The sequence below is a fragment of the Diadema antillarum genome, unplaced genomic scaffold (genome assembly GCF_040938485.1).
Source record: "Diadema antillarum isolate AM-2024a unplaced genomic scaffold, OU_Dant_1.0 seq00000368_RagTag, whole genome shotgun sequence".
In the NCBI taxonomy this organism is placed as follows: Eukaryota; Metazoa; Echinodermata; class Echinoidea; order Diadematoida; family Diadematidae; genus Diadema; species Diadema antillarum.
In genome coordinates, this window is record NW_027271369.1 from 2,657,576 (window position 1) to 2,729,664 (window position 72,089).

At 38.5% G+C, this 72,089-nt stretch overlaps 1 protein-coding gene across 3 annotated transcripts; it reads right to left on the reverse strand.

Moving 5' to 3' along the window:
* Nucleotides 1-16,595: 16,595 nt before the first annotated feature.
* Nucleotides 16,596-41,130, reverse strand: LOC139731326 (uncharacterized). 3 transcript variants are annotated; one of them, XM_071642215.1, is made up of 14 exons: nucleotides 41,000-41,130; nucleotides 39,070-39,336; nucleotides 38,234-38,475; nucleotides 37,234-37,410; nucleotides 36,053-36,135; nucleotides 35,599-35,725; nucleotides 34,814-34,951; nucleotides 33,943-34,119; nucleotides 33,361-33,489; nucleotides 28,990-29,181; nucleotides 28,428-28,553; nucleotides 20,373-20,486; nucleotides 17,492-17,554; nucleotides 16,597-16,739 (listed from the first exon to the last, which is right to left on the reverse strand). In XM_071642215.1, exons 1-14 carry the CDS (start codon nucleotides 41,073-41,075, stop codon nucleotides 16,620-16,622), a joined length of 2,031 nt encoding a protein of 676 aa, XP_071498316.1. In that variant the 5' UTR covers nucleotides 41,076-41,130; the 3' UTR covers nucleotides 16,597-16,619. The 3 variants fall into 3 exon arrangements, with proteins under 3 accessions (XP_071498317.1, XP_071498316.1, XP_071498318.1); XM_071642216.1 differs by lacking the exon at nucleotides 17,492-17,554 and having other exon boundaries at nucleotides 16,596-16,739; XM_071642217.1 differs by lacking the exon at nucleotides 20,373-20,486.
* Nucleotides 41,131-72,089: the final 30,959 nt, after the last annotated feature.

Sequence of the window (72,089 nt, forward strand, 5' to 3'; positions counted from 1 at the left end):
ACATTGAAACCTACTTAATATACCGTGTTTTCAGTGTCTCCATGTCTATTCAAATTGTCCATCAAAAGAGGAGAATCACGATGGAAGCGTCTTCATGTGCTATTTAAAGATCATTAGCGACTTGGTTGTCATGGTAATCTACTTGGATTATACCAGGAAGGGGAAAAAGGTCATCTCGGGTAGTCAGGTATAGACAGACAAAACTAATTCTTTAGAATAATGATAAGTTTTTGAAAGTTGGTGTGGCAGTGACGTATGACACTAATGGCTTCGCTAATGAATTTCACGAGTGCGCAAAGTGCTCTTTCGCCCGTTGTGTTTGTTGGTGTCAAGTCTGTAATACATCGTGTTTGTGGTTGTCGGTAGATTTTTAAAAGATGACATTAAGTGAGATGACAAGATATGACGTTGGCGCTACCTGTCGACTGTAGGTCTTGCAAATTGGTTTATTTCCACTTGGTCTGTTATCCAGATGGTCTACTTCCCATCAGTTCGGCTAATACCACTACGGCTAAACTCTATCAATGTCGTCTAATGCCAGTTTGGTCTACTTCTCACTTGGTCTAATTTATGCCCGGTTTGGCTACTTATCATTTGTCTAATGACCAGATTGTGTAATTGCAGTTTTTCTCCTTGGACCTTTTCCCATTTTGTCTAATAAACTGTGGGTATTACGCGAAGTGGGCGTAGTCCATCTGGAAGTAGACCAACTAGTAGGCCCTAATCAGGTTTAGTGGCAATTGGACTAATATGATCATTATAAAGAATTGGTTGGTATGTAGACGAAACAGGATTAGACCATGTGGGTTAAATGAGACTAGAAATGGCTATTAGACGAAGTGGGAGTAGACCAAGTGATAGATCACCTTGCAGATCTACTGTAGATTGTCAGACCTCTCTACGTCACTTGACCATCTTGCGTCCTTTAAGGTTCACTGACGTCACTATTATATTTTGTGCTTCCAAGTGGTCATATCACTTCATAAGATCTCGTGACCTAACGTTGGGGGTTGGCTGGGCATGGAATTAAATCAGATGGTACTATTAATGGAGTGGTAACATTACGCAAAGGATGACGTTGCTTTCACGAGTTTGTTTGTGTTTGTGATTTATTTTGAGTAATGGTGTGCGTGCAAACCTGTAACATTTTATTAGCACCTGGATAAACATTTTTAATGAATTTTTACTTTTAAGGGCAAGTGAAAGTGATGTGGAGATATTGAATACGTAGCATTTGCTCGTGACTTTTTCGTTTATAAACAACCTGAAATTGTGTAATTCAAACACGAGAATATTAGTAAATCTATTCATTAGACCCCTCGAGTGTACATACATGCAAACATACATGTGACAAAACATGCTTTTAAGAATCTAAGACGTTTATTGGCGCATGGTCGCTTAGAAGCGATGATATAATTTAGTCTCTGTAAAGTTGATTACTGTCAACAGAACTGGTTAGGTCGATGATTACCCTTTTTTTTTACTTGTGTCAGACGGTAACTTTACGTTTATATTTAAACATGACTTCTGCAAGAGATGGCTATTCTTCGTCGAGGGTCGAGGACTGTCGTATTGATCAGGGAGGTCGGGATAATGAAGGTGACCTTGATCAAAACTGACATGGTGGTGGTAAGGGCGATGGATATTAATTGAGGGTTTTTCTTTCATTCTTTGGTAAAAGTGTTTTTGTGATGAAATAGGAGCTCCATGACATTAATGCAAAGCTTGTACAAGTATGGAAATAAGTAAAATGTGTTTATAAGGGCTTTCAATAGGCTCATTCACCTTAACAAGATATGCAGGGTAAAAGATAAGGATCTATATAGTCAAAGATCGCATAACTCGAAAAAAATTGCTAGGTCGAAGATAAATTCTACCCGAATATGAATACTAGTAGAGACAAAAATACAGTGTACGTGTAAATTCTATTGTGTAAGTCGAAGTTCACGTAAGTCGAATGATTTTCTTAAAGGCCGTGTCACACCTTTCCGGGGAAGCTAACCGAGCTTGTTGCGAGGAGGGATTTTTCCGCACGCAGGAGAGTTTTCCGCGGGCGGACGAAAACGTTTGCGAGTTTCGCACCTGTTTATTACCTAATAGTCACGTACTACATACCTTCTACTTGTGCGTATTCCGTGTGACCTGCGTAAAAGCTTTGAAACAGATACATTTGGCTGTTACGAGCGACTTACAGGTACTGAGATGTACCTGTGTTGGAGTTGCCTGCGAGGTGCTGCTTGTAAGGGTCTCATACTGGTATTCTGCGTGTACCTCTGCGGGCGAACCCCCATGACTCACTCGGAACAAGTTTTGAGCATGTTCAAGGCCTAATTTTGTCATACCGCATCTGGGAAAGTTTTGCGGCTTGACTTTGCTACCCGGAGTTCTCCGCAGTTGGTCTACATCTGACAGTACCTAGCGCGTATCTTGCCTGTAGTTGCCCGGAGGTACGCACGCAAGTCCGATTCAACCGTAGCCAAGTTTTGAGCATGACCAAATTTGTTTCCGGGTGAGTCGCGGGGATGTCCGGAGAGATCCACGCATAACGCCAGTAGGAGGCCCTTGGCAGCACCTCGCAGGCAACTCCCACGCAGGTACTTCGCAGTCCCGTATGCCCGGAAAGGTTGCCACATTGCCATTTTTTTTTTTGTTATCTTGTTGATTTGGTTTTCTCCCCCCCCCCCGTCCTGGCGAGTTTTTTTCCCGTTTTCGGTGCCCCCAAGGAGTGGCGCCCGGGGCACCCCCCCCCCCTTGCCCCCCCCCCCCCCCCCCCCCCCCCCGTAGATACCGGAAAGGTGTGTACAGTCTTGGTCGAGGTGAGGATTTAGCTTTTAATGTTTTCAGAGAGCATGCCATTCTAAGGGTTATCAAAAGTTTATTTGATGAAATTCGGTTTGGAAATGGCTGAGATAACCCCCCCCCCCCAAAAAAAAAAACAATGTGAAACAAAGCGATCCCAATTAAAGCGTGGCCTGTAGTCTTTTATTATTATCACTTTTTGAGATATCTCAGCCATTTGAAAACCAATTTTCATCAAATAAACGTTGAATCCTTCTCAAATTTACATGCTCTTTCATATTTCATAAGAGGTTTCTCATTATCTCACTTAGAAATGTTCAAAACATGAATCCCCACCTCAACCAGTACTGCACAGCCCTTAAGATTCGACCTAGGCGAGATTGACTGTATTTCACAAATACAATGCATTTTGCATGAATGTATACAAATACGAATTGTCAAACAATTTCTTGTGGGAAAACTTGCAATGAAGAGAATGCACGTTCACGTTACGCTATCAGAGGGACATCTCTATCTTAATTCGAGTTTGTAAATTGATGAGCGAGGTATTGCCGCTTTTTTATTACGATTTTGAAACCAAACGCTGTCTGACAAAACAATCATTGACATGGCACTTTGCTTCTGTATTCCATTGGAAAAAAAAATAAGGTAAACAGACATTTTCGATAGTGCTCTCTTCTTCGAAGGTTTAATTTGGTTTTCTTTCAAAATCAAAGTCAGTCAATAAATTAACTATGTTGATATATATTCATTGAAAATAGCTGCTTCGTCGTTTCCAAGATCTTCAATTTTCAAACAAGTCACTTTTTTTTAAATTCAGGAAACGTTCTTTCATAAAAACTAACAAAATAATATCAAGAATGTCCAAGCTCTCTGCTGCTTAACTTTTGATCGATTTCAGTCTTTCGCCAAGCATTTTTTGACACGAGTCATCGCATTACCCCTGCGGGCCTTTGTGTCTTAACCAGATGACATCCCATACCACTATAAAGGTGATGCTGTAAGTTCACTTGAAAAGTTGGGCCACTTATTGAACGCAATGTCGAACGAATTTAGAGCAAACACGGGAAATATCAAAGACGGAGGTTCATTTATTTTCAAATACCGTCATGTAGTGCAATATTACATTGTCCCTTCTTGAATCTATAGTCATATCAAAAATACGAAATTAATCAGCCTTCTGTGCCAATGTACACGTAATTAGTGGAATGTGATGCCCTGTTTGATTGTCGTTTGATTTCTTTCTATCGTTATGTTAAGCATAGAAGACCTAACAATTTATTGATGGGGTACGAAGCTCAAGTATACCCACACATACTCGAATAATGTCTGATAAAAAAAAAAGAAGCTGCACAGCGCCTACACACTCGTCACCAGTCACGCCAACATAATGATATGGACCATTCTAACATCGGTATAACACACACACATACACACACACACACACACACACACACACACACACACACACACTTATGAATTAATGATTAAATACTCTACATCATATACAATGAAATACATATATTCAATATGTCTTGTTTAAGAAAAAAATCCAGAAAACAACTGCTTCTCAATTTATTTTCAGAGATAACAACTACAAATTATATACACCGTTATCAATACTTCTAAACACAAAAGAAGACAGCAAAATACACAGCAGACTGTCGAACATCAAATGGAACTTTACATGTATATAATGATAAGAAAACAGGATTAACAATTTCAATGACATCAAAATAATCATAATCTGCCACAAGAAAAAAAAATCATCTTGAAAATGTTTCCGCTATAATCAGCGGATCGCAATTTACAGCTCCAGGTTATCATTCGAGACTTTCTTCATTATAGTCCTTAAAGGGGAAGTCCACCCTGAAAATCAGTTTGTGTGAATAGAAGCAAAAAACACAAACACAAACACAAAACACAACACACAAAACAAAATAAAATAAACCGGAGGAGCTGGACAGTCAAACTGTAGTAAATAACTTATGATTTTTGAAGTTATGATCAATCGAATAGAAATGGGAAATTTCGTAAAGTCACAAGCGATTTCATCCCATATTTGCTCTGTAAATCCTACACTATAAAAATATAGAACGTTTCCACATCAAGTAAATTTCCAATCAAACATTAACATCATTATTATTATTATTATCACTATACTATCATTACAATCATTCTAATGTGCTTTTATACAACCGCTGCATGGAACGATATAATCTATCAACAATGATTAAATAAGATTATATAGAACTTTATGCACAAGGTAAATGGAAGGTGATCTGCTACATCGTGGAGTTGTCAACTTGTTTGATATGTGACATTGTCTAAAAATTTAATAACTTTCTTGTATTTAATAGTAATTTGGTCAAACTTTTACTATCCTGTTCCTCCTATTTTTTTTTTAAATTCGATTCAAGCAAGATTATTTTTGAAGTGGACTCCCCCTTTAAGCATCATTAATCCATTTGGAATTAACCCTGTATTCTATTCACGGATATACACTTACTTGATTTACACAGAGTATATTACGTGCCGTACCTTCAAAAAAAGAGCAGAAATGACTGTATAATATAGCTGACACTCGTAAGCAATTTTTAATCTTTGTATTAACAGTGGTAATACAGCAATGAAAAGCCTCGTGTTTATGCATACGATTGACAAGAAATTACATTAATTAATCGCGTAAAGATTGCTATGCGTATAATAGGCTATACATCAATCATTCATAACGTGTGACTAGATGTTCAAGTGCTATATGTTGAAAGATGAATATCATGCATCATGAAAATAATTATTACATTATAATACATGCAACATGATAAATAACAATCATCATATCATCATTATAATCGCTACAATGTATTATGATAACTACTGTATATTTCTTTATGTCATCACTTTCAAAGCGAACATGTTGGAAATATTGTACGACTACGATATACACTGTACAGTAGTTACGCTACTACATGTACAGTATACATTTTAGTGACTTTATCTAGTCTTCCCTACGAAGGAATAAAAAGGGGAAAGATTTTACTATACTATATTGGTAAGAAAATCAAATATGTATATCGGCCCTAGCGACAACTGATATTGTTGACTTCTCGTCGGTGTTGGCAAACATCTGCATACATGTATTTTCAACTGTACTGCGATAAGCCGTTCTAATTCTTGTTAAGGCCGCTTATATCAAATGCGTGAAAAGGAAAGCAATAGTAATGTACACTTATATAGCGATGCAGAAATACTCAATACACATGTACTCGTGTCTTTCATACACTGATATCAGAAATTCCGCGAGAATCCAGTAGTTACCGTGTAATATGTACAATGTAATTGTATTATTCTAGCGAGCTTTTCTTACAAATCAAACATCTTCTGGAGGATCACCATAAATGGACGCAGAGACTCAACCAAAATATTAATCCCTTCTGACAGTTTCCGATGTGAACCGTTCTGCAAAGACTTGAACAGCAGCGAGGGGTATGAACACTGATTTGACAGTCTACGACAGGTCTGTCTTCAAATGAAAGAGATGTTGAAGTGCAGGTAGTAGCGGTACATCATTCCGCGCGCATGAATCTAAGTAGCGGGAAAGGTCTATTACGTTTTCTGTCTCCTGAAGTTGAACACAGAGCTAACTCACAATAAAAATATTGGTCATAAGGCATAATCGAGGGTATGATTTCATCACTTCACAATTAATGTTCCCCAGTCAGTTCTTCAATGAAATAATCAGCATTATTTATTTTTAGTCGCGTTAAAGTTGCAGAATTCTAACTTTTGCGCTGATGGTGCACATTATCGATCAGAACAACGTTATCTTAATTACAAACCAATATTATTTGCAAAGCATTGACTCATACAATTGCCTTAATATGTCACTGCGGTGAAAATCATGCCAAATTTATGTCATGGACTTTCTCACTTTACTCTGCTTTCAATGTTTGGCAAAAAGGTCTGTCTGTTTTTTGTTGTTTTACTTGTAAGAAAAGCGAATCACCTCTGATTTAAAAAGTTTGAGTAATTCTGGAGTGTAGTGAACTAGAACTGTGAAATATTTCGCATTGAAGAGAATATTCTAAGATAACAAAACAAAAGCATAACACCTTTTTCTTTTCTTAGGTACGTTTTCCTTAAAGCGCTCGTATTGGAAACAAATTTACTTTTGTGGTGATGAAAACACTACCTAACTGTATTGTGAAACATTGGCAATCGTTTAGTCTGAGCTGCAGCTTATTACTTTATACACGACGCATTTGCTGTGGTAAAAAGAAAAAGACAAAAAGAAATTTTCACGGTTGACCTATTCAAAGTACTAACAGTTTTCAAACATCATTCTACATCGTGAATTTTTACAGAATATAATTCTAATATCCCAAATTTTCTGTAAACGAACAATAAAATACATTATTAAACCCCATTACACATAATATTCACTTAATTTGATGATTTACACGACATACAGTGAGGTATTACAGGTACAATGGTATCAAAACTCCCATGGGTCTCGGCTTCCTTCTTCAGGACTAATGTTCTACATCTACAACACTCAAAATCACGTTTTACATTTACATTTCTGTAGTTTCGAAAGACTCATCTATGTCAAATAAAGACAGTCTTATGTCATCAACACATGGTGTTATCAATCTGTCAAAAAAAAAAGTCAATGCATGCTATATAGTACAATACAAGGCAGCAATCAATATAGCACCACATGCACAAATATGTTCTTTCACACACTTCAGTCTTAGCACTACGTCAAGCAGGGCTGCAACTTTTATGAGCTTTCACGTTTCACATTATCATGCCAACAAACTTTGTATAGGAGAACTCGACTTGGAGTAACGGTGACACTGTATACATCTTGCACAATACTCGTGAAAATACTATGAAAATATGTACATTAAACATTAGGGCTAACAATTCTTCAAATTGAGTTCCATGCGACAAAAAGAGCAAGACGGGGCATTTGATCAATATATCAAATCTATATATTAAGGTGTATCGTTCTAAATGAAAAAAAAAGTCTTTGTTTATGAGGAATTCGTAAAGTTCTGAGGTAGACAATGGAAGAAATCAAACTAATCAGGCCTTTGATAGTCATAACAATTCAACGTATTTCACAACCGAAATTTTATGAAGTACTGTAAAAATAGACCCCAATCTAAATAATCTATGTCAATCCATGATAGTCCACATAAATCTGTTTCATGTCACTGTCACATTGACACTTGGAGATTTCTTTAAATTCAGAAAATAAAGCCACCCCAAATTTAAATATGTACGTGGAGTGCAATGAATGGTATTTTACTTGTCTTTTCTTTTTTTTTAATGAAAACACATTTCTGGAGTTTTCACTCGTCTCTGGAGATAAACCTCTGTTCAGAGCATCTTACCAATGCACAACATATGAGAATAAAATGCCATATTTCCGTGCCCTTCCAATATACAGGTAACTCTTACTACCCAGAAAATGTGCTTCATCATAAAACGATAGGTCCTACAGCCAATTAACCAATAAATTCTCCTCTTTTTTCTATTTCATGCAGGAGCCATTGTAAACAATAGCAACCTTAGGTGTCAATGGACGACCATTGCACCCTACTCTTTCCACTAATCCCTTAGAATAAGGAATACATGAGCTTTCAAATTTGCTTTGTTTTGCAAATGAAAGCAATACAAACAAACAGATCCTTCAAAGAATTCTTGGTATGAATTGACTAAATTACCCTTTATCAAGTGTCTTATCCTCCAATTAGACCCTTGGCTAGCTTGTAGAAAATAGGTCATAGTATTAAACATGCAGGACAGATTTGTCAAGATTGCCATTAGAAAAACAAAATCTGCCCAACTCTATTTTTGTATGGAATGAGAATGAACTCGAAAGTACATGCACTCAATTTTCATGAAAGATATCTTGGACAGGTCTTTATCAACAAATCTCAGGATAACCTTCAAGGTCTCTTTATTTCTGGAAGATGGTGGTGCAATATTGTTTGCAATTTGTTAGAGTTGCACGTACGTTAGCAATGAATCTATAGGCACTTTTGGGATATCTCAACAGCAATGCATATTTTTGCCAAACTTACCTTTAAAGAACATTTTGCATAACAAACAATAAAATTTGCATCAAATCATTGGAATGAATATGTTGTAAAAGCGAAACACACTTCCCCCAGTGACTGGCCAACCTTATGTTTTTGATCTATAGTACCGCTTTCATTGCACAATCCCGTAAGTAGAGATATTTGTTTACACTACTGGAAGTTTCGGTGGTGCAGCTGTGATCTTATGCATATTAAGACAATTGCCATTAAAAACACGATATCCAGTGATGTCAGGATAACTGTAATAACTACAAAACAGATGGTTGTAAGAAAACTAACCTTCTATCATTTTATCAGTTTCTATATAAGAATCATGACGAATAAGGCGCTGTTAGCTGTTTGCGGCACAGAAAAATATCACACACTCATAATGAGTCATGTGATCCACTTATTTTTGCGTCTCTGCAAACAGAATACAAAAATAGGAACAAGCTTCACTGCAATTCATCTGTGCACGGCAATATCCACAGGCCCCAACCATGAACTTGGTAGAAACAAAACAAATACAATTGTCCTTCATCTGCCCTTTCAGGCCTGTACTGTGTTTCGAGAAGCACAAGTAGTCATACGTAACATAAGTTAACATACTAAGCCATCTACACCTGCTCTGTGTTCATGCGGCTTGAATTACCTTAAGACTTTTGAGAGTCAAATACCTGCTTCCCAAAATCTCAATGAGCAAGAGACCTTAAAGGGACTATGCCATGCAAATGCATGTTGCCTTGTATTGCTTCATAATACTGTAAACATCACTTCTGTGGCCAAAAGAATATCTAAATATGTGCTATATATTCTAATAATTTTTCTATGCCCATAAAAGACAAACAGAAACACAAACAAACTCCCATACCGATTCTGCCAGTGACATCATCTGTCAATCATTGCTTATGACTAATATCATTAACAAAAGACATTGGAATGCACCTTCCCCAAGACAAAGCACAACTTGCATGTTTCCCTGAATTGTCTCTTATTAATCATATCAGTAACATGAAAACATGCAAGTTATGCTCAGTCAAGGGAGAGGTGGATTCCATGTGTCTTGTGTAATTCATATCAGCACTTTAGCAACGATTAACAGATGCACAGGCAGAATCTTGGTTAGGAAGGGTTTTGTGGGTGTATCCAAATAGTCTAAATAACAATAGTAGAAAAAATATGATAAAACATGCACATATTTATATATTCATATAGCCACATACGTGATGTTGAGGGTATCATGATTTGACAAAAGTCACATGCATTTGCATTACATAGTTCCTTTCAGGAGCCAACAGCTGAAAAAAAAAAACAAGACCAAGTGCCTCCTATGATATCTTGCTGTGAAAAATAATCAGGAAAGCTGACGTACTACAAATAAGAAAACCTTGCCAGCTGTCCTAACATATTCTCACATTTCTGAATTATGAAAATTAACTCTTTTATTGTTCACATAGGGTCATTTAGGTTCATGGAATTAAAGTCTACATTCTCATTAATTTTGTGTGGTCATGGAGTAGTTCTTTTGAAATAGAATATAAAACAGGGATTCCACTTCACAAGCCATAAAAATCAAAGTGTAGTTTTGGAAATTTTGCACGAGCATTATTAACATGCACCTCTGCTGATTTTGTGAAATTTCCACACATTTTTTTTCTTCTCTCTCTCTGATTTTGAACGAGAGCATCACATCCATGCAAACCTTCGTGGCATTGGTGTGCACAGCTCTCTGAGAACTGGCAAAAAGTTCAAGGGTCAGCAGTTACTTGACTCTCAAAGGTCACAAAGTTTGTGTCACTGTCACTCCAACTCGAGTTTCTCCGATCAATTTGTCAAATTAAATGTCACACTATAAGCTTGTGCCCTTCTTTGTAAGTCTGTCAAACCAATGGAAAATACTTGGGGCAAGGGGAATGAAGAAATTTGAAAAAGCCTTGTCTCTTGTGATTTTCAATGAGCTCTGGAATTTTAGATATTGGAAGGAAAGGGAACATCAGTTACTGCCAAAAATGCATGTTCTGTTGTTAGTAAGGTTCCAGAGGGCATTATGCTGTTTTAAACATAGGAATACATAATAGTAGCATTTCCCATCAAAAATGGAAGATGTCATGATACTGCACATTCAATATGTGTTTAGTTCTTTGTAACAACATAATGAACATTTAGTAATCTTTGTGTTTGACACTTGTTAATTCTGGATGAAATTTGAAAAGTGCTCTGAAACAGTGTTAAGGCAATTAAAAGTAACAATGGAAATCAAGAAAGGTGAAAAAATGCCAAATTGTCTCATGGGAGGGGGGGGGGGTATTGATATTTTTTTTAAATAAATCATCCATAACTTTGTCTTTGATTTCATTTCACAATTCTCAGGGGTTTTTTTAAGTGGAATACCACCGTTACAGCAGTTAGGTGAACCAACTGCATGGACCAAACTTTGCTTTGCCCCGTTTTCCCAGGTTTTTTAGACTTCGTTTCTTGCATTTCTGCAGCCACTGCTTGTAATGATGAACAAACTTGACATGTTGCCTGAGCTTCTAATCACAGGAGTCAATGCCACTACACAGCAAACGTAAGTAACACACACTCAAGGACAGTGACTCCCATCAATACTGAATAACCAGACATGCTTGGAAGAATTTTTGAAGATCATCATAATCACATCAATATCCGGGTTGGTAGAGTACCACATCAATGAAAATTTACGCTTAAAGAAGCCTGTATCTTGACATACTTGAGGGTATTTTCACTGGGGTATGGATGCATATCATTCTGTTGTTTGATATTCCATCTGAGCAAATCACAAGGTACATACACTGTAAAACAGAAATGTGTGGTCCCCTACTGTATAAGTTGTTATTTTCATGAGGGTTTAATTTTCACAAATTTAACAAATTGCACTTTGACAGCAAATTTAACAACACGCAAAATATCACCATGCACTAAGATAATAGTGAGCCCTTTGAAGGCCTCCATGTCAGTTCGTGAAAACAGTATCTCATGAAAATGTCCGTGACCTCCTCATTCACAAAAATATCTGTTCGCGAAAATAACAGCGTATACAGTATTTGGAGATCTAATATGAGGTTGGAAATACTATTCAGACAATATTGACTTTTATGAAGACAAAACAAAACAAGTGAGTAAACAAAGCACGCTTCAGATAACAGCATGAAGGGATATCTACACTCCAAATGAAATGTCACTATCAAAGTTGTATAACAAGAAGAACTTGATCATGAGTGCAGCTGTACAAAGTAACACCCTCGCCCTCTTAAGTGCCCAGTTTGTTTACAGTCAATACACTATGTTTCATCAGATAACGAGTATGCTCATTTTGCTTCACCACATTAAGAGTGTATCAAAGCCTTTCTGTTAAGGTGGAGCAACTAGACACTGACACAAGAAATCTTTAATGGGTAATTCCATAAAATAGGGACCCACTTTGTGACATGCCTATTTTGCCAATAAAATCAGAAAATCTGATTTTTGTTCAACATAACTTTAAAAAACATTCATATTGAGTAAGTCCCTTGAAAACTGACTGAAAATTAACATTCTAAACTGAAATTGAAGGAAGTCAGCATACCAAATTGCAGTGTATGGGGAAAAACTGGTTCACAATGTAAAGGGGACACCATGGTGTCCCCCTTACACGGTGAACCATCCATTTTGGCATCTTACCACATATTTCAAACTAGTTCTATGTTTGTTTCAATAGAAGTGATTATTTTGAATTAAAGAAATTAACTATACTATTGAAAAAACGACACAACCCCTATTTTTGGCCAAGAAAAAGATTCTTCAATGTTTCTCATGTAAGGGGGATACCAAATATTATTTTTGCAATTTTTTTTTCTTCAAATTAATAGAGTGGTCAATTTTTGATACCTGTTACAAAGAAACCACAGCTACATTGTAAAATATGCCAATGAGGAGCACTTATTGTTGTGATAAGACACAAAAAATTAGCTATTACTGTGCCCCGACGTAAAATTTAGGGGGACACCAAAGCCACATGTGAAAATTATTATTTGATTTTTTTTTCAAATTTATTTATTTTACCCCAATCTTCTCTTGAAATCTTTTAAACTATGTGATTGTTACCAAAATAACAACAAACAGTTCAACACTGATCCTTAATATGGATTCCACACTAAAAAATTAACGTTTCTCGTGTAAGCAATTATGGGGACACCAAAACTCACACGTGAAATGTCTTTCTTGGGATTTACGTGCGCAAATGTGTATCAATTGATGCATGAATTATATCTATATTGTTCAAAATTTGCTCGTCTTTTATCATTTTTGACCCCTTAAAATAGAGTTTAATCCTCAAACAAGCTGTAAATCTTTCTAACTGGTGTTACAGTAAGATGACACACAATTTTGCCCAAAAACGTGATTTTGCACTTTTTGTCAAAATTCATGTGGAACTTTGAAGAAGCAATTTCTATATTTTACTCTGAAAAGGAAGATACCCACCTAAATAAGAGTATTCAGAAGTAAAATTGATTCAGGGTATGTAATTTTCAAGCAATTACAATATGAAGCAAACAGAAGGGGCATTTAACTAGTGGGACCCTTTTTAATGGAATTACCCTTATACAGGTATGCACGACATAATCCACTAATTAAACATTAAAAGAAATGATGCAATGAGAAATAGAAACATAAAATTATGACATCAAGTGAGTTGTATGGTATAATTCATATCAATTCTATATACATTTTATTTAGGAAGTGCTAAGGATCCTCCACATGAAGGATTTCAATTCTGAAAATCAGTTGAAATTTTTTAATGATCTTTTTACTTCTTTGTAGACACTATGGCACACTACATTGAACCCTTACCTCATCGCCTGCCCAGCACAAGGGTCTTAGGCTTGCATGACTTGAAAATTCACCACAAAGATGATTACATGAAATAAAGAGCTAACAAAAACTCTGTCCATTCCTGTCATAAAGCAAAATTTTATTTTGGGGTCAAAATTTCATGCTAGCTACGGCCCTTCTGCCGTGTAGGCGACAAATTGTACGTCAAATTGTCCTCACAGGTCATTTTAAAGACGGATCTCATTGACTTGCATGTCTCGGACAAACAAACTGGTGGCAACAGGAATGTTTATAAAACAAACTATGTATTTCGAGGCACAGGGTTGTTATACCATGTGTCTATTCAGTGAGATATTGTGACTGTTGATTTACCTCGTCAAAGAAAACAGAAACTACAAATTTAATCAATCTGACAATCAACTGTAATTCATGACCACTCAGATGAAAACCAGCGACTGTGAGTATGGGAACTATTTGTGGCCATAATGAATGGTCAATCAATGTCATGTATTGCAGGGAGATTATCTATAGTGAGAACTTCAGCACAGAATCCAAGAATTATCCCCGAAGGGGCAATAATTCCTATCAAGTCATGAATCACACTATCTTGGCCACAGAAATTACACTACTGTATCAATATAATTTAGTCCTGGGTATAACTGTCCCCATAAAGTAACTGTCTTTGGGGAAGCATTGAGGATAAGTGCCAAAAGAGAGTAGAAGGTATTCATCATTGGGGAAGTTGATGACTGTTTATATGATATGAATATTGCAAATATATTCTGGGTGCACTGATGATCCTAACTCGTAAAAGCAATTCCAGTAAGTTTAATCATATCTGCAACACTATTAGAAATTACAGGGAAACTAACCAGAAAGGCCCATTTTTTTTTTTCCAAAACTTAAATGAGCTTTCCTTGGATAAACTTCTCAGCTTTATGCACAGATGGAACAAAACCGCTGAGATATCTGAGAAGATATTCTAACAAATAGTATCATTTTTTTCAAAATGTTAATAATCTTGCAAGCATGGCTTTTACCATAAGATAGGGCACATCACATTTCAGGATGCCTTGCTTATCACAAGCCATAGTCAATAAAAGCAGCAGAACTGTTTGCATCCTCCAAGAATTTTCTTTATTTTTAGAAACAATTTTGCCTGTTGTCAAAAAACGTGAGTTGAACAGGCCCTATTGTGAAGAGTGTTTACTTACCTGTCTTGAAACGGTTTGCCAAGGAGTATTTTACTTTGGGTCAAAGTTAATTCCATTAAGTTTCCCACATGGTCATAGACCTATGCATCAAACTTAACAGTAATTTCATATCTCATCTCATAAACTTGCGGTTTCTTTTTTTTAATTTTCATTTTCTAAGTATCTTTTTCGTAAATGGAAATTTAATTTTTTTTGAGAACTTTTCATCATGGTCATAGACCTGTCCATCAAAACTGACAGTAATTTCATAACTTATCCAATAAACTTTTCATTTCTTTTTTTTTTTAATCTTTATTTTCTACATATCTTTTTCATAGATGGAAATTACAATTTCACATCTTCATTATTAAAGAGAGTGAACATGCACATGTTTGTGCCAAATCATCTCATATCAAATGTCGTTGAAGATCAGCAAACACTGTGAAAGAAGTAGGAAAAAAGCAACACAAAGGTCAAAGTTAATATATTGCCCTCTGTTTTTTTTTTTCTTTTTTTTACCATCATCAACAATTTCATAATTATAAAGGTGGAATTAACTGAAAGCATCAAACCTGCAAAGACGGTTCGAGTATGCCACTCTCGGGCGTGATGACAGTGAAAATTGTGGCAAAAATTACCGCTTTGACAAGAATCCTAGCAATAACAACAGTAGTAATAGTAGGAGCCAAATAATGGAATGACAGTGCTCATTCCTAGGATAACTTGCACTTTATATACCATTATCGATTTATGGATTATTGATTCAACTATTAAATTGAATTGAATTGAACTGAATTGCATTGAATTGAATTAAATTGAATTGAATTGAATTGAATTAATTTAAAAAAATTTTCAAGAACTACTGTGTTTTCATGTGAAAAAACAGAAGGAAACAAACAAAAGCATGTAAACAATCCCCAGCCCCTTCCCAACACACACACACTTCATGCCTACAAAAATCTTTCAATCGCTCAAGAACTCTTACTTAGGCTCAGGACATCTTAATAACTTTTTACAACCCTACCTGGTCCCTGACTGGGGACTGACCTGTCCTCCCCCAAACTCAAGTGGAATATAAACACATCCATGCAAAGGAGGAATTTATTTATGATATCATTCAATTTCTACTGCCTACACAGGTTGAATAAGATTAGAAACATTTTAAAGAAGCATTATTGTAGGAGATTTTCTTATTGTAACAAAATCTTGTTTCAAAATCTGATAGGTTAAAGGGAATTTATTCCTAAGGCTGTTAGTTCTTGATCAAATATTTAAAGAAGAAATACTTTCATAGGCAAACCAATTACTCACTATTTTTTCCCCCTCTGTGCTATCTATTACAACAATTGTTGTTGATATCTGTGGTGTATAACAGAGTGATACTATGTAAAGTACAGGACATTGTTTACACAGAACCATAGGAAATGTTGATAACCCGGTTTCTCTACAACTATAACAGTGCCTCATATTGTTGGTTGCGATTAAAAAAATTGACCAAAACAGTTAAACTGATGATTCAGAATGCCATCTAAGTGCCATAATGCATATCCGTGTTCAGGTCTTGTTTATGGGACAAATCAATGTTTAAAAACTTTACACTTTCTTTGTATCATCCTCTGAGAAACTGATGAGGTTCATGTATATGTACAATCATCTCAGGTTTAGCGAGGACTGAAGACTTCACATGACAGTTACCTTTTTTTTACGTGTCTCCTTGATAGCTATCCCTCAGGCTGGCCGGAGGATAGTAGATTTCAATGTCCTCGGCTGCATCAACGTACTCATCATTCATCGCATAGTTTGCACCGTGTGGCACAAGATCCTAGGTGACAAACAAAATATGAGTGACCAAATAGCAGGCAATATCACACACAATTCCATCGTAATCAAAGCAGAAGGGGGGGGGGGAATAACATTTCAAACTATGGATAGCAAAATTCCAAATATCTACTGCACTTGCTTACAAGTTCTCAATGTCAATGTCTAATCACAGACGACTGCTCACACAACTGAAATGCTTCATTTTGATATAGATTGTACTCTGTAACAGTTTAGACTTTAGCTTCTGTCTTCTAATATCAATTTAAAACAATATCCAGGAAAGGCTCTGCAAAAGCTTGAAATTACACCAAGTATGTAGACTATCGCAAAACCTCTCTGAAGTTAAACAAAAGTGTTCAACAAAGATTACACACATTTAATATAATCTCTTAGTGCAGACCCTAACAGACTAACCTAAAACTCATGTTCCATTAACTGTGTTTCACAGCTTATCATCACACCAAATTTAATCAATTTCAAGGAAATATTTCTTGAAAGTGGGCAGGTCATGTGGATATTTAACATCTGTCCTTTTCTCATCACATTTAAGGTTATGGCTTGTACATCACGATCTAATAAAGTTGTTTTCCATATCACAATACATTAATCTACTTAGTAAGCTAACATTTTCTCCCATCTTCATGATTATGATGTCTTGGTAACTTAGGCATTGACAGGCCCTATGCTGAAGGAAAAACACACTGCTTCCAGTGACAACCAGTAAATCTGATGAGAATATTCATGTATCCTCACTTTTTGCAGATCCCTTCTATAAAGATGCCTGTAATGGGGAGGGGGTCTCACTCCTGCCATAACCTGAGGGGAACAGAATTCAATCCAGGCAAAATAAACGGAAATAAGGGGGAAAAAAAGAAAAAGATGACAATAAAAACTGAAAACTGAGCTGCTCCAGCAAACATGCCATGAACATTAACATGGAAATGCAACAAACATAAATATTAATGTAGATTGTGTGGTGCACTTCCTGCATTAAATACCCGTAAGTGCTGACCACTGACTGACTACAATAAAAAATAAAATTGTGTTATGTCGAAAATATCAGAATCAGTAAGCCCGAGCAGCATGCGTAGCTGCAAAGCAACAGCAAATAGATAAGTATGAAAGCCATTTACTTATCAGTTAGTCATTTTCTAATATGGTACATCTTTTTTATTTAATTATTGACATGCAATTTCACACCATGTCCAAGTTAAATGAAATGAATACAGCAAACTCAAAGCGGCTAAACGTAATTTGAGAGGTTTCATCAAAATAGAACATAAAATTAGACAGCCAATGGAGGCAATGATGTCATTACACTGGTTTTCTCACCAAAATATCCTAAAAATCACGGTTTGGGTCAACAACTGAACATTGTCAACTTTTAGGATATTACATGACAACAATAATTTTTTGCAATAGATTTTAATAAATTCCTATCATTTACGTCAGAAAAGAAAATTCAGTACAGATGTACAAGCAGGTCAAAACTTGTAAGATGATGGTATTGTGTCTTTGAATATCTACATGTTGCTAAAAATATCAGTGTTTTTATTTGAAAACTAGAAATGTCGCTATGGCGACTGATGCCTCCGCCATAATGCATGATTCTCCCAATAGGGGTATAGTACAACGTCTTCACAATGTGTGATCCATGACAGTTTCACATAACTGGCAAAAAAATAAAAATATGACAGGTTTGTCAGAAATGACTTGAATGTTCACTTTCCTTGAACTGGGTTTGCTATAATTGTCAAAGAGTGCAGGTACACATATTTGGGGAATCGAGAATTTTTACTTGAATTCTGACAGACCCTTTTATAAGTTTATGCATTGAGTAATTTCCAAGGTATGAAGAAAGAGTGTAATTACAGTACAAAATAGATTTTTTTTTCCTTTTTTTTTTTTTTTTTTGGGGGGGGGGGGGCATTGAAACCTGGCCTCTGACCCTTAACCTTTGACCTTTGACATTCTGGCTGGAAATTTCCTGGAGAATCTCCATTAGGTAATGCATGTATATATTAAGTTTGAAAACTAATAATGCAAGCATTTCATATACTAGTGTATGAGGGAAATAGTAAAATATTGAGGAGTTGACCCTGACCTTTGACCCCATGACTATTGACCTATGACCCCTAAATTCCCTAGATAATCTCTGCCAGTCAGTACATGCATATGTACCAAGTTCCATGAAGATGCATTGAACCATTTGTGAGAAGTGATATTACAACATTTTCACCTAACCTTTGACCTTTTGACCTTTGACCTTATGACATGAAACTCTCTGGAGAATCTTTATGCAGTAGTACATGTCTACACCAAGTTTCAAGAAAACACCTTAGAGCATTGCATAGATATTGGGGAAATAGCAACATTTTTAGCATTTGACCTTGACCTTTTGACCTTTGACCTCTGACTTCTTGCCAATGTCACGAAAATCTCCTCAACTAATTGTCCCATCATACATCATCCTTGGACCAAGTTTGGTGAAAGCTGCTTCATCCAGTTTTGAGTTATCACGTAAACAGATAAATTTCAGGATTTGACCTTGATCTTTGACCTTTGACCTCAGTCCGATTTCACTAAAAAACTAATCAAGTAATTGTCCCATCATACATCATCCTCCGACAAAGTTTGGTGAAATTTGCTCGATTTAGTCTTGAGTTATCGCGTAAACGGATACATTTTCATGACTTGACCTTGACCTTTGACCTTTGACCTTTGGTGGATTTCACCCAAAATCTAATCAACTAATTGCCCCATCATACTTTATACTTGGACCAAGTTTGGTAGAATTCAAGTCAATATTACTCAAGTTATCGCGTAAACGAAAGCGGACGGACGTACGGACGTACGGACGTACGGATGTACAGACGTACGTACGGACGTACGTACGGACGGACGGACAACCCGAAAACATAATGCCTCCGGCACCACTTCGTGGCGGAGGCATAAAAACAAACATGCAAAGCTCTAGAAATTGATACTCATTTTTCATCAGATCATGATGACACCTCAAACATTTTCTTTACTTTAATATCTCTTAGAGCTCACTTCAAATCAGTGTGGAATTGTAAATAATGTGCTGTGTGAGCATCTTATGGTACATGCAGCGACAATGTTAGAACTTCTACTACAGGTACAAGTCAGCTTTTGAACTGTTTTGCCTTTTCTTCATCTTACCCAAGTTAGTATTACTGATTAGTATGACAAATTTCCTGAAAAAGTAAGCATGATATAAGTAGTATATTTGCTAATAAATTTCAGGCACAAATGAAGCCAATTCTTATACTGTACAGGTAATAATAAAGCTAAGAGGATTTCAGATGACATACATGCATTGAGAATAACGCAACTACATGTGCAAGGTCATAAGCATTTGACAAACACAGTCACACAACACACAATCAGACAGCACACACACACCTATGCACATGCACTCATACATATATAAATACCCACTCTCCCAAGTAAATAATTCTAAATCGTGAATGAAAAACATGAAATGAAATGATGGTAAAGAGTGGTGAGTAAGATGAAGCTGAAGAATCAAGCTGAATAACAGGATGATAAATGCAGCAAAGAAAAGAGACAAAAAGCAGTACAGTAACAGAGCAAGTGATTTGGTAATTACCGCAGAGCGCGGTTTCTGGCCCACTTTCTCCCGCTGCGAGGTTGTTGGAGGACCACGAATGAGCTCCTTGGTATGAAATTTATATGCAAGGTTATGGTCCTGCAAAATTTGAAGCTTTTGAGATGAGAGAAGAGAAGGCATAAATTGCATCAATATATGTGCACTTTCATGTTTGGGTTTTTACTCCCTTCTAGCAGTCCCAATTGCCATGAAGAGAAGAATGAAAAGGACTCACTTTACAACAGCTGAAATGCCTGACCCAACCACATATATAACAATGACATGACACATGGTGGAATAGACAGTTCAAAAAAAAAAAAAAAAAAAACCAAAACAATAATGTCTCCAGCGACACTTCATGGCGGAGGCATAAAAAGTATATCACAAGACGAATTTGAAACCACAATAAAATACATCCTTTGAAGCAGACAGACGAGAAAAAATTGAAAAGATGTACAGTGTATGTAATCCTACTTGGAAAACATCATATCATATGGATAATATCAGGGCCGGCACACTGTTTTCAAAAGTGTGGGGGCCCACTTCCGGATTTCATGAGCTAACAAGCAAAAAAAAAAAAAAAAAAAAAAAAAAAGGGTCCTCAGCTCATTCTCTCCCCTCCCATTGTAGTGCCTCTTACGTACTTCCGGGTTCAAAAAAGTGTGGGGGCCCAAAGTGATGACACCTTATGTATTCCTTTGTATGGTGCACAAAAAGTGTGGGGGCCTGAGCCCCCACGGCCCCCACGGCTGCGCCGCCCCTGAATATGACCATGTTGGAAAAATAAATCATATGTGACCCGCGACAACGGTTTCAGGCAAAAGTCGCAATAGCAAATTTCCTCCTAGGCGGGGTACAAAGATCTTTACCATTATTTTTGTCGATTTGGGTTTTTTGCAGAAATCAAATCTTTGATATGTTTTCTACATCTACACTAAATTTCGTAGCATAAGACTACGTTTTTCCTATCGAAAATGCAATTTTAAGCACCCTATGTTGGATCGCACTCGTCAGTTTCGAGCTTCTTTCGAACGCCGCGCCAATATCCCCAGCGTTGCTACGGCGCAAGGTCTCGCATGCGATTGGCTGGTGCGTCGCACACATTTACATAATTCGGCTTTCTGAGACACCACTTGCAGCGTTTGGGGAATGCTTTGTCCACGCGTGCATGATTACTTGCTCCATTGTTCTTGCTATAGTGGTTTATACGCTGTAGTGCGTGCTCTTCATTTGGCTTTCTATCCAAACTATTCTACCGCAATGTTCGACAACGGAATTGAAACAAATATCATGTACGTAGCACGACATAATCGTGTGAAAAGAAAAAAAACAATAGTCTACTTGTACATGTAGTAAAAATTATGACAGCAGACTGACTCAAGGGAAGGTAGATGAGAGGAAAGGAGAGGTCACATGAAACCAGTTATATTCAAATACTACACATCAAGATCGCACGAAACGAGTCGTGTTTGTTTGTTTGTTTTAATATACTTAACACCACCAAACAAGGCAACATATATATTTTTTTTTTTTTTCTATTTTCCTCATCTGAGGTACTTTATTTTTCCACATATCTTCGCATATTTACAATCACATTATCTGCAAGTATCCAAAAGGCATTCAACATAATCATTATGACAGGAAAAAAATAATTGAAGGGTACATCAATGGTACCAACCAAAGTAATTGCGTATTCTTCTTAATCCAATATCATCGAATCTCGTTTGGTTGCACTTCAAACTGATATAAAATCTTAATTCCGCTTTCAAATCTTCTATTAAATGATGTACATTGAACAAACATTTGTTTCTTTCATTGCGTTCTCTGACATAATTCCTGTAGACAATGAATTGGGCATAATTCAAAAAAAGGTTTACTAATTTCATCTTTTTGTTACCTATATCATATCCGAGAATAATGACTTTTTCATTGATATCTATCACAAGATCGAAAATATTTCGAATTAAAACCGAAACCACTCTCCAATACATTTTGATTTTTTTGCATTTCAGCAAAAAATGACAAGTGGTTTCTTTACAATTACATACAGTACACAAATTATCATTCAAAATTTCCCATTTAAACAAATTGTCTTTACTGGGCAGTATTCGATGAAAAAGCTTAAAATTAAATTGCTTTATTCTGTTATCATTAATCTGATGAAACTTATATTGCAATACCTTTTTCCAATCAAAATCACAGGGTAAATTCAAATAACCTTGCCAGAGGTATAAACATGAAGGTTCTTGTTTTTTCTTATGCAAAAATAATCTATAATAATGTTTAGCTGACGTTTTCTGTACACTGATTTTATCACCTGTTGACAACTCAATAACATCAAATTCTTCTGTGTGCAGCACTACAGGAGTCTGTATATTATTACGTAACTTGTCTAACCAAAACCTGGGGAATGCTTTTTTTAACTTAGACAATTCAAATGAGGCGAGCAGCTGCCTGTCTCGGAAGGTTTCATTTATGGATGTAACGTCTTTCCACTCCCCATCTTCTATAATCTGTTTCACTGTGATAACATTTTCCTTTATCCAGCTCTGGAAACATATCATTTCGTTGTCATATCTAATATGACTGTTATTCCAAACAACTTCTTTCTTTATATCATTAACATTAAACATGTCTATGTACTTTAACTCAGACCATGAACAGAAAAGGTCAATGTAAAACTCAGGTATTTTTCTCCTTCTGCATATTCTTAATATATCATTTTTCTTGCAATTAAATTTCCAACACAAAGGCATTCCGCCAATTTTCTGGGTCCAATATTGAAATAAAATCTTCCATGACATTTGTTCCTCAGAAAAATACTTCTTAAACCATGATAAACGGAGAGATAAACATTTTGAAAGCAAATCGACCATTTTAAGTCCTCCTCCTGTTTCTGGGTTGCAGCATACGGTGCGTTTTACCTTTTCCCGTTTGGAATTCCATAAAAAAGAATACAGTAATCTATTTACTGACCTAATGATCTTTAAGGGCACAGGTACTGCTGTAGCTGTGTATACTAACTGAGATGTAACTAATTGTTTGATAATGGTCACCTTTCCATACAATGTCAAATTTCTCATTCTCCATAAATCTAGTGTATTTTTTATTTTCCCTATTTTGCCTTCCCAGTTAAGGTCTTCAACTTCTTTATAGCATTTCCCAACATATATACCGAGACATTTTATGGCGTCTTCTGTGAGATTTAATTCTCCAATAGTTTCAATATCTAAGTTCAGTCTCATAAACTGAGATTTTGACCAATTAATTTTTGGGCCAGCATTTTCACCAAAAAATTCTATTTCTTTCATTACTTCTGTGAAGGAATCAACAGAATCAACTAAAATTGTGGTATCGTCAGCAAATTGAATAATTCGAATATCGTTATACTCATTTTCCGATTCAATATTAGGTACTAAAATACCTTTTATTTGAACATTCTGCTTTATCTTTGCTGCTAAAATTTCTGCAACAATGATAAACAAAAGAGCTGATAACGGACATCCTTGCCGCACACCTCTTTTAATAAAAAATTCTTCAGATATCCAACCATAATTCATTACTCTACCATTAGCATTACTATACAACGTTTTGATCCATCTAATGAAAGATTCTTTGAATCTTAGTTCCTTCAACAAACCAAACAAAAAATCATGATTAATAGTATCAAAACCTTTCTTGAAATCCAATGACATAATAATAGCGGGTGTTTCAGTACATTGACAGTAATCAATTACATCCTGAACTGTCCGTATACACTCTGATGCAGAACGATTTTTCATAAAACCATATTGGTCCTCGGATATAATACAATGAATTATTTTTTTCAATCGGATTGTCAGAACACGAGCCGCCAACTTATAATCTATATTAAGCAACGAAATTGGTCGCCAATTATCTAATATGTTCTTATTACCTTTCTTATACAAGAGTGTTAAAATGGCTTGACTTTGAGAAACAGACAATTCTTTTTTATCATATCCCTGATTCAAGCTGTCTATTACCATCTGTTTCAGGTCTTCCCAGAAACATCTATAAAATTCTACACTAAGACCGTCACTGCCAGGTGACTTATTCAAATGCATAGATTTGAGTGCAAACCAGCATTCATTTTCTGTGAGCTTCCCCTCGCAGATGTTTGCATCTTCCTCACTTAATACATTAAAGTCTAAATTACGAGTGTAGTCTTTGATATCAGACTTGGAATCATCTTTTCCGTAAAGACTGCTATAAAAATCATGTATTTTTTTCAAAATCTCTTCATCTTCTCTGAAAATCTTACCATCTATTTCAATACTATTTATTTCTTTTTTTTTACCCTTTGCTTTTTCAAGCTGAAAAAAATATCGAGATGACTTCTCTCCTGACTCAAGCCACCTTGCCCTTGATCTAACATATGCACCTTTACATTGATATTCATACCATCTATCTATCTCATGTTTTAAACAATTAATCTTGTCTAAATCATCAATATTTTGGTCTTCATTAACACTCATACTCAATCTTTTATATTCTTCTTCGATGCTCCTGATATATTTCTTCTTCTTTTGTGACAACTCAGATGCATATCTAATACTGTATTCTTTTATTTTTATCTTACATATTTCCCATCTTAACTGAGCATCAATTTTATCACACTCCATTTTAACCTTCTGAACAATATTCTTTATACCTTGTTTATATTTTTCATCTTTAAGTAATGAATTATTCAATTTCCAAAAACCCCTTCCTCTCTTTTTTGTTGTCACCCGAAGCTTCATTGTCACCGCATTGTGATCACATTTTAACACTGGTTTGATATCTAAGGAATGTACATACGGAGCGTATGCCCTGGAGACTAGCCAATAATCAAGGCGTGAGCATATACTGAGTGACAGGTGTCTCCACGTAAATTGCCTCCTCTCCGGGAATTTTTTTCTCCACACATCTATTAAATTGTAACACTGCTGAAATTTAACAAAATATTTTTTTGGTAAATATATGTAAGACATTCCGTTTGTATCTAACTTTTTATTTTGTACACAGTTCCAGTCTCCTCCTGCAATCATAATTTCACTTGGTTTCTTGATCTTTTTCACCCAGTTATGTAATGATGCGTAAAACGGCTCTTTTTCTGCGTTTTTCGCCGGAGCGTATACATTTAGGCAGAAATAAACAGAATCATAGCTTACAAATCTCAACGCAATGGCTCTACCGTCACCTTTGGAATGTGTCTCTATGACGTCAATTGGAAGGTCGTTTCTGATTAAAACAGCTACACCTTTTGAGTGTTTTGTTCCATGATCGTATATTCGGAAACCTTTCCATTCATTTGAAATTACTTTTTCTAATTCTCCTGATAAAAATGTTTCTTGTAAGAAAGCTATATCACATTTTTGACGTTTCAACCATAAGAATATTTTCTTCCGTTTGAATGTATCACATATTCCTCTTACATTTAAAGAGACAAAATGGAAACACTCCATCGCTCTTAATGAGATTACCTGTTTTCTAATTAATCACGATCAAATAATCTACTCACTTCTGCTTCTTCGTTGGTTTCATTTTCCTTTTTTTAGATTCCTTTGTCTTCCCAGCAGCCTTCGGAGGAGGAGTCTCCGGGGATAACGTGGAATCATCATTGTCGCTGTTCGTGTAGATACTGCATGTTTCATCATCACATTCTCCATCCGTTTGCTGTTCTCTCTTCTTGTCATCACGCGGCGTGCTTTCACTGATCTTTGCCTGTGATCGCGTGCGATATGATGCTTCACATGTCGTACCAGATGCTCCTGCACTACATGAGGCTGATCACGTTCTCGACGGTGATCGAAGATCGATGGCCTCAGATCTTTCGGGATCGTTGGTCTGCAATGGTTGTTGCACAAGCTTCGTGATGAAATCAGCGAGACGAGTTTGTCGCGTCTTGGTGCTTTGACTCGCAGTCTCGATGGGGTGTGTTGGACCGGTACTTTCGGAGTTCTCACGTGCCGTAGGTTGTCGCGGTGGTGAGGCGTCGGGCGTTGCTATGTGATTGTGTAGTGCCGGGTTCTGTGGACACTCGTTCCTTTTGTGGCCGGTGATTCTGCAAAGCTGGCATTTCACCTCGTTATGGCAGCTGGATACATGGTGTCCCGATTCAAGGCATCTGGAGCATGTTACCGGACCAGCTGCACTAGATTGCTCGGGTTGTCCTGGGTGGTATACACGTCCCATGAAGTTGTTTCCAAATAACAATTTTCGTGGTAGTGGCTGTGAGGGTGGGGTGATGTAGAGTACCCGATCACCATTCAGACAGTTGGTCAGTTGACCGCTTACTCTCAGTTTTTGGCGATTGATGTCCCCTTGGATCTGGCATTTTTGGTTTTCTATCTTGCTACGGATGACTTCGTCGCTGACAGACAACGGGATGTCTTTGATGGTCACTCTGGTCAGGTTCTCATCCTTTGACCTCGTGAATGGGTTTACGTCGTATACAGCGGCGTTTGCTCCCCGAATGACAAGCCCATTGGATATCAGTTTCACGCGGTCCTCATGGGAGTTCAGATAGATCCGCCATAGACGGCGAATTTGCTGGATTCCCAGGATGCTGTCCGTGCTGACAGTTCTTTCCAAGGCGACATATATTTCCTCACCTGTACAATGTTTCTTGTCATTGTTCCTGATGTCGTCTGTGCGTAGGAAAACTGGCTTGGGCCCTGTCGTATGTATGTCTGGGCGTGGCGTCGCTTTCTGGACATACATATTGCATGCACCTTCGCCAGTTAACTTCCCACAGAAGATGTCAAGAAGCACAGTCTGTTAGTCCTCAAAAACAGGATAGTTTATAGCACTTTTCCAAATCACTTATATGGTCCAAAGATGACAATAGGATGGATTTCCTTGTTGGCGATATTTCAAGATATTAAATCCCAAAAGGAGAGGATGCAAAAAAACGTCTTGACGTATCTGCTAGCGCCCTCTATCAACATATGCACGGCTTGTAAAAGCAAAACAAACAGGAAGCCTGACCTTTGCCAGCACTGGCATTTTTCTGCCTTCAAAAGGGTCGGCAATGATAAAGTCAAATCAACAACAATGAAAACGCGATTTGTAAATGTGTGGATTCGCCACCCGCTCCTGTTACATGGACATGGTCATGGCGTGTGGACGCCATTGCGTAATGCGTGCACCATACATATGTACACCATACGTGCAATCATCCATCCTATCCGCCATCTTGAAAGACGGAATGGAAAAACAAACCCGAGCGAACCACATTGTTTTTCGGCTCCATACGCTGAGCTCCTAGGAAAGGTGCCCGGGAAATTTGACTCTCTCAGTGAGCTAATCAGAAGGCGATGTGGTTGCTAGAGGCGGAGCTTAACATCGATTGGCACCATCGTACGGATGGGTGATTCTCACCTCGCATCGCCGCTCGGACATTGTCTTTGAGAAAGAGGTGAATCTTCAAAGCCTGTTTTCTCGCAATTTTGTCAGGCTAACAACTTAAAAAGTGCATTTTATTTCGCTTTCCATGCCCACTTATGGTGCCGAAGAATGCAAGTGTTTTATATCAATGCAAAGCTTAGGAAATGGGCAATGTGATTCAGTGAAAAAATGAATTTTCAAAATGCCCGACTTTTGCCTGAAACCGTTGTCGCCGGTCACATATTATACATGTCATTACAATATCATTGTGTTTATCAAAGTTTTGTTCGTTGGATGATAGGGAACCTGACAGCTGAGTTATACGAATGATACAAAGTATGTGACTGAAGCTCTATGTTGAGTGTTTTAAGTAGAAAAATAGCTGAAACTGGAACTAGATTATCAATACACTGAACTTTTAATACAAAATGAAGGGTACAATTAACCCTTATCTCCTAAAGTGAAGGATTGCTGAAAATATCCCAATGAATTAAAAAAAGATGGAACTGAAAGAAGCATCTCAAATCCCCCATTAATTATCAGGATATGAACAGATAAACTGGTGACTGTAATCCACTGTTTATTCATTAATAACTGGTGATTTTAATTCATGGTTTATTCAATAATTCCTTTTTGAATTGGCTGTAGAGCAAAGAGTACACTCACTTCAGCTTTCTGTCTCTCCATCTTCCTCTGAGTGCGATGGAGCTCTGTCTTGACTTCCTCCAGCTCTCCCATCGTCCTCTGCTTGTCTCTCTGCTCCCGGTAGAAATCACTCCTGTACACATCCAGCTATGAGACAACAATAGGATGCAGTTCATTGTCATTATTGTTGCCAGCGGCAGCATAATGGTTACCACTGAGGATATCCTCTACACCATCATCATTACTATCACCACCATCACCACCATCGTCACCATCATCACTATCAACACTATCATTACCTAAACCATTACCATTACCACTATCGCCATCACCATCATCACCATCATCATCACCACCATCATTACCACCGTCACCACCATCACCATCATCACCATAATCACCATCCACCTTATCATCATCACCATCACAACCATCACCATTATCACCATCAGCACGTCATTTGGGACAATCAATCAATCAATCAATCAATCAATCAATCAATCAATCTACCTATCTATCTATCTATCTATCTATCTATCTATCTATATATCTAGCTATCATTCTATCTACTGCACATTCTCACCTGCTGCTTCAGGAGCTCCAGTTCTTCCACAAGGGCTTCCTGGGGTAGGCTGGTCAGGAGAGACCTCTCCTCTTGGTTGCTCAGACCTCTATTGAGCCCCTGGCCCTGGATCTTTTCTAGGGCCTTGTGGGAGGCTGCTGGTGGACCTACAACAGCTGGCTTGGTGCTCACAAGGAGTTTCTGCTCAAGAGCCTATGTCACGACATGATGACAGAAAAGCTATCATGTATACTATACACTGATTTTATTCATGGCAATGTTAAAAAAAGATAACATTTCATTTATGCGATATGAAAATTACATCTATCCCACCCTTCACAAAATAATTGCTGCTATCAACGTGTTAGCTTAAGATAAAAGATTGTCATATTGCAGTATACAATAAGATCACAGTATTACCCAAATGTTACAAGAAGATAGAGTGAACATTTGTGCAAAAATGTATATTAGAAGCAGAGTACTTTGAGTAGAAAATATACATGATCTTGAAATATTTACAGTCAAACCTGTCTATAGCGGCCACCCAAGGGATACGGAAAAAGTGGCCGTTATAGACAGGTGGCCGCTATAGACAGGTAATCCAACTTTGTGTGCATTGCCTACATGTACATGTATCATTGTTGTATTTATGTGTGTACGTATGCACACGTGTGTATCATGCGTAGAACAATGCCGGTGTTTATGAAATTGTTGCACAGTACACTAGATGTAGCATGTGCACAGTCATGAATTAGTGCATTATTGTGACTGAATAAGTGATGAATGCAACGGTGGCGATCACTGAATGTTGCCCAGAAATGACTGGCACGGCTAAAAAGCAGAAAAAACACCCTGAATTATCAGCTCGGCTACGGCTCCATCGGGTTTTTGGCCGCTATAGACAGGTTAAAATCTACCGCGGGAAACAAAATTTGTGGCCGCTGGCCGCGTTAGACAGGTGGCCGCTATACACAGGGTCTTTAACATGGCTTTTCTCTCGGGGGGATTTTTCAGTGGCCGCTATAGACAGGTGGCCGCTATAGAGAGGTGGCCGCTAAGGCAGGTTTGACTGTACTTCAATTGACATTTACAATTTTTTTTTCAAAAGAAAATTGCACATTTTTAAAACAGGTTTTCAGAGAGTGATGAGAGATTCTTTCCACATGTGTAATGGATATCTAAATTGATTTTAACCCCAGTTATTCACAAGTATTGTTACAATACCTATTTTTCATTTATTCATTTATCTCTTCTTCTTTTTTGTCGATGCTGCCTACTAAAGCACTTCCCCCTTTGGGAGCACCCATCTAAATACCTACCATTAATTAGGGCAGTGATCCCATTACCCTACATGGCTTCTCTTTCTATGTAGGTCAACATGCATGTCTTGCTGCATCGGAAGAGAAGTTAGTCTTTTTTGGTCTTCAAAGCAGTGTCATTTCTTATAGAAATATCACATGACACAAATGATTCCTGTAAAAAGTTGACAAGATCATAAGCACCAGCAATACGTTGGCCTAGCTAATAGAGTTCAGAAAAAGTTTACATTCCACAGCATTTCAGGAGATATTCCCTTTAAGACCACATATCCAGCTTTGTTTGCTCTGTAAATGCAAATCTAGCAGGGACGTGCCAGCTGAGTAGCCGGCAATGCATGTCATATGCCCCATGTATTCTACAGTGCGGCAAACAGGAAGTTATTAAGCAGAAACCATTCAAGCGATGCTTTATTTACCACTGCAGTGTGCACTTTGCCTCCTAATGATGTGGATGACTGAGTGGATGAATAAAATCATCATATAAATCTTTCTTTACACAGTGATGAGTTCAAAGGTCATATGACTGTGACTTGGACTGGACTCCCTCTTGAGAATACATTTTTTGACATTACTTCACACAATTTCACGGAAATAGCATGGAAGAGCATTTGAATTATTTCTCTTCCATTCAAAAACACCAACACTGATCAAATTTCTTCTAATACATCTTCATTTCATGTCACTCACTGTTTACAAACTGCTACAGAAATGCACCACATTCAGTGTATATTGTCTCTATGACATATTTTATCTAAGCTAAATTTGCGAGTCTTTCTTGACTTCTTTTTGCGGTTAAAAAAAGGAACTTCTGCAAAAATTGTCAGCTGACATAAAAACCAGCACATTCATCTGCATGCCTGATGAAGAATCACATTTCAACTTAAACCTATGTTGATTCAGGAATAGTTTGAACTTAAAGGACTGAAGAATGACTCAAGACATTGAGACAAACTATGGCTAGAATATCAAACAAACTTTACAAATTTGGCAAGTGCAAACAAACCAGAGAAGGAAATCACTGGACTATAAAAGAACCATTCCACGTTTTTATAGGCAAATCTCACCACAGAACCAAAAGCAAAAGGCAGAATCTCGTGCTCCTTCTTTCCTGCCACAGGAAAAATTGCCACAAGCACTTTACCATAAAAATGAAGACAAGTAGAAGAAAAAGGATTCCTTTGCAAAGAAAATACAGCTTAGGCCCTGTAGCATGTCTTTATAACAGTCCTTTACTACATTGGCCAATCGGGACTGAAAGGAAGTATGGTATTGACAAATGTGTACATTTGTAAAGGAGGGTATCACTTCTGAACAAAAGTTTAAGTATGAACAACAAATAAAATCACATTACTTTCCCTGATGTCCTTGTTCCTAGATTAAGCAATTTCCTCTTTAAAATGACTCAAACTTCCTTTAGCCAAGCTCATGTAGTTTTTGCTCTCCAAAGGGAAATTCTAGGAGAGAATAAATTGGCTCGTTGAAAGATATAGCCATGCAAATAGCTGCATTAAAATCATTTAAAGCAAACACACTCTTCCAATCAGTTCTGCATGTTTGGCCTGGGCAATGCATCTCTCAAACAGTGACATGCATTGTTGGACATTCCTCAGGTAACCAGAGCAAGTAAACAAACACAAAACAACAACAAAAAACGAAAGAAAGAAAGAAAGAAAGAAAGAAAAATATGTACATACATAAAATTCCCTGTAATTATACTGCACAGCAAACAAACAAAACAAAAACAAATCAAAAAACCCCCCTTCTGAATAAAAAATAATAATAACAAGGAAAAGTAGAAATTACGCGGTGCGAAATATATGTCCCCGCAGGAAGTAGCATTTTGTAGCAAAATGTACAATACAGGTCACAAATCAAGGTCAAAGGTCAAAGAGGTCAAAGGTCAAAATTCTTTGTAGAAAGTTTTGAAGCCCTCACCTGCTGCCATCACATAAAGCAAACGGAATCGAAATCAGGTTAGAAATGGCGAAGGAGTAGCATTTTGTAGCCATTGTACAATATAGGTCAAAAATCAAGGTCAAAGGTCAAAGATGTCAAAGGTCAAAATTCTGTGTAGAAGTTTTGAAGCCCTCACCTAGTGCCATCACATAAAGCAAACGGAATCGAAATCGGGTTAGAAATGGCGAAGGAGTAGCATTTTGTAGCAAAATGTACAATACAGGTCAAAAATCAAGGTCTAAGGTCAAAGAAGTCAAAGGTCAAAATTCTGTGTAGAACTTTTGAAGCCCTTACCTAGTGCCATCACATAAAGCAAACAGAATCGAAATCAGGTTAGAAATGGTGAAGGAGTAGCATTTTGTAGCCAATGTACAATATAGGTCAAAAATCAAAGTCAAAGGTCAAAGAAGTCAAAGGTCAAAATTCTGTGTAGAAGTTTTGAAGCCCTCACCTAGTGCCATCACACAAAGCAAACGGAATCGAAATCGGGTTAGAAATGGCGAAGGAGCAGCATTTTGTAGCAAAATGTACAATAAAGGTAAAAAAATTGAGGTCAAAGGTCAAAGAATTCAAAGGTCAAAATTCTGTGTAGAAGCTTTGAAGCCCTTAAGTAGTGCCATCACATAAAGCAAACGGAATTGAAATTGGGTTAGAAATGGCGAAGGAGTAGCATTTTGTAGCAAAATGTACAATATAGGTCAAAGGTCAAGGTCAAAGGTCACAACTGAAATTCTGTGTAGAAGTTTCAAAGCTCCCACATAGTGCTATCATATAAAGCAAACAGAATCAAAATTGGCTCATAAATGACAGAGAAGTAGCAAATTGAAGATTTTGATCACACACGGACGCACACACGGACACACGGACGGACACACAGACACACACACGTACGGAGCCCGTTTCATAGTCCCCTGCTCGAACTCGTTCGGCGGGGACAAAAACAAAACAAAACAAAATAAGGTTTCATGAATTAAACTGAGATCATGCATGAAACATGGCATTGAGCAAAGTCTGGCTACATAGTAGTTCCTCTCTCCCCCACCCCTCCCCTCCCCCTCCCCTTCGTTCATAAGTGTGTCTTTGGTGTTTATTTTAAACAACAAAGATGGTGTCTCACCTCATTCAATCTCCCCACTTCTGCTTCCAAGTCGACTTTGTGCTTCTGCAGGGACACGGCATACCGGTTGGCTTTGCTTAGCTGCTGCTTTACCTGATCACTTGTCTTCTGAAGTTCTGCCTTCTCCGTCTGCAACCCAATCAGCCAAGGAGGTGACAGACACAACTTTTACAACACCATCCACAAAGGGTTGACACTGATGCCTTACAATCACCCAATGTTTTTGATAGTTGACTTTGATCAATCAAAATCAAACAGCCAGAACAAAGATATTTTCATCAGAATCGAAAAAGATAGAAGAAGTGTTATGTCATGCTCATGAAACAGTCAAAATTACATATATGCAAGTGATTTGAGTTACCTTGGTTTTGTCTAGTTCACTCTTCATGGCCCTTAGGATCCACAAAGGGTTGATACTGATGCCTTACAATCACCCAATTTTTTGATAGCTGACTTTGATCAATCAAAATCAAACAGACAGAACAAAGATATTTTCATCAGCATCGGATAAGATATAAGAAGTGTTATGTTTGTTCATGAAACATTCAAAATTACATACATTATGCAAATGCTATGAGTTACCTTGGACTTTTCTAGTTCGCTCTTCATTGCCTTCAGGATTTCGCTGTTTTCCTTCTCCCGTCTCTCGGACTCGGCGCTCCTCTCCGTCAACAACTTCTTGGCATTCTCTAACTCCTGCCTGAGGGCAGTCTCCATGCGATGATACTGCTCATCCCACATGTGATTCAGCTTCACAACCTACGAGCCATGCACCAGGAGGTTGCTTTAAAAACTTCAGAGCTTCAAAAATTACATCTAGGTAATATTCCTTTGGAGGACTTATGGTAGCTACGAATTTGTAAAAACAAAAACAGCTGCCTTGTATACCAATGAATCTGACCAGCAATTCATCGTACAATTCACTATTTCTTTGACTGAATTAATGTCTATGATTATGCTCAAAAGGATAAATGCAAGTACACTTGATGTGTTAGATTCCTAGGTACATGCATAGACCACAGATATAGATTTGAGGAGCACCAGTCGTGAATAAAAAATAAGTTATATTCCACCTCCTCAAACACATTCTAGAGGTAAAGCATTTCAGACAAAGTGTACCCAAATTGAAGTTAAACTCAACCTCAGAACTATAATTTGTCTACTGAGCATTAGATGGAGAGTTTTATGATAACATCATGTAGCATTAGCCCAGAAAAGGATTGTTGGAATTGGAAAGTTTCATACGGCATATCAAATGTGACTTTAATGATGCAATGATAAACTCCTAATTCTATTATGAATTCTAATGCACAAAAAAACCTGCCTGGTATCTTATGTGTTTCTACACACACATTACACAAGAAGTTGTTTTTTGCCATGTGAAAGGGCCGAAGCCCTCTTTCCGTAGGGATTATTTTCAAATAGTGTGAAACAGATGACAAAATGAAAATACCTCCGAGAGCTTTTGCTTCAGACAAATGATCTTCTTTTGGAGGGTTTCATAAGCCTGAAGAGAGACGCCCTCGCTTGACGCCGAGTCTGTGGAAGGGCTTGTCTGAGAGCTTGACGCTTGCTGTTGTTTGGCCTGCTCCTGAAAGCAAAGCATTGAGGCCAAATATATATACAAAGAGAGTCTACTAGGGTATTCATAATGTAGAGTTATGAACATTATCAATCCTTAAAAATTTGTGACAATCACATGATGCAATGATCATATTATAATACTACTTATGATAAAGGTAATGACAATGATGATGATGATGACAATAGTAATAATAATAATAATAATAATAATAATAATGATAATGATAATAATAATAATGATAATAACAACAATAATAAACAATGATGATGATGATGTAAACACAGATAACGATAATAATAATTTTAATGCTAATAACAATAACATTATCATAACTATAATCACTATCATCATCATTTAACTTAGCTGTAAACTTCGAGAAGAATTGACCGCCAAGCCCTATGTTGCCAATATTTTATTGTATATCCAATGCTGGATATCATACATCATCTTATTTTTATTATCTCTAATCTATTCTTAATTGAGCAATACAAACACAAATTGCACATAAAATTGAAATTGAAATTATGTGATTTCTTTCATTTCTTAGATGATTACCTTTAATATCATCACCCTCATCAGTATTCCTGTTGTGATTATCATCAACACATACGTAAACTTCCTCTCCAATGACACACACTGAATCAGACATGTACCTTCATTTCCTCATCTTTCATTGCCTCTGCTTCTTTCCGTGTGACGTAATCAAAGTCAGCCAGGGTTTTATCTTCAGCAGCCTTCTTCAACTCCGCCAACTCAGCCTCAAGTTTCTCAATCTTCTCCCTGTCAAGGAATGACAAAACAATAACAAACCATCAGTGTGTCACAAGTTGGAATTGCACAATGCATTGTATATCCACTCTAATGTGGGATATCACTAATTTTTTTTTCTCGAAGAGGGGAAAAATTGGTTCTTATTTCTGATTCCGTTGCCATGAATTCGACCACCTGTGAAATTATTTAACAAGTCTCGATACACCACATTTTATGCTCACAAAATATTCAGCACACACAGTGCAATGTGAATAGTTGTCTGTACTGCATTTAAGATCTAACTTGAAGGAGTTTAATACCATCACCACAGAAGTTTCCAAACCAATAGCAACTCACCGTTCCTTACGTAAACTTTCATTAGCATTCTGGAGATCTTGTTTCAGATTGATGTTTTCCTCTTCAAACACATGTCTCAATACCTGGACATCAGGAACAGACAAACAGAAAGACAGACATAGAAAAGGAGAGAGAATAAGAGACTAACACAATTAGACAGGAAGTTACATAACACACGATGACATACAATGCACATTTCTGCTCTACACTGCCATATCTCTGAGTTTGAATAGGCCTAATAAGTTCTATATGATTTGTTACTACTGATACTAGAATAAAATAAAAACCTTATCAAAACACAGGAGAAAAAGGTGCAAAAGATATTGATATCGTGTGAATGCCATCATAACCCATAGTTCAAGGTGAATTTGCATTCTGTGCAAAACTTTCAAGATATCGCTTTTCATAACCATAAACTAGTGCATTTAATCACATTTGATGTGTCATATATCACATTTGATGTGTCATATTTGACCTTTAAACTGTCAACAATCATTGCAAAACAGTATTTGGACCTGAAACATGGCAAGACAATCATAACACAACACATCCTCGCATCATAACGTACCTGACAACAACAGTATCCTGTCAACAATTAAGATACCACTATGCCAAGTGCACTGACTCTTTGAAACATGAAGCAAACATACACCCCCATTTCTGGTTTCATCCATGCATATTGCAATGTTTTGCTCTTGCCACAAGTGTATTGTGCCTTCAGTAAGGTTTATTTTTGCATACTTCATAATCTGAATCATGTAAACAGCCTTCACTTTAATTTTTCATGCCTCAACTTCCTTTTTTAGTGGTAACTGTTAAAACACAACCACTATCAATCAGTAGTTGATTGACTTACACAAACCACAGGTTTCGAATGATGTACCAGCATTCACTACAGCAGCTGTGGTTAAACTCACTATTTACAATTGCACATTTTACAGACTCAAAACTAAATGGTCACTTTATAGGTCACCATGAAGTTTTTGTTTTTAACTGTGACTGTACACCAAGTGATGAACTTAAAGGATCTAATACTGCATCTTACTTGTAGATGGTTGTTGTCAAAATGTCTAACAGTAAAGTTACAGCTAACCACCACGCCCCAAGGTAAGTATCAAAAGAGCTGCTTCGATAAGTTGGTACAGAGGTGACTGATGAGCAAAATGTTCCTATCCGCTCACCTTTTGGGTCTTCATCTGCCGGGCCACTGTGAGAATTCTGGGAATCACTTCCGGTAGCTGCTTGATGCCCTCCATGTCGCCAAGGAGATTGGATACCACCTGCAGAGCTCTGCCCACTTCTTCAATCTGGAGCGATGTCTCAGGTGGATCCACTGATGCATGTACTCCCTCAGAGAGCTATGATTGGCATAACCAACAAGGAAACAGACTAGTGGTAGCAAACAATATTTCATCCTTTCAAACACAAACATACCTAAAGGCTTTCATCTCATCAGCACACAAATCAACAAGCATGCTTGGTGAAGGTAATTGTTGTATAACATCATGAACCGTTACTAGCTACTGAGCCCCACCTATAGTACAATGGAAGACTACTTTCGTATCCACAGTGTAAGTCAAAAAGAGTAAAGCCACATCAACATAAAGGTACAAGTTCCATCAAAACTATACCTAGCAAAGAAATTTATGAAATGCTTAATTTTGTAACATTTTTATGTGAATTGGTAACAGTAGTTTTTGAGGTTCTGTCTTCACATTTGTAGAGGTGACAATGTACAGTGTAATCCAACTATTACTATCAAATACCCCTCAATCTGAGATCTATGAATTACACAGTTTCTAGACTTCATGGCACCATTCCAATGACACTGGACCTTTTGCCATCCCCACAAACCCTACCTCTTGATATGTCTTTGTCCATGAGGTTCCATACGAGATTACTACATCAAGTATCCAATAATACATGAAATCTTTATCTGTATTGTATTCTACATTATAATTATTAACACAAATACACACATACACACATACACACACACACACACACACACATACACACACAAACCCATGCACATTGAATAAAAAGACATCATCACTTGACACGGATTGGTAAGACGGTTACAAACATGCTCAGAATCGTTTCTAGAAATACATTCACTATGCCTCCCAGCTACCATGCACCACAAGTGATGAAGGCAACTACCGGTACCGAGGTACTCACGTCCTCCCTCGATGGTTGCTCCCCATCTCGCAGCAAGAAAACATTTTCTTCCGACACCCTCTCAAAGCTGTCCGACGAAGGGGGCTCTCCGCTACTATGGCTACCATGGCTACCACGGCTACCATGACTACTATGACCTCCTGAGGTCATATCCCAGGATGACATGCCACTGTGACCTTTCCGACTCTCTTCCTTGGTTGCATCCTCTTTGGATGTTGGTTCACTTCTTTTGGCTTGCAAAGCTGTCGTCAGTTGGGATTGTGTTGACACAGGAATCGTGTCAAGATTTGATTTGATTTGATTTATTTTCTGTATGGCATCATTTACAATTCTTTCTTTTTCTGTTTTTTTTTGCAAGATGTTTACTATCAGTCCATGTGCAACCTTGCTGAAATTGTACATAAATTATTCCTGGACAGCTTTACAATGTACATCCTCATAATACCTCTTACAAATGAACTTCTTTAGATTTGAAATAAAGAATAAAAAGCATCAGAATAAAAGTATCATCTCAATTCAGATGAAAAGTTAGTGATTTTAGAACCTTGGATATGATATCCAGCACATTATTCTATGTTATGGGAGGCAATAATCATGAGCTGTTAAGCATACACGCGATGGTCAAATTGCAAAATTTGCGAAAATAAAAGTCCTCAAGAAAATTTTGGCATTTGTATGAGAAATAAAGTAGGAAGTATTGTACTCACTGAATCAGTCCTTTCATTTCTTCATTAGTTTTATGTTGTTTGAGTTAGACCATTCCATATAGCAACTGTGTGCTGAAAAAAAAATCCACACACACAAAAAAAAAACTACAAAGAGGTAAGAAGACTCACCATTCCGCAAGTGACTAGCTAGATCGGTGTTGTCTAGCTTGGCCTGTACAGCTTCCATTAAGTTTTCGTGCCAATTGGGATTCCTGTCTGAGAACCTCTCCAAGAGACGTAGGATCTTGTTCTTATCCTCAACCAGCCCCTCATCAATCTCAGCCACCTGGGCTTCAGAAAAGTCCAGGGCCAGCCCCAGGTCCGTGGGAGCCACCATGCTGGTTAGGATCGAGGCTAGCAACAGCAGTTCCTGTCCCCGCTCGGAATTTGTCCTCCCTGATATTGAAAATAAAATGAAAATGAGAAAATGAGAAATGAGAACTTTAATGCAACTTCCTGTCCTGCAACTTGATGACATAGTCATGACTGGAATTCAAAAAGTTTTTGGACCTGTGCGGCCCCCCTCCCCCTTTTAACTTGTTGAGGACGGGCTACAATACGCATTTCCTACAGACAAGAGACCGAAGTATACTAGGGCCTCGCCTTCAACAGAGCTACTTGAAACAGGTGAACCTATTCTTAAGAGACATTCCTGCCCAGTTTGGTGATAAATGAAGTTTGTATTTAAAAGAAATTAAGAATGTCAATTTCAATCCTTGGGCCCCACCCGCACCTGTTAGGTCCGTACGGTCCCCATTCGGGACATGGTTGCCATTCAATTGTCACTTACAACTCATTTCTTTTAACACCTAGAGCATCTGAATACAACTTGATTTTGTTGTACTACTTGTGAATCGAGAAAAATATGATCGTTGAAAATCGCTTCCTTTTTTGGTTTTTTGGCCCGACGTTGGTAAAATAAAACCACACTATGAAGAAAACCTGTGTAAGAAAAAAAGAGGAAAATTTAGAATTTAAGGAATTGAGATACACTTTCAACGAAGATAGGAACATCAAAGAAGTTTTCGATGAGCGCCCTGCTACAAAATATAGCAACCAGCAGGGAATGACAATTCTAACAGAGACAAAGGGTGCATTTGAGCACTCTCCTGAAGCACACTGGTATACTATACTGTGCCCACGTGTGCTCCTAAAGTGTATCGTACCATACCATGCAAAAAATATTGTGCCAGTGAGCGTGAAGGCAAAATGGTCCAAAAGCGTACCATACCAGGGGCCCATTGCATAAAAGTTACAATTATGGTAACTTTGCCATCAATGGCCACTTCCATGGAATTCTTGATTTTGATTGGCTGTTGAGTATTGTTGCCATGGTAGTTACCATTGGATGGCAAAGTTACCATAATTGTAACTTTTATGCAATGAGCCCTAGAAGTTGACATGAGAAGAAGGTGCACAGTACACACTATGTCATAATATAAGGGTAGATTCTCTTCACTAGGGACACACTGTATGTAGCATATGTGCGTAAGATAAATGACTCCATTGATACAAAATGTGTGACCCCTCTCACTCAAGTAATAATAATAATAATGATGGCTCGGTCACAGTAAGTTCATATTAATGTATAGTTTGTTTGTTTTTCTTCTTCTTCTTTTTCTTCTTCTTTTTTATTACATAAAATTTGGCAACCCTACATCATCATTCTGGTCTTATCTTCTATCCGTTCTCTGTTTCTTTTTCACAAACACTGATTACTCGGGGCTTACAGCCAAACAAGCTAGCTTTCATGTAGGTCCCGTCATACTTCTCTTTGATCAACCCCATTTCGATTTCGATTTTGACCAGTTATCATTACATGTAATTACTGTGTTATCACCATGTATATTGTTTGTTTTCTGCACATTGTTCACAAGCTAAAAGAACTTGTCTGGTTTCTGTTGTAATGTTCATAAATGAGAAGTATGAAAATAAAATGAATGAATGAATGAATGAAAAGTCCAAAAATATAGCACTTGAATCTTCCAATCTAGCACAGTACAGTACGATTTCATTCGCTTTTGAGCGTTCAAATGCAGCAAATGAGACAGAGACCTACCATCTATAGATGGTTCATCCTTCCCCTCCATCTTGCTGTCATTCTTTTCTTGTGTGGAATCCATTGACATCGACATCTTGTGTACTTGCAGCCGCTTATCTTCTTATTCAGGCTGTTGATTCTTGGTTCGTGTGCCTGAAGAAAAAAAAATAGACTGCATAAATATAATGTTATCATATCTTGCACTGGTATGAGGGCTTTATATGCCATTTGTAATATTGTATGGGAGTGTTTACCAAGAGTAAAAACATATTTGTCATACATGATTTGCAAAAAGTAGAATTTGTTACTTTCTAAAATGGCACTCTTTTCAAAGAATTATGAAAAGCAGCATGTCAATTCAATTCAAGATATACATATGCATGCAAGACTTGCATAAAACATTCAAACTTCATGACTTTATGTCACAGTTTGAGTTAACTCTTTATGTGCCACGTTCGCACGTCCGACTCAGTCGACGGCGTGCCAACTTCGCATATTCTGCTCAACAAACAAAGCCGCCAAAACCAATCGATAAATCGCTAATCCCGCGGTACAATCAAAGGGTTTCTCGCGCTTTTGTTCCTCTCACATATGGCTTGCATTTTATGTGGTGAATGACTATTTAGCGGTGTTCCCAAATAGATTTTGCAAGTACACTTTAAGTTTCTGTCACTATTTTACGTACAAAAGTCATTCCTTTACAGTAATGTAGCAACTGGTAATTCAAAAGAAAAATTGAACATAGAATTATTATACATTGTATATGGAAGCAAAGTTTGGCATTCCTCTTTAACTTTGCTCACTATTATGTCCAGCTTAACAGAAATTTGTAGAAGTTATACAGATTGGAAGAACAGAATTCTTTCTCTATGCATGACTATCTTCGTGTCTCAACGTGGCACACAGGGGGTTTCCACCATGGCACATAAAGTGTTAAAGAACTGTCTGAACCGAGCTCCGCCGTTTGTATGGCAGCTATTTACATGCCTTAAATTTTCCCCATTGACTAACACTAGCACAGGCTAGGGATTATCATCTTTGTCATTTCAAATTTGGTGCTGGTGTTAGCGTTGACATGTGAGACCCACATTCACGTCCATAATACATGCACGTTTTACGTACATTAACACTCTACACATGGCTATATGAATCTGAGCCTGGGTGTAAAATTAAAATAATTGAGCTTTAAAAAAGGGATGAAATTTGTGGCCTCATTACGTGTATAAAACTAGGCAGTCATGGCTACATCTTTTTATATTTGACTTTAACTATGCGCCATAACTATGCGTCATCACCCAATTCCCACGGACTTCGCAGTGGTGCGATGCTAGCACCATGCATATGTAGCACTAAGTGTTGGGATCAATAATTTTGATCGGTATTGTCTCATTAATCTGACCATCGGTGTTGGAGCTCAATTTAAGGTAGTTATTTGGGAGCTAGCACTTGCTCTAGCACCTAACTTGAAATCACCCAAATATAGTTGATAAAATTATTGACTACAGTACTGTTTTTCATGTACAAAGTGATTTTAATTCCTGTAAGGTACCAGTTCATACTCAATAATATGCACAAGTAACTGTGAACAATCTTTGTATTTTGCGAAAAAAAAACCCCACATGTTATCCTATTACTCTATAGATGGATGATTTTACTGGAACTTCAACCATTCTGCTTGATTCATTAAATGCTATCTATCACCATGATACAAACTTGAGCTTGGGATGACTTTTGATGGCAGTGATGGCATTAGGGGCACTCACAGATCAGTGGTTGCAAAATAATCTTTTATTGCTAATTTGCAGTTGCATCTGCACCACACTTATACCAAGTTCAAAAGTTCAAAAGTGTACTTACATGAGGTTGTCATCTTAGTATCGTACATGTTTGCTTGCAAATGGGCCAGGATTGAAAGTTTGTGGTAATTCAAATCCAAATGCATTATCACAAACTCTGCAAATGTTTGATAGCAGTTAAGTCTGAGCTTCTGCTTATATATGTACACTTAGAGCTTAGTCATACACTGTACTGCATGAAGCAGAATGAAATTACAGGTGGTGTGGAAAAAATGAATAATGATGACATAATTCTGGTGCAATAACCACTCAGTACCAAAGGAAAAAAAATATAATAACCATGCACCTTTGGAAAATGTGTTCTTTGTATGAGCAATAAAAAAAAAAACATCTCACATCGTTATTGAAGCCAAAGAGACGAGTATTGTTGTATGACACCCACACACCACCCCACGTACACAAGATGTCAAAAGCAAGCCAATGCATGTTTAGCTAGCTAGAATAGGGGTGAAATTTGTCACAATGCCAATGGGTTCAAAAGTCAATTTTTGTTGTGTACGCTGTTCACTCCTGTGCGGTGTGCCTTATTCAGGCATATTATAAGTTTTGTCATCTCACGGTAGAAAATATTGCAATTGCTATTGTTTGTTGGCCAGTGTCTTCATAAATTCGGTATAATCGTGATATATTATGTCGTATTATGTTTCTGATCCATGTTTTCGTTGTGTTTTCTATTTGTATATATGTTACTCGATATTATTTGTAATCCGTACCGGTATTTGATTTTGTAACCTTTGTATTTGACGCAGGGCTCCCTTGCAAAGCAGGCCAATGGGGCTCTGAATGGGACAACCCTGCTTTTAAAGAAAATATGAATAAATAAATAATAAATAAATAGTCCCCACCGCTCCCCACCGCAGTGCGCTTGCACCCCTGCGTTTAGGGTTAGGGTATAGGGTTAGGTAGGGTTGTATTTAGTAAGGACACGCAGCGGTGGGAATCAACTATATCACGATTATGCCCATAAATTTACTTTAGTTCTCTAGCTAGTCTAGATCTGTTCTTTTGTTATCACAAATTATTGTGCCACATATGTGCTGCCTGCCAATCCTTATGGTGCTACAGTGTCAACTGGTGGTGCAATTCTGTAGTCATCCAAAAACTACTTGTCTGTACTGTTAATGTCAAAATGTGATTTAGTGAGTAAGCTACTTTCTTTTTGCTTTCAGAGATTCAGAGACACTCACACAAATTTTCATACTCTTAGCATTGTCTTGATCTGTTGATATGAGTACCATATTAAATGAGAGCACATGTCCACTGTATAAATGTTAGAGTGTTGGCAAAGAACCCAGCACATCGCAAGCCAATGGCCACGTCAACGTACATCACGGAATACGAAATCTAACCGACTTCTGCGTACAGCGTTATGCATATCCGCCCTTTTTATAGTGTTTGGTTGCTTTGTACTCAGACGTATCAACCAATCAATCTTTTGGTAATTTGAAGGTCTACATTGCACTGTTCAGTAGCTTTGTTACTTGCGCCATGGTGTGCAGTGACGATCCATACTCAAGTAAATAACGGTGGTAATCTCGTGCATGAAAAATCTCTGTGATATTGCTGAATCATGACTCAGCATTTCCATATATAATCAAGTGATGAATGATTCCTTACCCATAATGACGGATGTTTCAACTTCAAGGCGTAAAAAATCCACAGTTCAATTCTAGCATGGCGTTAGGGGGAAGATCCCGTTTTGCTGTACAGCATATGTTCGCGTCTCTGTGTTGTTTCTTCTGCTTGTACGTTGCAACTTATCGGGGGATTCCCGATGCGATCATCGCGAGCGCCAGCCAGCACGCAATGAATGGTAACCTTGTTCTCCGACATGGCTGTGCATGATCTAACAAGGGAGGTAGAAAGAGATTCCATCTCTCTCTTCAACATAACGACTTGGAATCATTTTCATCAAGCTCGCTATCTAAGGGCGGACGTCCACTTGGGCGCGGACAAGCCCCGGAAGGGTTGCGGAAGCAAAATTTGTTATTTCGGCATCCTGTCCGCGACAAACGCGGAATAACTTTGTGAATCGGCTTGTCCTAGGACATTCCTAGGACTGTCCGCGGACTGTCCGTGGACTGTCCGCGGACTGACTGCGGACATTCCTAGGAATCACTCCGGAAGAGCGCGAAATACCTCGGAATATGCTAATCGTAGCCGGGCAGCGCGGAAACATCTAGGATTACACCAGGAATGAACGCGGACAATCAGGATGCCTTCCGGACAACAAAAGTTAGGCATGCGGACAAACTGCGGACAATACCAGGAAAATGGAAAGGTATAAATTTGGCGCTGACTTTAACTTTTCATCATTTGACTGCTAGCCGTCATTGATGCTCCTTGTTTTGCTTCCGCAGTAGCGGCTGATATTATATTAATATGATTGGTCAATATCATTTGATAAATGTGACCACCAAAAGTCGAAGAATAGGATTGTCTGCATGTCGGCTGACGACTCATTTTTTTTTTTTATATTTCTGATTTGTCTCATCTGGGAGAACAATTTTTTCTCTGCCTACAGTCACATGGATGATATTCGCAAACTTTTTGAACCACACACACACACACACACACACACACACACACACATATATATATATATATATATATATATATATATATAACATGCATAAAAATGTAAATGTATATACATATATATATATATATGTATATATAATCATGTTGATAAGGTAGTCCACGTGTGGGCAAGATAAAAAGATAAGTAACAAAACTGCAACAAAGTTCATGCTGTATTCACCAACGATTTATTTCTTCACAAGAAATAAACCGTTGGTGAATACAGCATAAACTTTGTTGCAGTTTTGTTACTTATATTACTAACTGTTACTTATGTTACTATATACACACACACACACATATATATATATATATATATATATATTCTTTATTCCCTTTTTTTAGACATGTGCTTTATCCATCGTGAAGTATATACATGTTTTGTCTGATGCTTCTGTAGAGCATGCCAAGATGATCCTAATCATTAAATTTGTTTTTCTTTCTCTGATTTTTACCCTTGTGCATCTCTAACCCTCTCTTATTTTCATCACTTTTGAACATTTTCAAGTCCGAGAATTTTTTTTTTCATGCTTAGAGCTTACTAGCATATTGCCAATGAAGTGTAAAAATGGGGAAATATTTGTAACCTACTTTATTTTACTTTTTTTTGGGGGGGGGGTTCAGCTGGGCTGTCAAATTGGACCATCGGGTTTGTTTGCAACTAAAACAAAAAGAAGAAAAAATATTAGGTAATAACAACTACGAAAATCATTCAGGTAAAGAATATTTCTGAAATGATTTGTGATGCTTAATGTGTACTTAAATTTATACACTCAGCAAAAAAAAAAAACAAAGCAAAAGAAAGACAAAAATTTAACACTTTTTCGAGTTCATGATTTATTGCTTTTTCTCTCATTTCACTTGAGTTTTGAAGTGACTGAAAATTCTTCATTTTCCTCCATCATCTTTACCTTTCATTGTTATTTTGGGCTTCAAAGATATTACATTGTAATGAGACCACAGGTATATCTTTGCAATTGAATTCATGCTTTGTAGTGTGATGAATTTGTCTTTTGTTCTAATATGTTGTATCAGTAGAAAGCATTTACGTATGAATAACAACTTGTTCATGTTTATATAATACATTAACATTTAGCCAAAATTTTATGTTTTTTTTTCTGAGTGTACTTCCACCTACTTTTGTGATTTTTCAGCTGGGCTGTCACATGGGACAACCTAGTTTGTTTGCAAATAAAATACGAAAACAACATAAAGGAAAAATGTACTATAGTAAGTAATAGGAACCAGGAAAGTCACTCAGATGAAAAATAAGTTCTGAAAAGATCAAATCAAAACAAACTTACTAGGAAGTTAGGGGGCTGATTTCACTTCTTTCTGGTTGCTTTTGGCACAGTCTCTACTACCTTCTTCTTTGCCTTCTGGGACCGGAAATTCCTTAGATTTACCTGTTCTTCATCACTAGACGAAAGGTGTGCCTGTGATGGGGATATTTGCATGGGGGCTTCGCCTCCCTTCTTGCTTATTTTGCGTTTCATTGGCATGACGCTCGCGAAAAGTGTCGACATTTTCGTGTCAGGATCACAAAATTTCCGCATCGGTTCCGGACACTTGCATTAATAGATCCGCATCGGCTCCGCGCTGTCCTAAAACATTCCTGGTGTCTTCCGCTTTCATTCGGGAAGCTTCCCCACACCGCGGAATTCTTTCCGGAGCGTGTGCGGAAGGAGCGGAAGGGTTCCGGACAAGCGGGACATCCTCAGGACAACGTAAGGACAAGTCGCCGAAGGTGTCAGGAAGTTCATTTCCGCGTCCAAATTTTGGTCTCGATCAAAATTTGGACGCGGAAATTTTTCTCTCTCCCGAAGGTGCGGAAACGCCCGGACATGTTTAGGACAGTGAGCGGACACGTTCAGGAACGTGCGGACAGGTTCCCGAAGGAGTGCGGAATACCAAATTTGCATTCCGGGGCTTGTCCGCGTCTTGTCCGCGCCCTAGTGGACGCCTGGTCTTATCGAGCATCTTCCCTATCGGCGAAATTAAATATTTTGGGTAACCAATCCGTAAACTAATGTTCCGAGACAATGATTGCCTCGGAAGGCGAACTCCTACCACTAATGACGTATGGAATTTAACAATTTAGGGGCACCCTGTAAGAGAAATATGGCACGGGAATGTGATTCGGTACAAAGGAAAGTGGAGGTAAGTTTTTTCTTTTTTTTCCCCGTTTCGTCTTCGTTTTTCGGAGAAGTAATGGTAAGACATACTGGATCATATTCCGGACTTTCTAGTACTCGGTCTGTTAAATTTTGATAAGGTAATGTGATACAACAGTGGCAATGATGCAATAGCCTCTACGAAATCATTGAACATGAAATATTTGAAATGACTTAAAATGATGAGCACTTGATATGCATGCAGTGACTTTGCAAACTTGTCTAAATTTCCGGTTGAGAAGAAGGAAAGGAAAACAAAATCGACATAGATTTTACCGATGCAATCCGTTATATTAATTTGTGGGATTGTGAAAAGTATGGGATTAGAAAAGAAAACTCGCACGAATTACCAACATCAGAATGGGTTCGTGGGACACCGAGTTATACATTTTATTACATATATGTCGGGGGGAAAACTTTGATGTAAGCCTGTTACTGGGATGGTTTTAAGATGATTATGACCCAAATAATGACCACATACGTTGAGATTGATTCTAAAAATTTTGAATTAAAAGATTTGCATTATCAATGCCCTTCCAAGTAATGTACCCGGATTTATAATCATGCGTGTACATAATTTATGTGAAACGTAGAAAAGCTATATCCCAGGAGACATTTTTGGTTTAAAATTGTAACTCATAATATATGTTTACCATGACTGGGGGCTTCAAAAATGAATATGACGAAAAGATGATACAATGGGTTATGCAACAACAAGTCGCGTGAAATGATAGGTCAGCTGTATAACATGAATCAACTATATAATACATTGTTAGGCGTGCTGAAACCCCCCGTCATCGCATGGTGAAAAGAGACAATAATAATTAACACAGCACCCATATCGAACAGGACGTAACCGTCCCACCCTTTTTTTTTAACGGTATTCTGGTATTATAGTCTATAATCAGTGTAAACTATTAAAGATGTAACCACTGTCGACTCTATAATATAGGCTATTGCATCATCGTCATCTCAATCACTTTCAGTTACGATTATCGCGAAAACATATTACTTGTTTCTTAATCACAATCAACATGTCCTTCATTGTATTTCAGAGTAATTTTACGCCATTTTCATAATAATGATAAATACTCTGTTAGTTTCCTTTTAAAAGTTCGAAAAGACATAATTATGGCATGCGATGCCGTGTTAGACTTTTTTATTGTAGACTGAATAGTAGGCCTAAAAAAAAAACCAAACAAACACCAAGATCATCGATTAAAGTGTTGAATAAACGCAAAATACGTCTTTCGTGAATATACGTCTATCAATAAAAATTATTTAGGCGGTCCACATTGTGCAATCTAAATCTATTTAAATGACACTGCACCATGTCATATGACATACCCTACACTGATTTAAATCCAAGCTATATCATTAAATACTATTTACTTAAAGTTCAGTCTGTATTCCCAGAATTTCGAATATTTGTGTAGGGGGTATATAAATATGTACTATATGCCATGATCTGTCGATGTATGTTACTCTACCGTATATAAATTGCGTAGACATTCCATAAATGAAATGAAATGACATTTCGTGTAAATCATATAGCACCATGCTCTTAAGAAACCGGATAACCGCTCGCTGCAGCTTTCTAATCTGTCCTGAATGGAATGTAATCTTCATTCTGGTGGTATGCTCAGTAAAACAACAGTTAGAAGTTTCAAGTGGACTTCATGACAAAAATTATACAATGCTTATTATCCGTTAGCCCACTGATATCGCTTCCTCACGATGTTATCAACTCCGAACACAACGCGTTGCCATTGGTAGTAGCATAAGATATAGAGCTATTAAAATAGTGTTATATACAACGCAATTTTTATATACCATGGTAGTATACATTGTATCAATATATAAAAGTTTATACCTCACCTTTGTGTTTTTCCTTCGGAACTGCTCCATCTATAAGTATGGCTCAAAACTAGTTGCCAGGATTAGATGTTTTTGTGGCAGCATGCTCGCAAACAACAATAACAAACACCTATACAACTTCCGCATTTGCGTGTTTAAGACACTCCTATTGCAAACGTGTTTCAAAGGGACAGATTTAAGGCTAATAGATATGAAATGGTAGCACAGACTTGCACGAAATATACTGAGCGATCAAATGGGCAAGTGAGTTGAGTTGATAACGACAGTTTCGCATGTTCAGAAAGCATGCTTCTGGACTTCGCCACGCCAAGAAATAGCTTCCTTATCCGAAGGGCGTTGAAGGGAGAAACACGGGATGCGCAACGGGGATTTCCAATGACTTATCGTTGACGTTTTATATAGTATGGACTGAGGATTTCTTTACTTACGCTGATACAAAATCTTTCGTATCGATCTGGTGTATCCATGCAGTTCAAAACTGACTTACCTTTAAGACATGTGGAAGAGTGTTTCAACAGAAAATACACTCTGTATGTCTAAATCAGCAAGCTATATATTCCGAACACCTGAGTGATTCTTTCCGTGCATTTGTATAATTACCTTGTCACAAAATATTGATCCATGATCAATCTCCAACCCCTTAATTTTTGGAGACTTGTTTTGGTTGATGCGGCACCAAGCGATCTGTGACTTAAATCAATTGGGGCATTCTCTTCGACGAAGTACCGGTACTCCACTCGCGATGACGGTCGCTGATATCTCGTATTCCCTCACGGTATCATTGGTGACCACAGATGACAATCGACGTCTTGATCGAATGAGCGGAAGTTTGAAATCGAAAAGGTATTCTGGGAAAGACGGAACTTGATTCGTGACATATTTTCTGTGACGGGGTCATTTTGCCGTTCCCCTGCAGGATGACGTAATCCAGTTGAACGTAGTTCCGGGATCTCTTCACCTTTATGACTGGATACTGTTCTGCTTAATATGTTTTGCTATTACAGTAATGTATACAGATTCCATCACGTAGAAAAAAAAATGAAAATGAGAACGGGGAACATAGGTGCCTACCATGTTCCAACATAGACGCTAGGCAGATTAATTCTTATTATATATTTCCTTTCTCTCGTTATGATTGTGCTTTACAAACGGATCACGCACAAACGTTTCTTTAAAGTCCCAGCAAAGACAAGAAAGCAAAGGAATTGTACAGTTTTTATACGCGTTTTCGCTATTAGGTTATGATATTGATTAAACATTAATTCCACATTAAAACAAAAACACAAGATAGTAAACCTCGTTATCACATTTGCCATGGAATACTGCAGTGATCCTGCACAATGTCTATAATACATCATAAAAGAGTGTTGTTGTTTTTTTCTGAGATATTCATATCATGGCATGATACCTAAGTAGGCCTATCACTCCATGAGGGAGTTGCGTAGTGTTTGAAAAAGAAGAAGGAAATGGAGATGGACAAGGAGAAGAAGAGAAGGATTTTTTTTTTTTTTTTTGGATGGGGGGGGGGGGGGGGAGGGCTGGTATTCTGGTTAGCTTTTTTTCACCTAATATAGCTCCTGTGCTATCTCTTGGTTCTTAGCAACCTCATTGTGTACTTTATTACCATCAGTTATTTTATGTGCAATGAAGCTCTTTTTTAATAAATAGTGTTAGATAACTCATTTATTTATTATTATATTCAATATGTGTGCTTTTTTTTTAGATTGTGTAGACAGTTATGTGTGATATGTTTTAATGTTGATGTTAATACAAAAGCGTAGTGTTAAATCACCGTCATGTACTCAAACTTTATTGTACATTATGTTGTTGTTATAAATAAACTCAAACTCAATGTGATTTTTTATGGGACGTCTAGCAAGTGGATTTCTATCGAAAATAATCATAAGATTCATGCTGGCAAGAACTTGTGATTATTTTGCTTGTTCACTTTTGCATTTTGTTTGATGACTAACCGCTTTGTTGTTGTTGTTGTTGTTTTTGTTTTGTATGTTTTGTTTTGTTTCGGTTGTAGTTGGGTTTTTTTTTTTTTTTTTGGAGGGGGGGGGGGGGGTGGGGGAGCGTGTGTTATTACTAGCCCGGCTTCGTCGGATCTCTGACGGGTTTTCTGATATGACAGCGACGCCCCACGACAAGCATTGACAACAAACTAGAAATCTCGGATAGTGTGGAAAAAACAAACAAACAAACAAACAAATAGACGAGCATGGCCACAGCTGATGTTGCGGATAGTGCTTTGGTAATCACATCACTAACATCAAAATCAAAGGTCAGATGAGCAGAAGAATGATTTGATGGTACACTGTACTGATGAAAAGTCTCGACGAGGAGGGCGCTAGTGCAGTTTCGTCTTCAGGCAAACATCCTAAGTTCCGCCAGACCAAACATGTGCTCAACCTCAAAGTGTACATTCAAAGATAGCCTACAAAACATTAATAATATTTGTACATTACATTGCAAACTGGCTATATGCAAGCCCCATCAGTTATTACGATTCCCGACCTCATGGAAAGGATTTGTAAGACGTCATAAAGCGAGAAGAATATACTATTCACCGTTCTATAATTTCGAAAACCTATACCGAAACTCACTAAACACGCCTGATATTTGACGTCACTGAATGGTCTCGGCAAGCCAAAAAAGACCATTATAGTTGTATATACAATGCACAAACTCAAAGGTGTAAATGTTTTCCTGGGTGAGCGTTGTGTTGACGTTTAGCCGGGATAAATGCCATAGTGTATTCCTTAATGCAAAGTGCATCTAACGCTTTTCCATGTCGTTTGAATAATCATTTTGCTTTGAGAACATCAACAGTAACGACAATCTATCAAACAAAAAGGTAAAATTCCATGTCTTTCATGCACTTGTCCGCCCCGAACACTTTGGTCAAAGTCATTGTCAGCATTCGCTTGGCCTTGCTACTGTTTGAGACATGCATTCAGCCGCACTGCCGTGCCGGATGGTTGGCTGTTTATTGACATTCACCATTGTTAGGCGGGCTTTTCAAGCTCGAAAATGCGATGACCCTTGCCTTCTAAAAACTTAAATAGGTCTATCATGCCTTTCCAGTGATAGTTTCTAAGCTGGGCACTGGATAGAAGCATTCTGTGCAACCTTTTCTTTCGAAGAATATCACAATCAGCCTAATTCGGAGTATAATTTAACCTCTTCTTCAGTTGCGATGAATATCACAATCAGCCTAATTCGGAGTATAATTTAACCTCTTCTTCAGTTGCGATGAATATCACAATCAGCCTAAATTCGGAGTATAATTTAACCTCTTCTTCAGTTGCGATGAATGCACCTATGATTTATATATATTATATATATATATATATATATATATATATATATATATATATATATATTTTTTTTTTTTTTTTTTTTTTTTTTTTGCTACGACAAGCCGTCTGCTACTGTTAGATTGGTCCATTCTATAATAATGTCAGCATAAACTTCGCCGAATTTTCCCGAATTCATCCGAAGTGCTTTCATTACCGCAGACATCGTATGAATTTTCTCTTTGCTCTTGTTGCATTCCCCATTGTGGAATGAGAAAAAGTTTTACATTTTTGTCATTTGCAAGATTCTAGCATAAAACAGCATATTTGTGCAAATTTGTAATTTACTTTGAATTTCTTAAGCATTTTATTTTCCAACATGTCAACTTTTTAGATTACATCGACTACTAGTATTGGAAAGAAGTCGGTTTCCGCAACGATACTAGACGTTGTCGCTAATTGACACTGCGGTCGCTCTGGGTTGATCGAGAAACATTAAAAGTAAGCTTTCTGTTTTTCTTTTTATAGAAAACCTAAACAGCAGTATCACAGAATTTATAGTAGAACACAATAATATCAGTGAAAATTTGAGAAAAATCGGACAATCGATTCAAAAGTTATGATTGTTTTAAAGTTTCGGTGCTTTCATTGCTGGATAAGAAGACTACTACAGTTTAGAACGTCGTTTTGGACAACGATAAAGAAAATATGACGAGAATTCCAAAAAATCTTATTTTCGTGAATTACACATTCCATCAACTTATTACTGACACTAAGGGTAATATCATCACACGCTTTCTGAAAGAGGTAAGTCAAGAATTCTTTCATTATGCAATGAAAGTGAAAATGATTATGTTGATTTTTCCTTTTATTGTCTTTACATCGTGGTCCAAATGGCGTCATGAAGTTAGGTGGTATACTTATTCAGCGATAACAGCATAGAAACTGTAAAAAAAATGCATAACTTATGAGTCGATTGCCCCATTTTCCCCAAACTTTCATCACTGATGTGTTCTAATAGTATTGCTGCGTTCACTTAATAGCATATAATCGCCAATATTTGGCTTTAGTTTCTTAACACATGCACAAGCGTACCAAACGCGGTCGTATGTTATCGTAAGTGTGTTTGTTTGTTTGTTTTCATCGTTCATCTGTACAAGATGGCGAGATAGCCGATATTCAGCGGCACAGGCTGGTCTTCCATGGGATCCAATTGTATGAGTATTTGGGACGGACCACTTCATTGGGTTCTGCACTCTGCTCTTTGCGATGAATGACAGAAGTGGGATCTTTTACATGCCTGGATTTTGACTCTCTCACACACCGTTGTATCATTGAGCTACAACGTTGTAGCTCCTTCATTGTATGTCCTAACTCCTATCCGGGGGACAGAGTAACATTGCTCAGCAAGACTCACTTAATAGGATTTGATCCCTCGCCCAAATCTGAGCCATTACAGGCAGATATTACGTATATTGACTGAGCCACCTCACGGCCCTGAGCAACGACATTGAAACACTCAATTATCAAGGTGATTTTGTACACTTCGAAAACATTTTGTGCAATTTTGACCCAGTTTGGTCAGGTAGAACTCGAGATATCTGTTTGGATACAAGGTTTGCTCTAAAAAGGAAAATTGTACAATGTGTAGGTCTATATCGGAAAACTTATATCTATAAGTTCGAAACACCGATCGATTTGATGGTCAGAATAACATTCATGCACGTCCTGTGTCTCACCGTTATTGGTATTATGTCATTACTGTATTCAGAGAGACGTTCAGTCTATTTTCTTAGTTGGTGAACAAACATCGGTGAATCCAGCCAAATCATTTTGAAATAGAAGCTCCTTTGTAGAGAAACAATGTATGTTTTCTGCACCACAACGGCAATTGACGGCATAGCAACTTCAATGCGCAAAGTTGATTGGTCATTGACTATGTCCAGCGGCATGATCCCATCTCCTTACTCTCACCATCAGCAACAGATTACACATTAAACAAGGTTTCGCTGTTAAATTTGCAGCAGTCTTGCATTCACGTTACGTAGCACATTATTTCTTTTTTCGGGGGGAGGGGGGAGGAGTGGGGATGGGTTGTATAGCGTTGTTTTGTAGAGGTCATAATGTGCTTAATCGGGATACAACGGTAGCGGGCATGTCTACAGTGACATAATGACAATACATAAGTCCTACTTACTATGCTAGATTCCAAATTCGTTTGTCATCTTGATAGTATGGATGGCGTTCATCCAGTTCAGGGCCTCGGTGATTCGGTCGGTGGTAACACACGTTACAAGTCTTCTTGGCTATCAAAGCCAATCCTGTGAACAGTTCTAAACAACGTTCATTTATTCTTTACTAATTTTCACGTACACACCATCATGGAGCCCACCTGGTTACGTTTCACTGCCTTCAAAGTGCAATAATGTCGTTGGCGCCGTTAGGCAATCAATATAATATTTTGTAACGTAGGCCTACATTCTGTGGGAATTCCCACTCGCGCAATCGCAGAATGTACAATAGGGCCCACACCTTCGGGTTTTTGTTGTTGTTGTTGTTGTTGTTGTTTCTTTGCAAAAATACGTGACCAATCACAACTCGAAAATGCAAAATGTATGTTATTGTTTGAAGCACGTCACTGATGCATAAACAACAGCCAGACCAGTACTACCATCGTCATGCACAAAGTTGCCACAATTTGAATAAGTATTCGTCCCAGTATGATTTGAAACCTTGTAACACTTTAGTAATTCTTTTTGCCTTTTATGATTACTATCATTTAATTTCTTAATATCGATTTCCATCTCATGTAGGCCCTACTTGTTTGAAAATCAATTTTGCCATCTTTATCGTTTCCCAAATATTATCAGTTATTTTGCATTATTTCTTATTTCTATCAATTGTTATTGTTCAACGTCATGCCATGGGCTGGCTGATCCATTCTGTGTTTTGTTTTACAGCCCTGTCGCACCTTTCCGGGCAAGTCTTGCGTGCGACTTGCGAAGAACAATTTTTACTACCCGGAGGTCCCCGCAGATGACCCGCAGATGACATTACCTAGCACGTATCTCACCCGTAGTTACCAGGGGTTGCTCACGCAAGTCCCATTCACCCAAGGTTACTAAATAAGTAACTTTCAGAGGCCCTGTCTCGCCTTTCCGGGCAAGCTAGGCGGGCTTGTTGCGCCCATGTGGGGATTTTCCAGCATGCAGGACAATTTTTGCAGGCGGACAAGGATTTGGGCAAGTTTCGCATGCGTCTTACCTGCTGGACCCATGCTACTTACGTTCTACTTCCGTGTGACCTGCGTGTCAGGCGCATGGGAGGCGAGTGAGGGCTGACAACTCGGTGAAGGAATCCTTCTGAAGGAATGGCAGAAGTCCCACAGAATGTCATTATCTTGGCCGCATACGGGAACTCCGAAGTACCCGCGTTACAGCTGCGAAGTACCTGCGTGGGGGTTGCCTGCAAGGTGCTGCCGCTAAGGGCCTCTTACTGGTCATGCTCAAAACTTGGCTGCGGATCAATCGGACTTGCGTGCGCACCTCCGGGCAACAATGGGCGAGATACGCGCTAGGTACTGTCAGGTGCGGACCAACTGCTGGGAGGTTCGGGTAGCAAAAAAAAATTTCCCCGCAAGTCAACCTGCAAGGCTTTCCCAGACACGATGTGACAAGGCCTTGAGCATGCTCAAAAACTCGTTCCGGGTGAGTCGCGGGGGGTTGCCTGCAGAGGTGCACGCAAAACACCAGTAGGAGGCCCTTGGCGGCAGCACCTCGCAGGTAACTCCCACCAAGGTACTTCGCGTAGCTGAAAATGGATCGGTTTCAAAGCTCTCAGGCAGGTCACACGGAATACACGCAAGTAGCAGGTAGATAGCACGCGTATAGTAGTAAGACGCAAGTACGGAACTCGCCAACATCCTTGTCCACCCGCAGAAAATTCTCCTGCGTGCTGGAAAAATCCCTACTCGCAACAAATCCGCGTAGCTTACCCGGATACGCTACCCGGAAAGGTGTGACAGGGCCTTTAAAAATCGTATATTAGGTGTAGTATAGTCCCTTCTCCATGATCACCCTGTGCATTAATTTTGTTTTGATGTGAAGCATCATTACCGGTTCTATTCGTACTGACATGCCAGGCCCGTAGCCAGGATTTTTCAAGGGGGGGTGCGGTCACTAAAAAAACGGACCTTCGGTACCAATACCAATGATGACACATACACACACACACACACACAATTATATATATATATATATATATATTCTTTGGACGACCGAACTACAAAAGTTGTATAAGAATTTGCGCGCGAATCGCGCCGCAAATTGTGAATTTTGACTGTTTTAATGACGTTTTAAAGTCTCGAGGAAATTTGTATTTTTGTCTGTTGCATGCAATCGCGTTACGGTATTTCATCTAGGAAATAGTAAAAACTCATTTTGCCAGGAAGTTGCAAAGTTTAATTGTGTTCGAGACTCTGCGCGCGTAGCGCGCCGCAAAATTGAGAATAGTGATTTTCCTGGTGTTGTTTTAACTGTTATTTTTTCTATTGTATACCCGCGTTAGCAGGCCTGAAGCCAGGATTTTTAAAGGAAGGGGGGATTGCGTTAATTAACAAAACGGTCCTTTGATACTGTCCCGGGAGGGGTAGCGACAATTAAAAGGTGGACACCATGCTCATACATGGACTTTCAAAATGGCCCCTAAACGAGTAATGATCATATGATTTTTTCGGGCCTTAAAAACAAGTATTCCTTAAATGTTTCCTGCACCCTAAAGAAGTACTTCATCATGATTGAACAATATACCATTTTCCCAAATTTCGGCCTTTTTGATACCCTTTGAGTATATACGCTCGTACATCACACTTTCCATCTAATCCGTGAGAAAAAACGACCCCTATTACGCGTTTTCTTTAGCGAGTATGGTCACGGTGTCCACCTTTCAGTTGGAGTTTTCCATCCCATTGGATGCTGTTTGGAAGATGAAACATTCACTTTACTATACAGTATATCAGCCGTTGGTATGCGAGTTTGTCAAAAACGAAAATAGATAAGAAAATTTTTAAAACAAAATGAATTGTAAATGTGAACCATTTATATTTTGCCTCCTTGTGGTAGGATATTTCCAGCATTTCCGAACTTTCAAATAATCATTTTAAATTTAATAATATTAAAGGTAGTAGATCCGATTCGCAAACATCTCCAATATCAGTCAAATGTCATATTAACCATCATGCTAAGAAGGTTTTCTTTGTGAAATTTGGAGGTCAGTGAAATTCAAAAATTGAACATCCGTTAGCCATTGGAAGAAGTTGAGTGCAAATTCAGACCTCAGGCTTAGTGCTCAGATGTTTTCCTATTTGATTTGATCTGTCTTACTGTGCACACTAAGATACATACTGGAATGGTTATTTCTTATTTGTTAAATTATAGTAGCATATCATTCCTTTACAACATTATTTCAGTTGATTACCTGTGTACAACACGTGTATATAAGCGCCCGATTGCAGACAGCAGGTGGCAAGGTGACCGTTGCAACTACTTACATTATTACCACCTCCGAAGGAAATGCACCAGTCCGACTACAGCCATCATCGAAAAATGAGATGGAATGTGGAATGTATTTGGTCGTTTTTGCTCCCAAACTTAACAGTTATGTTGTCAATAAGGCTGCTACGTATCTAGATAATGTCTCACATACAACTGTATCTGGATATTGCGTTGAAAATGATATTTGGCGAGAAACAAAAGCTTGAAATCACAGGAATTCACACTGCTGACAACGGCAGACAGTGAAGGACAACGGCTCAAATTTTCGTTGGTAGTCTCGTCACGTGATAGTTCTGTATGGATTGTACACGTTCCCTATGACAGCAATTGTGAATGGGTAGTCTAGCTTTACTGCAAATTTGCGTCAGGACTGCTCAACCAATGGACAAGATTCTTATGTCACAAAAATGGGCAGAACCTCTACTTTCTGAAACCGTGCGCCCCAAGTTTGTGCGATCTTCCGTTCTCGAGATATCCCGTCTGGAAGAATTGCAAGACGGCAAAATATGCTCAAATTCGTCAAATTTGGACTGTTCGCCATAGACAATTCTACTCAGAAGGTACTTTTCTGATCTAATTTGCGTCACTGCTACAAATGTTACAATAAAGATATATACACATAAATAATCCCTAAAGTGTCCACTTTCAGAATCCGGGCGCCCCAAGTTTGCTTCTTAAACAGTTTAAAAGTTATGGCAGATTTTGTGGAAAAATGCGTCGATTTTTGACCCGTTTTACGTGTTGTAGCGTTCGCGCGGAAGCGCGGCTTCGCAGATGACCGAAAGTTTTCAATATGTAATAGCTCGCACAAATTGATACATAACATTTGTGTTTGTGTGCATGGGGACGATCCGATGGTTCATACAACAAAAGGGTTTCGTACAATTATTTTTAACATTGTTAAACGTACTCTTCCACATTTACGTAGCATATAATGTGTCTTTATATTTATTTGGATTGTTATCTTGAGAATTGCTAAAAACCGTTATTATGAAAAAGTGGACCTTTCAGAATTTGGGGGGGTGCGTACGCACCCGACGCACCCCCCCTGGCTACGGGCCTGTATGCATACTAACAGCATTTAAACGAAATGTTTAGTTACGTAACCCAAAACTTATTAGGGATCGTATAGTTTTGGTTGAGACCTAATTTCAGGTTTCTAACATTTTTCGGTGAGATAATGAGAAACCTCTTATGAAATATGAAAGAGCATGTAATTTCATGAGGAATTCAACCTTTATTTGATGAAAATTGTTTTTGAAATGGCTGAGATACATGTATCCAAAACAGAGTTATTCTAATAAAGTGTGGGACCCACATTTTATTACGATCGCTTTGTTTTACTTTGTTTTTGGATGTTTCAGTCAATTCAAACCCGATTTTCCTCAAATAAACTTTTAGTCCTCTTAAAATGGTATGCTCTGCACTATTTCACAAGTGTTTTATTGGTATCTTGCAAAAACTTAAAAGTCCAATTCTCATATCCACCAATACTCATCCCTTTAATCAATACATGTATACGAAAGTAAGCAAAACTTATAACACTGAACCAGGGAGGTGGAACAAACTTCTTCCACCTCCCTGACTGAACATAACGTGATAGCATAAGTGAGTGTTACAACTGTCATGAGGCACAGCTGCTGACGCTCTCATCTTTGCAAATCAGGGAGCTTTAGATAGCGCGACGCGGACGTTCAGACGACGACTGCATTGACCGTTCTCCGCTCTACCTGCGTCGTGTTGCAAAGTAGCTTTAGATTACGCGAAGACGCAGCCTAGACAAAGTAAAATGGCGCCCCATACGATCAGTGCATCTCTCTGCGTCGTGAATTTGAGCAGACGCTACAATGGCCCAGAACCGACAGTGAAAACTCAGACGACGCGAGATCTATTTTGGTAAGCAATGTTGCGCATGTGCAGACCATTATTTTCTTTTTTCTCCCTCTGAACGTCCGCGTCGCAAAAATCTACAGCTCCCTGTTGCCCAATGCACGTGACCTGCTTCGCGTCTGTGATGTCAGCGGCAGGTGGACGAATGCGACGTCCATCAACGTCTGATTATTTCCCCTCGTGATCGATGTTGGCAAACCCGAGAATGGATGCCATGGGCATGACGAGGCGACCAATTCTCATCCCATGCAATTTCTGAGGATGGAACTTTCGGTTTCAACATTCGTGGGCTTATTCTAAGCATGGACCTACACATGTAGGTCCATATTCTAAGTATGCTCTAAGCCCACGTTGGGATGCAGCTACTGTTCGATCACACAACAACCTGTATTGGAGAGGGGTTTCATTATGTTCCAAGTGTTCCATGTTCCATTGAGGTATCTGGTCTTAGGGTGCCTCTGTCATTCATGACCAATACATAACAATATGATATGTATTAGAGACGCATGTTTTGGAATATTGTATATGTATTGTTTATTTTGAGAGAGAATAAGCGTTCACACACGTCCAAGGGCCGAGGTTTAGATTCACTGCAAGGATCTTCGTGTGATGCGGATGGTGAGACCTATTAATGTGGGTTATACACAGTCACAGAGTTGCCTGCCCTGGCAGACCATCCCAGGGGGTTGCAGAAAGGATAGTGATTAATTATTGTAATATTAGAACACGTTCACATCACACACACACACACACACACACACACACACACACACACACATACACACACATACACATACACGGTCATACAAACGCACACGTACACTTCTATTGTTCCAATGAAGCTAACATTCCTAGTTCGCTATTGGAAAGTTGCCTATAGTAGATGTCACTCAACTCCATGCATGGGGATAATGGTCACAACGTGCCCCCGTTTCATCGTAATCGTGAAAATTTCTCCTCTTTACACCATTTCAGAGGACAAGAATCTTCTTTAAACTCTGCACCAACACCAGTAAAATATGGCTTCATATCTAACTACAAATAATTCATATTCATTATTTTGTGTAGACGAAGAATTCAGTTATCAAAGTGCTGATATATTACTCTTTGGAAGGAAAACTAGAAACATTTCATGACGGTGTAATCACCGCGCGCATCATTCTTTTTTTTTTCTGAATCGTGTACAAACTGGAGAAGAATTTCAATTTGCAAGGATTTTTCCAGGTTTGAGGGTCATAATGCGCTGTTACCATGGTATCAAACGTTCCGCTACTCTTATAAATTTGTCCTGCACAACTTTTCATCAAGTTGAAAAAGTTTACCAAAGTTCATGTGAATTGCGTAAAGACTTGAGAAGTTACATCTACAAGGGTTTTTTTTTTCCCCCTAATTGGGAGCCATACAAGTCATGCACTGTAACCATCGCAATGCACTTCAGTCAAACTTGAACAATTTTGTCTTGCACCGGGGTCTTGCACAACTGTAATCACAATCATTATGTCCCAAGTTTCCACTCAAATGCTCAAAACAGAGAAAGAGGATCCCCAAATTTTGCATGATTTGTATAAGAACGATGTTGCCATGGCAACACGTTTCTTGCCAATCACCAAAAATGTGTCTTGCACAGCGACATACTATATACATGGATTTGATGGTCTCATGTGCCGAACTTCAACTGAATTGCTTTAAAACTGTGTGCGTGCATAGTTCGATCCACATTTTGGTCTGATTATTATGAAAATTTTGCCGTTACCATGCTAAAACATTACTCGAAACTAACGGGTTGTGTCTGGCACATCACTTGTAATAGCGGTCACATACCGGTATACGTGCCAAATTTCAGGTTAATTGCTTCACCCTATAAAGCCCGGGGGGAGGGGGCACATTGTGCCCCCTACCAGATTTTCATTTGCCACTCCTTAGCCCTTTATACGATTTCAACCAAATTTGGTGACTTTTCCTAAAATCTTATTGCGAACATTTTGATGTATAAGTTAGCTATATTTGATGTTGCTGATTGCCATGGCAACCATAAACTGACAACCATGTCAGTCAAATTTTGCATTTTTTTCTGTTCCCATTTCATTTAACAGCATTACAGTGTATGAAATGGGTGTTTCTTGGCTGAAATTTGTTGAAGGAGCAAAACTTGAAGTAATTATGGTTGTGGAAAGTTTTTCTTATTATTTCCTTTGTTTTTATGTGACAAAGGTATAAAACAATAGATATAATAGAGATAATTGGAAACAATAATATATTCTAAAGGTTGCCCTTCTATTTTGTGTTATATCTATTCCTTCACCCAAGTTATGCCTCTAATATCATTAGTTTAGTTATCATCAATTTGCAATCTCAAAATTCCACTATTATGCAAATATGAAATGTCACAACTGCATGTACCCATCCCAAACATTTCATCTCGGGTCTCATAATGTAGGCCTACTTCTTTATGTTGATATGAATAGCCCCCCCCCCTTGTGGTGACCTTGAGAAATTTCAACTATAACAAATAATAAGATTCCACTTGTTCATCATTTGTGGCAAATATGAAGATGATTGGTCTATAATAAGACATGTATAATGGGGATAAAGAAATTAGACAGAAAAATCATGTTTTTAGCAAATTTCTTATGTATTTCTTTATATTTTGGTAAACAGCGCCCTCCGTGGGTGACCTTGAGAAAATTCAAATGTACGGTCATGTAGAGTATGAGTTACTCTACCCATGTGCCAAATATGACGATGATACATCAAATAATAAAAAAAGTTATATAGGAGGCCAATGTGCCCCCCCCCCCCTTGGGCCTGCGAGGGGTCAGAATAGCTTGGGCTTAATAGGGTTAAAAAATAAAGGAGTAGTTCGATCCACAAGATTTCGCAAAGGACCGACCAACCGACCGGACACCCAACCTCAGAGTAGGCCTACACACAATAGCCGCGGTCCAGCGAAATCTTATCGATCTTTTGTCGTCCGTCCACACCGACAGCTTGGATCAGTCTAGTGCGCGTGCGCAAGAAAGACGAGAGAGTACGCCATCTGATGGCTAGTGATTGTGACGTAACAATGAACACCTGTCCATCACAAAGGCCGCGCCCTTCGGAGGCACCTCTGAGTACTTGTCATGTGACAAACTTTGCAAAGTTTCAGTTAATCGTGTTCATGATTGGCATGACTGGCAAGGGTCCGGGAAATATTCCTAGTTTGAGTGGGAAGTTTCGCGAGAAGTTCCTCGAAAAGTTACGCGGGATGTTTGCGGTCATACTGGCAAAACTTCGAGATCTTAAAGATCGCGATCTTAAACTTCGCGATCTTTTGCCAGTGTGCTGTTACCATGACATCCTACTCTTCAGGACTTCTGAAAAATTGTCCAGCACAACTTTTCATCGAGTTTTCAACGTGTGCCAATTTCCTTGTAAATCGCTGGAAAATCTGGAGAAGTTCGATCGGCAAGCCCTTTGAAACATGATTTTGAGGACCATAATGCACTGTTACCAAGGCAATATACTAGATATCCGCGATAAGAGTCTTGCACAAATTTCATTCGAGGTCAACACGTGTGTCAATTTTTTTTAAAACACTTGAAACCTGGAAAAGTAGTTCGAGCAGGAAGCTTTTCATTTGATTTTAAGGGTCATAATGCACTGTTCAGACAGCAAGGCACTTTCCATTATTCTGTTAATGTGTCTTGCACATTTTTCACGTTGAGCTCGACGTTATCACTGGTTATGCAAAATTTTGTTTGACTTGCTCAAAAACGGAACGAGTACGTCTATCCGCAAGCCTTCTACCTGGTTTTGAGGGCCATTTATGTAGGCTTATATATTATATATACTATTCAGTGACAACAAACTTTCCGCTAGTGTTGAAAAAAGGTGTTTTGAACAAGTGCCAAATTTGGCTTGAATTGCTTAAAATCTGGAGAGGTGGTTTGATGTGCAAGCCTTTTACCAGATTTGGAGGACATAATGTGCTGTGGTTATGGCAACGCACTTTCTGCTCTTGATGAGAAATGTTTCTTGCACTTTTACTTTAAGGTCAATATTATGTGTACCGTTTTGTTGTAATTGCTTTAAAACTTCAGAAGATCCAAAAGCCTTTTACATGATGCGTATTATAGGGCCACAATGCGCTGTGAATATAACTATGGCAACGCACTCTTCAATACTGTTGAAAATATGTCTTGCACACCTTTACAGTGCAGTCTGTAAGCCCAACATGTGTGCAAAATGCTGTTTAGATTGGTCAAAAACTGGAGATCGATCCACAAGGATTTTACCGGATTCTCAGGGCCACAACGCGCAGTTACTATTACAACGCACTTTCCGCTCCTGTTGAAAATAAATGTATTGCACGACTTAGCATTAAGCTACACAAACAGTGTGCCAAATTTCGTTTGAAGCTTTAAAGAACTGGAGTAGTTTAAGAGTAGTTCGACCAATGAATTTTTGTATGATTGATATAAAATAGTGGCCATGGCAACACGTTTGTTGACATCCACAAAAGGTATGCCAGACGCTGTTACGCTATGCTGTCGCGACGTACCATGTACAGCGACTGGGCTGTGTATAGTTACTGCACTACATAGCATGATATTACAGCGATCGATCGTTATGTCCCAAATTCCAACTCGAATGCTCTAAAGAGAGTAGTTTGATTTTTAAAAAAATAGCTTGCATGATTTCTGTACGAATGTTGTTACCATGGCAACACATTTCTTGACACTCACAAGAAAGATGTCGTGCACAACTACATGTACATATTACATTAATCACGTGTCAAATTTCAACAGAATTGCCTTAAAACTGCGTGCATGTAGTTCGATCCATATATTTTCGTCCGATTCTTAAGACAAATTTGCCATTACCATGGCAACGTATTACTAGTAACTAACGAAAAAGGTGTCTCACATATCTGCTAATAATGGCGGTCACATGTGCCAAATTTCGGGTTAATTGATTAAAAAATCTGAAGGAGCATTTCGCTCCACAAGACTTTGCCAAAGACCGACCGCCCGACCGGCCGCCCGACCGGCCACCCGACCTCAGCAGGGGTATAAAAAAATGATAACGAAATAACTGTGGAAATGGAAACAGATAGTGCTCTGACTTAACTTCATCTGCGGTGCTGTGACATTCTATGTGGAGCCCCTCTATGGATTAATAATGATCTTATTATTGATTTTCTCGCATGTCCGTTCATATGATGAAGAATATTACTTAGGTGCAATAATGTATAACTATTTCACTCTTCTTTTTTTGGGCCAAATTTTCTTGTAATGAGTTCTGTTACCAACAAAGAAGAAACGTCTTAAACCTGACCACAAGGAAATGAATAAAACACAACAAGAGAAGGAACATAAAATCATGATAGAACTACATCCAATATTCTTACCTCTAAAGCTGTGTCAGAGGCAACGACATTGTCAGTCATCAGAATCAAGCTTGCGTTATATTATCTCAGTCATGTTGACATCAATTTTGATTATGCTTCAAATCAGCTGAATCATCATTGCCAAGTTATTGCAACATCGCAATGAGTATAATATTATGCCAAGGAACTACAGTAGGTCCTACATGTATTCTTATTCATTTCATTTCAACAAATGGAAACCTATATAAGTTTGTGTACGGGCCAATGAATAATGTTCGTGTGGCAATGACGTCATCAACTCACCAAATGATAAAAGACATGATTGTAATTACGTCCAGTATTATTGTGTTGCTAAAGACATATGGAACTTCGAAATTCAATTCTTTTCTCTAAATTTCTACATTCGTCGATTCTATTGAAATAAAACTTAAATCATTTCATTTTGTTTGAGCTTATTCTGCTTAAAGAATATAAAAATCGGTTCAATTTAGAAATACAGTAACCAGCAAAGGCTCCACAAACTTGATAAGATGGATTAAAATGGATCCTGTTGCAGTTGCGCCTCTACGTTGTATATTTCGTTTCCCCTTGCGCAATCCGTACCTCTTGGAGGACAAAGTCTGTGAAATGTTCGTGTCACAGAACGCTATAAATGCAATTGTGCATTACTACAAAGTATAGTAAATTATGTTGTCATTCTTGTCTAATCAGTCACCCTGTATATGCTGAATTCATAAGTACCCATAACATGAGAAGAAGTTTTGATATTCCTATTTCATTAATTACATATAGATATTCGTAAAATATATGAAATACGTATAGGTACAGATAAAAGACGACACAAACAATAATTCGAAAAGTTCTGCAGACATGAAATACGAATAATGAAGAAACAAAGATGATTTCATCGTTTATTTCATCTGTAAATGCATAATAGACAACATATAGTTAGATAATAATCCCACACGATTAGCGTAATGTGTGACTTGCACAGAATACAATGATAATGGTGCGGGCGACTTACCACGTGGTTTCATGATACTGTACAGCGAAGTATAAAGGTCCTACGAGTGTATACTATAGTGGAGTAGCATGTGCTAACGTCTCATACCTATGAAGAGATACACTTATGTGGAAATGTACTCTTGCTATGCTTACTCACTGACATTCCATATTCCATACTTTGCCTTGTCATTGCGACAATACAAACATTGTTAATATCACTGGTGTAGAGCGTGTCAATGGAACGTTATCAACTCTATTATTATATTGTCTTGTATAGTTTGGGAAATTCCAAGTTGAGGTTATAGAGATTGCACATTTCGTATTTTAGACCGGGATTGTAGACACAATCAATCTCAACCCACGTGTTGTGGGATTGTCATATGGGATGTCATTAATATCAGACTGAATAGTGTACTAAGAGAGGAGTCTTTCAGTAACATTACAATCACGTATCTAAGTCTCTTGCTTATATCTTTCTCGATCGAAACGTGTAGGGCAAACGTTGCAATAGGAGTGCTGTCTAATTTGTTTTGTGTTTCCATTTGAATGTTAATGGGGTACTGAAGAACGCTCTACAAGCGCATGGAAAAATGAGACCATCACCTACACAGAATTATTATGACGATGTGGACGAATTACGCATTATTATGATATGACATGAATTGTTTCGTATAAAATAATCAATCACAGGCGTGTATGGAACACCCACGTCAGGGTGTTGAGTCAGCGATTCGGACGGAACAGCCTATCCAGTAACAAACGGGTAAAATTCCTCTCTTTTCACACGTGGTTATGCATAATAGTTAAATATCCAATATCCAAAATCACTGTTGAATTGCTCTGTTTTCCTTAATTGGGTTTGTATTAGGTCAGGTGGACTTTTAATTTCATTACGTCTTATTTCGTTCTTCAATTCGCAATTTTAGAATGATGTAAGTATACAATTCGTAATGCAAGGTTGCGTCAGCTGTCAAGGTGCAGTACTAAGAAAATAAGTATGGCAGTGCGCTGAATGCCGAGAGACGGTTGTGTATTGACGAGTTCTGTCTAGCAGGCCTCTGAGCGAAGCGGTGCGAGCCAACATTGCTTACTGTCTGCGACGACCAGTGCTTATCATTGCGACACGTTCCGCCTGGCGTTGCTTGGGGGATTCCCCCAACGATCATATTATCCCCTTGCGCGTCTCCCTGCGTGAGAGGTAATTGGGCTCCTCCAGGGAACATGACGAAGGGGCGAGGCGTTGGAGGAATGGCTCGAATGATAGCCGGGTCTTCTTCGGCAATGAGCGGTCTACCTGATGATGGCTCGACGATGTACAATCTCTGTTCGCCGATCGTAATTGGTTTGACACCCGGTCCACTCGGAGGCTGCCAACATTTCATGTTCTGAGAGGTGTGCTTATCCTGGTTCTGTTTTTCCGCTTCGTTCTGTTGCTGACATTGTGCCTGCTGATGACGCTGCTGCTGGAGAATTTGTGCGGCGGTCGCCTTTCCGCGGTTATAGCTCTGAGTGTGCGAGTAGGGATGTACCGACTGGTTTTCCTTGGAATTATTTTTATAGTTGGGATTTCGAGCCGCATTATGAACCTTTTGTGAAGATGAGGTGGGGTTATCCTGATGTACATTTCTTGTGGGCGGTGCACGCTGAACAACACTGGCATAAGACCCTCGCGGCATCGCAAAATACCGCTGGTGCTGCTGATAGTGGCAATACGGGTTATTCTGACGGCGGTTCTGCGTGTAATTCCAGGATGTATTTTGCGGAGGTCCTGGTGGCCGCATATTGGCATCGAATCGCTTTGAGTCATTCCTCGTGATCCCCCTACCCAGTCCGGAGGCAAAATGAGATGGAAACTTTGGACAGTTATTTGGGTAGGCAGACCGTCCAAAGGGCGCGCCCTGCTGGCCATAGCCCCTCTGATATCCGTGAGAAGCGCCGAGATATCGTGTGTTCCTTCCCGGAGGAGTCTGTCCGCGGGGCTGTCCGGGCATGGTTTCATGATGATCTCGGTCGGTCCAGAGCTTCCGGGACTTATTGACCGGTCTTCGCGGCACATCATCGACATCGACATCCCAGATGCTGACAATTTTATCATTTGATGTCGTAGAGGCTATTTTGCTGTCACTCTCTGTCGCAGCTTTAGTAGGCGAGCGACCTTCATCGGCATTGTCACTTGATACAGACTCAACCTCCTCTTCGCCCAGGTCAATGAACTTTTGCCCACTATCATTTTTGTTCGTTGCCGCGGGCTCGTGCTCCGAATCGCTATCCTCGGAATCACTGTTCGACGTGCGGCGGCGACTAATGCAGCTACTACTCTTTCTCTTCCGTTTGGTCTGCTTATTACTGGTGCTGCTGGTGCAGCTGCTGCTACTGGAGTCGCTGAAGTTGGAGACGGATGAGCAGCTCTCCACGAAAGAGATGGCGTCGTTGCTGTCGTACTCCGAGAGATGCACGGACCCTTCGTCATTCGTTATCTCCCCGTCGTCACTAGCCTCTGAAGAGCATTCGTCGCTGTCACTCAATGCGTTGCATTCCTTGCCCACGTCGTCACAATTACTCAGGGGAATTGTGGCTGCAGTTTTCACCAGTGATTCCCCGGAATCACTCGGCTGAGACGCTGGTAGCGCGATGGCAGCAACATCTTCAGGCAGTGATGCGCTAATGGGTTTGAATAGAGCGGAAAGCCCAGCACTCCCGTCGCTTGTGCAGCCGCTGGATTGAGACGCAATGCTCGTTGACACGCTGGCGTTCATTCCTTCCTCCATGACAAGGACAGTCTAAGTACCCTCTGATGTGATGGAAGCAAGGATCAGGGAGGCGAAGCTGTCATGAAATGAAATGAAGTGTACAGGAATTGAGAAAGACATAGAAATTTGATTACAGAACGTAGTGACGCCCCACAAAATAACATCATAGAAATTTTTTGAGAACCCTAGCAGAACTTGACCACCGTATTGTCAGCTGAATGTGGAACTAGTCATTTGCAGCCAAGTATTGTTATTGACAAAATAGTATAGACGCCACGCAATATGCAGACCACAAAGAGGATTACTTCGATCGATGGACTTCACATAGTTTTAGTGGCCGAGATCGTAGCATTGTGTGCTTTGCCTGCAGAAATCATTGCAAATTTCCGAAGTTCAGTACAACGTTCCCATTGAATGTACATGTACTACAGCTGTATGTAGATACGTGTCTATGCCATTACTGTCATTCGTCATCGACTCATCGGCATCTACTGGAGAGAGTGGTGATGGTCACGCTCAAACTGTCATTTTGTCGCTGATTTGTAGAGATGATTATTCTGCCATCAGCGTCAAATGCTAAAGTCCGTTCAAGCTGGTTTCGTCTGGGATTTTATTGGCAAAGAAGGTGGCGAGTGAAAATTTTGAACAAACAGTGTGAAGAAGTTTCGATCCCTTTAAACGGTCAACATAATAGACAGGTGTAGGCCTATAATGTACTTCGAAGGATCCCCGAGAGAAAATACAAAAAGGAAAAGTGTCTCTGCGTGGAAACTAGATTCTATTAAGAAAATGAGCGATGCCTCAACGACGGCTTAGCAGATAAGCTACACATTCCACAAAATAATGTCGGTATATAACCTACACGTGCTCGTGATTGCCATAAAAAGATGAGACGCAAGTTCGGAGGAAAGAAGATGGAAAAAATATGAGCGAAGGTTTATCTCCTCGACGCATTAAAACAAACATACAAACAAACAAACAAAACAAAACAAAACAAAAACGAGACCAGACAAGAAGTTTGCATGGATATATCAAAATATCAGGTGAGCAATGAAATAAGACTCTAAATGCATTAAAGAATGAAAAAAAAAATGTGACGTTCTTCGAACCAGCCATTCACTCATCAACAGGTCATAAATTCAAACTCTTCACCAAACGCTCAAGAATAGAACTGCGAAGCACTCAGCTAGAGAGTAGTTGCCGATTGGAACAGATTGCCTCCATAGTGTTGTTGAAGCTTCCTCGATTAATAATATCCAAGATTTATTGGATAGACATTGGCGCGGGCAGAAATTCAAAACTACATGCTCCTCAACGCACATAAAGCAACAGAGTTGAAGATTTACAGTTGTATGTTATGTTGAGACCGGAATACTACAGGACCAGTCCTCTACTTCCGTATCAGATGTAATGTGATTGTGATGAATGATCCCCAACGAATATTCGAACCGTCGTCAGGTACAAACACTCGAGTTTTACATGAAACAATATCAAACCACGGGATTAATCGGTTTAAGTTGGTAAGATTGTTTATAAGTTGGTTTGTCATACAAGGGACACTTATTTGAAAGTTAGAATCGACTGTTTGAAGTAAAGTAGTCGACACTTTATATTCTGGAGGTCGCTATAGACAAATCCGGAAAAAGGCAAACAAACAAATTCAAAGAACAGTTGTCCTATATACTTACTCACTCCACTTCCAGCAATAGTTGAAATTTCGGGCTTGTTCGGCTTCTCACAACCAGCTTCTGATATTGTCCACAGACTTTCTAAGTTAATTCCGCAGTGAAGTTAGTTGATCATGGGAGCAGGATAATGTAAACAATTTCAAGGCATGTCGTCGCCTTGGTTATGCAAACACGCTGGAATGCGCCCTCTGCGCGCTATGGCAGCAACAAGCGTTCAGATGTGAGCGCGTGCGCACATTGACCGGATATTTTGTAACAATCATAACACGCGTCTGGTTTCTTTATTACGTATTTGGGGAAATGCCCCAAAGCGTACCTCTTGTCAGTCCATTATGAGAGACTTTTCGCTCATAAGACACGCTTATGAGAGACTTCTTGAAAGTAATTTTACTTCACTTCAAAAGTCTCTCATAGCTATATATGAGCGACTTTGACCGATCTGAGATTTATGTGAAGACTTTTATGTGATGACTTCATGAAACGGACCCCAGCAGGCAATTTTGTCAGTCTCTGGCAATTCCAGTAAAATCTTTGGTTTTGACTGGCTGAGAAGCTCCGGTCACTCATCGTTACTATGGTAATTTACCAGAGATTGACAACTTGTCAGGGCTGACAACTATCATGAAACGGTGCCCAGGTACTCGGTATCTGTCATTTTGGTCAAGGAGGTCCCGTCTCCTTAACCCGTGTGATGGCAGCAAGCTGCAGCGACTCAGAGATAGAAGACACTCTCGCATTAGCCGATTAGTCGACTGCTCATCACATGACATTTACAGAGAACGTATCATATCACGCACACCATTGAGGGAGCAAATGCAGCCGAGCTTTGGATACCGTAGTACACGCTGACGTCACCAACCAATTACACATTACTCCAATATAGGCTCTTTATCAAACTCGCAGCTCACCATTCGCTTCTCACTCAGAAATGTCCGTTGATATATTATTCAGGCCTTGAAGAAAAAGGTGTAAGTCTTTATTCTCACCACACAAGATTATTTCAAAGTTGGTAAAAGATGTTATCATACGTTCTATCTCGTCTCACATTGAATGACCTTGAAA

What these genes read in the sequence shown, in the direction of transcription:
- LOC139731326 (XM_071642215.1), bottom strand. Translation starts at nt 41,075, where the DNA reads ATGTCGATGTCAATGGATTCCACACAAGAAAAGAATGACAGCAAGATG. An exon ending in TGAAAGATGAGGAAATGAAG is followed by an intron (nt 34,952 to 35,598) that starts GTACATGTCTGA and finishes CTTTGCTTTCAG; the next exon opens with GAGCAGGCCAAACAACAGCA. An exon ending in GCCAGAAACCGCGCTCTGCG is followed by an intron (nt 17,555 to 20,372) that starts GTAATTACCAAA and finishes TGTTCCCCTCAG; the next exon opens with GTTATGGCAGGAGTGAGACC.